Consider the following 72,089-nt stretch of genomic DNA (forward strand, 5'->3'; position numbering starts at 1 on the left):
TTTCCATGAAGAAGTTTACTTAATAGATGTTAATTTCAAACCATTACATTTTTCGCATCTGCCTACTTGAAGCAATCTGAACTCTCCAAGCAGACTCTAGATTCTACATTCCAATTGCAACCCAGTCATTTGTATAACACTTTTATTCGGCTTTAGGGAAAAGTAGAAAACACTACAAAGGAATATAATAATTATGTTTTAATGAATTTTTTTTTTTTTGCTCGTCGAAATTGTTCTATCGCAAAGAGACATTTTTTTCTTTCATAAGAGGAATTAATTTAAAAGTGATAATGTTGTGTAACAGTCCTAAGTGTGTCTTCAGCCTGACACAAATACAATTTAAACCCGACGTAAGTCGACATTATTATGAGAGGAAAAAACCTTAAAATTGCAGCTGAACATTAACTCTCCAGGAATGTGCTACGTGAAGACATTGCGTAATAGCGAACGGCCGCTTAGCGGAATGTGTTTTAAATAATGTTTCAAATTAACTTGCAAACATAACTTCTTACAACGTTGTCACCGGAGTGCTACATTCTGAAAATCTCAATAAAGAAGAATGCTAATTGAATTATCCACACCGAAGGGAACAGACAAATCTATCGGCCGCTTATTGCGAAAAAGAAAAAAAAAACTGCAAGGACGTAGCTTTGGAATTTCGCAAGTGAAGTGGGGGGAAAAAAAGAAAGATGAAGGGAGTTGGGTAACTTTTTATAATAGTATTTGACAGAACTGATGGCACAATTTCAGCTTTAAGATGAGGGATAATACTTTCTAGGGAAATACACTGAGACTGTAACAGAAGAATCATTTTTCAGAGTAAGTAGCACTAAATATGCTTCTTGGCAGGAAAGGATGTTTAGGATTTTAAAGGGTACAGTAAACCAATTTTATTTCCATTATTTAATTTCGGTGTTGGATCCAGAGGGCATGACAGGAATGCGGAAATGGAAAAACAAAAAGTGTTAAAGTTTTCTTGTTTGGGGGGATTTGATTCAGGTGTGATAAGTTACGCTTGTCCCTTGGAGTTGTAACCAGGTCCCTGTGAAGCTGTGTACACACGGCTGCGATAGGGGCTATAATCGCTGGGAATATGGTCGCAGGCGACCATATTGCCAGTGATGGAAGTGTGCCCCGGCGATAAATCGTCGGGTGCGCGCTCCCGTTTTCAGCCCCATTGTAATCGCTGGTCGCAGGAGCTTGCTCCTGCGACCAGCTAATTACCTCTGTGGCTCCCCCAGCAGAGGTTCCTTTTCATCATCGACCATCTCTGGTCACTGATGAAAAGGAGACACTGAGCAATATATTGCTCAGCAATATATTGCAAGCAATATATTGCTAGCAATATATCTCCCCCCGTGTGTACGCACCTTAAGGGTGGATAATAATCACAGTGTACAGAGAGGAAACAGCGCCATGGGTCATTACCTAACTTCAAGATTTGCGGACACCCTTCACATTTTTCTTCCAGCAGCAGGAAACCGCGCTTATGCTGACAAATTGCTACCTGGCCTGTTATTACGGGATGTGGTGGCTAGTGTCTACCTTCTGACCCTGCAACCTAATGTAGGGTACACACCACAACAATTTGGCCTCAAAACACCTCATTTCGATACAGTCTCAACTGATTGTATGGAAATTGGGCATGTTTTGGGCCATTTCTGATCCGATTCCGATGTGCGTCCCCGCTGATCGTTTGGTCGTTTTTCAGATCCTACCTGCAGCAGGTAGGATTTGAAAAAGACCCCTTCAACTGGGTACGGATTGGATCGGTTTTGGATCATATGCAGATGGTGCTTTAACAGATCATGAGACGATCGTACGATCGTCTTACGGTCTGCTCATCGTTCTGGTGTGTACCCTACATTAGTCATGTCTACTGTTTCATGTGTTGACCTAACCCTGTAACCCTGAGTGGTCGAGCTAATGTATGTCAACCTTTATAGTGTCGACCCTATTACCCATTAGGAGGGGCCCCACATCTAGACTGCACAGGGCCCTCTCCTCTCTTAATCTGCCCCGGAATAAATCGAAACATTTGAATATCGCTTCCTCATTCATCGGGGGTCGGCCATAACTCTTAGTAGTTCCGCTCATTGGGACTGGCCTTCCCGTCATGTATTTGTAACTCATCAGTTTGTATTATTTTTATGCTTTATTTTAAAGCGACATTATATATTATGAGGTGCCGTACCTTGGCGAGATCATCATAGAAATATATCAAATACACGGACAGGAGACAGAAGGTAAAGATGGGACTAGATGCAGACATTCAGGATGAACCGGACATTGTAGAAATGTGAAGGCAGTTACGGTAGCTCCCGGCAGCCATCAATGTCTGTCACCATTTATCTTCTGTCACCCTCCGGATCTGGAGAAGGCATTTATCTTTTGATTGCCTGGGTTCTTCTGTGGTTATTCGCCAGCTCGGAGCAGCTGCATGCCCGCCGTAGCGATTGCTGCTGGTGCTACCATTAACGAGGCCTTGGAGATCACCAAATAAGTACCAGCCATGGCAGGGCCGTCTTAACATTGGAACATTATCGTGCCCCCCCCCACAACACACATATCTATGTGCAGTGGTGTCCAGGCAGCGCCGGCTGGGAGCTTTAAGCTTTTTTTTATTCCATAATTTGCTTTTTGTAATAAAAAAACTGTTTTAATTGGGCGGTACAGACGGTGTAATGGTTAGCATTACTGCCTCACAGCGCTGAGGTCATGGGTTCTATCCCCACCATGTGTTATATATACGGGGCAGTACGGACGGTGTAATGGTTATAGCATTACTGCCTCACAGCGCTGAGGTCATGGGTTCTATCCCCACCATGTGTTATATATACGGGGCAGTACGGATGATGTAATGGTTGGCATTACTGCCTCACAGCACTGAGGTCATGGGTTCTATCCCCACCATGTGTTATATATACGGGGCAGTACGGACGGTGTAATGGTTAGCATTACTGCCTCACAGCACTGAGGTCATGGGTTCTATCCCCACCATGTGTTATATATACGGGGCAGTACAGACGGTGTAATGGTTACATTACTGCCTCACAGCGCTGAGGTCATGGGCTCTATCCCCACCATGTGTTATATATACGGGGCAGTACGGATGGTGTAATGGTTACATTACTGCCTCACAGCGCTGAGGTTTTGGGTTCTATTCCCACCATGTGTTATATATACGGGGCAGTACGGATGGTGTAATGGTTACATTACTGCCTCACAGCGCTGAGGTCATGGGTTCTATTCCCACCATGGCCCTAACTGTGTGGAGTTTGTATATTATCCCCGTTCTTGCGTGGGTTTCCTTCGGGTACTCCGGTTTCCTCCCACAATCCAAAAATATACTGGTAGGTTAATTGGCTCCCAACAAATTAACCCTAGAATGTCTGTGTGTGCGTGTACATGTGATAGGGAATATAGATTGTAAGCTCCACTAGGGCAGGGACTGATGTGAATGTTCAACTATACTCTGTACAGCACTGCGGAATATGTGTGCGCTATATAAATAACTGGGCAGGTCAACCAGGAGCTGGCTCATTGTTGCAGATAGAGCAATAGTGTATGATGACACATGTAATGTTGTATACTGATGTATGGGCAAGTAGTACGGGCTAGGCAAAAGCAAGGTCAGGTATTTGTGGCAAACTCAGGTGGCAGTATAAGAGCTGGCACAAGAGAGTCAGAAGTCAGAGACAGCACACAGTACTGGAGCGTGGTGGGCGAAGTGAGACAAATGAACCCAGGCAATCATCTAGCAATGAATGCTAGGTCTGATCTTGCTTTGTAGTGCTAGAATGCAATGTCTAGGTCAATTCGTGCATGTGGGAGGGCTCTGAAATAAGTCGATACACAAGCAACAGGATGGCAAAAGACATGATCGATATGATTTTCATGTTTTTTTGGTGTCCATGTCGGCACCTGAACACATGGATCCCCAATTAGTGTACCAAGTCCCTTTGCATTGCTTGATAAGCTCGCCATGCTTCGGGGACACTTTACCATTCCCACTGTTGACAAAAGCAACGTTGACCTTTAAACAAGACCTTTAAAGTCAGATTGGAGTTACAAAGCTGCCATATTGGGCATCAATCTGTGGGCCTGATTCAGACCTGATCGCTGGGCTGCTAATTTTCCGAGCATGTATACGCCTCCATGCCATAGTGAACCGCCACTATCGAATGATTTCCTAGTGTGTGCAGTGTGTGCGTAGCCCAGGCCTTTACTCAGCGGCTGCAATAGAAACAGGCTGATTGGGGGTGGAGCTGATGTCACATGACTTCCCCTATAACACCTGGCCATGCCTTCAAATTACTTGACACTTCCAGATAACAGCCGCTCACCATGTAATGATTCCCCAGTGTGTGCAGTGTGTTCGTAGCCCAGGACTTACTCAGCGGCTGTGATAGAATCAGGCTGATCGGGGGTGGAGCTGATGTCACATGACTTCCCCTCACACACCTGGCCACGCCTGCATTATCCCTGATACTCCCAGATAACAGCCGCTCACCATGTAATGATTCCCCAGTGTGTGCATAGCCCAGGACTTACTCAGCGGCTGCGATAGAATCAGGCTGATCGGGGGCGGAGCTGATGTCACATGACTTCCCCTCACACATCTGGCCACACCTGCGTATTACCTGACACTCCCAAATAACAGCTGCTCACCATGTAATGATTACCCAGTGTGCGCAGTCTGTGCTTAGCCCAGGACTTACTCAGCGGCTGTGACAGAATCAGGCTGATCGGAGGCGGAGCTAATGTCACATGACTTCCTGTCACACACCTGCGGTTTCCCTGACACTCCCAGATAACAGCCACGCACCATGGAAAGATTCCCCAGTGTGTGCAGTGTGTTCGTAGCCCAGGACTTACTCAGCGGCTGTGATAGAATCAGGCTGATCGGGGGCGGAGCTGATGTCACATGACTTCCCCTCACACACCTGGCCACGCCTGCATTATCCCTGATACTCCCAGATAACAGCCGCTCACCATGTAATGATTCCCCAGTGTGTGCATAGCCCAGGACTTACTCAGCGGCTGCGATAGAATCAGGCTGATCGGGGGCGGAGCTGATGTCACATGACTTCCCCTCACACATCTGGCCACACCTGCGTATTACCTGACACTCCCAAATAACAGCCGCTCACCATGTAATGATTCCCCAGTAGTGTGCAGTGTGTGTGTAGCCCAGGACTTACTCAGCGGCTGTGATAGGATCAGGCTGATCGGGGGCGGAGCTGACGTCACATGACTTCCCCTCACACACCTGGCCACGCCTGCTTATTACCTGACACTCCCAGATAACAGCCGCTCACCATGTTATGATTCCCCAGTGTGTGTGTAGCCCAGGACTTACTCAGCGGCTGTGATAGGATCAGGCTGATCGGGGGCGGAGCTGACATCACATGACTTCCCCTCACACACCTGGCCACGCCCCTCACCATATAATGATTCCCCAGTGTGTGCAGTATGTGCGTAGCCCAGGACTTACTCAGCGGCTGCCATAGAATCAGGCTCATTACAGACGGAGCTCACATGACTTCCCCTCACACACCTGGGAGCTCCTGCATTTTCCCTGACACTCCCAGAAAACATCCGGTTACCACCCACAAACGCCGGCTTCCTGCCAATCACCTTGCGTATGGCCAGCGATAACAATAGTAGTAGGAGTTTATCACAGGATGGCCTTGCACGTACCAGCCGTACGCATGAACACTCCATCCATTATCGCCCCGGCCTGCGATTAGACCCAATATACAGTATGGTACGGTGCGCAGCGCTGTAGACACTAAGGGGTCGATTTATTATTCGTCGATCAGGGGAATATGCGCTATCCCCGTACGTTATGGCAGGAGATAGCGCTTCCCCATATCTATGCGGGACCCGTGGCAACGGGCATGTGTCACATCGGTGCAGGTATTATTTAAATAGTACCTCTACTGCATGAACCACCAATGTGCACGCCCGTATCGCCGTCGTCTTCGCCATCTTGATGTGGCGCTGCGGGTCTCCAGCCAACTAAAACTCGGTGGGGCTTGCTGGTCTTTGATGTCCTGAAGTTAAAACAGCGCATGCGCCGGGTATACAGCCTCGTCCATTTCCCAGCGTCCATGCAAATATTACCCGGCGCATGCGCAGTTTTAATTTGAAGATAATATCATCAATAATAACCTCAAATAAAATGCTAATTGCTCTTCTTGTTCCTGTCTGATTACACTTTGCAAATAAGTGTCGATGAAATAAAAAAGTTTAAAAAAATAAATAAATACCCGACGTCTGGACAGATTTTCCCCTTTTATAATCACAATGCATAATTAGTTTGTCAGTCATTAAATTGTCACTCAGTTGATAATTGTTTGTTAAGATAAGTGTTATTGACGTGTAAATTGTGAAGTCATACTGTCACATGTCATCAGAATCAAAAACCTACACGGGCACAATACAATTATACTCCAAAGATAGAATAAACTGCATTCATTGTGTTCTCGCATTGAAGAAAGGATTAACTCATTCTATGTAATTATCATGTATTGAAAATGTCAAGTTACTTCTCTTATGGGTAGTTTTAAAAGGACAGTTTTTCCCAAATTCATGAGAAAATAATAATATAATATCCCTGACAGTGACAGTGATTGTGTCCTGTTTAATGACCAGAATAGAATACAATCAGAGGGAACAGTGTGGTAGGCCAGTAGAGGGTGTGACTGGAGGAAAGGTGGACAATTCAGGGGTGTGATATCGTGGCTCTGCCCTAGGGATGCCAATCCCGGGATCGGCGGGATCCCGGAATTTAGGGCATATTTAGCCGGGATTTGAATCACGGGATTGGCCGCTCCAATCCCGGGATTACGGGATCCAAATGCGCATTTAATCCCCTTCTTATGTGTACCGCTGAGCAGGCCGGGGAGGAGGCGGTTAACTTGAACTTGACAGTTTTTCAATCCCGGGATTGGCCTCCCTACTCCGCCCTCACCATACAGTGCTGAAAAGGCAAGCACTGTATATAGGTGGATGGAGCTAGGATCGCATCCCAGTTGGACCGCCTATTTGTATTCCGCTTCCTACTTTACCAACCAATCAGTTTATTACTTTAATTTTACAGGATGTGTTAGAAAAATGACAGCTGCCTTGTTTGCATAGAACACAGGGGGTTATTCAGCATAGGTTGGTAAACAGCGAATGGTTAAACGCCGCCCGCTGGGCAAGCAAATGTCCACCGTCTTCGCTGAGCGAATGGCCGCATCTGCATGTGAATGGTTGTGTTCGCTGACGAAGTGCAAAGGCGATCATACAGCAGCCCCGGGGGGGGGGGGGGGGGGAGGATGTGTGTGTGCACTGATTCGGCCGATGTACAGGGGTGGTTGCCGGTAATTGCAGACCGCTGCGTCATTCCATGGGGGGGGGGGGGGGTGGTGTTGTGTGATGCGGCGAGTGTCGCTAAGTAACTCCAGGGGTAGGGAGGGGGATTGGGTGATGCCGCGGCAGCCGCCTAGTTACTCCGGAGGAGGGGGGGTTGTGGCGGCCGCTGGCGCCACTCACCTCCATCCGGGGGGGGGGGGACCTGCTGCAAACTGATGCCCTCCAGTGGCCGGTGCCCTAGGTAAATGCCTAGAGCTGCCTAGTGGTGGCGCCGGCCCTGGGCCCTGCTCATGGGTAATATTCGCCTAGAAGCATGCGCTGAGGACCAATAAATGCTGAATAAGGCCCACAACTTCCACACAAACTAAAACAACACATAAACAATTTTAATATGTGGGAAATAACTTGAGTTCCAGTCATGTTAGAGCGAAGAGAAAGGCCGCATTCCTGGCATAATACAGAATGACATATGAACTTATTATTTTATCCAACACTGTAATAGTAAATAGATTTCCGCCCTGTCGCAGGAACAGGCATTATGGCCGCTAAACCCATTCATTCAATAAACAAAGGGAAGGGAAAAAAAACATCTCCGCTGTTGCCTTAAAATCAAATGGAAATAAGATGAAGGGAAAAAACTCTCTTGGTTGCAATCAAACATCCATTTGAGCAGCTGGAGCGTGTTATTCCGGATTTCAATTGATTCATTGTATCCAAAGAGATTTTCTAATCATCTCTGGTATTAGAAGGAGGGGAACACAGGCGTATTTCAATAATAATGATTGTTGTTTGGAGAAAGCCAATCATAACCGGCGCTGTTATTTGCATCTGATGAAATGTAGATATTTTGTGTCATGGTGTTTTCCTACAGACTGTGAACAAGTGCGCTATAAAAAGTGTGTACAGGAGTAACAAATGTCGCACCGTAATAACGTCGGAGGTTCTAGTGTTGGACAATTCAAAGGGGTGAAGCAGGGGGTGCAGCTGCTATGGGGCCCAGAGCTGAGAGGGACCACCTTCCCTGTCACAGTTACATGTGTTATATACAGGGGTATAGCTACCATAGGTGCAGGGAGTGCAGCTGCTATGGGGCCCAGAGCTGAGAGGGGCCACCTTCCCTGTCACAGTCACATGTGTTATATACAGGGGTGTAGCTACCATAGGTGCAGGGAGTGCAGCTGCTATGGGGCCCAGAGCTGAGAGGGGCCACCTTCCCTGTCACAGTTACATGTGTTATACACAGGGTGTAGCTACCATAGGTGCAGGGAGTGCAGCTGCTATGGGCCCAGAGCTGAGAGGGGCCACCTTCCCTGTCACAGTTACATGTGTTATATACAGGGGTGTAGCTACCATAGGTGCAGGGAGTGCAGCTGCTATGGGCCCAGAGCTGAGAGGGGCCACCTTCCCTGTCACAGTTACATGTGTTATATACAGGGGTGTAACTACCATAGGTGCAGGGAGTGCAGCTGCTATGGGGCCCAGAGCTGGGAGGGGCCACCTTCCCTGTCACAGTTACATGTGTTATATACAGGGGTGTAGCTACCATAGGTGCAGGGAGTGCAGCTGCTATGGGGCCCAGAGCTGAGAGGGGCCACCTTCCCTGTCACAGATACATGTGTTATATACAGGGTGTAGCTACCATAGGTGCAGGGAGTGCAGCTGCTATGGGGCCCAGAGCTGAGAGGGGCCACCTTCCCTGTCACAGTTACATGTGTATATACAGGGGTGTAACTACCATAGGTGCAGGGAGTGCAGCTGCTATGGGGCCCAGAGCTGAGAGGGGCCACCTTCCCTGTCACAGTTACATGTGTTATATACAGGGGTGTAGCTACCATAGGTGCAGGGGGTGCAGCTGCTATGGGGCCCAGAGCTGAGAGGAGCCGCCTTCCCTGTCACAGTTATATGTGTTATATACAGGTGTACAGCTAGCATAGGTGCAGGGGGTGCAGCTGCTATGGGGCCCAGAGCTGAGAGGGGCCACCTTCCCTGTCACAGTTACATGTGTTATATACAGGGTGTAGCTACCATAGGTGCAGGGGGTACAGCTGCTATGGGGCCCAGAGCTGAGAGGGGCGACCTTCCCTGTCACAGTTACATGTGTTACATACAGGGGTGTAGCTACCATAGGTGCAGGGGGTGCAGCTGCTATGGGGCCCAGAGCTGAGAGGGGCCACCTTCCCTGTCACAGTTACATGTGTTATATACAGGGGTGTAGCTACCATAAGTGCAGGGAGTGCAGCTGCTATGGGGCCCAGAGCTGAGAGGGGCCACCTTCCCTGTCACAGTTACATGGGTTATATACAGGGTGTAGCTACCATAGGTGCAGGGAGTACAGCTGCTATGGGCCCAGAGCTGAGAGGGGCGACCTTCCCTGTCACAGTTACATGTGTTATATACAGGGGTGTAGCTATCATAGGTGCAGGGGGTGCAGCTGCTATGGGGCCCAGAGCTGAGAGGGGCCACCTTCCCTGTCACAGTTACATGTGTTATATACAGGGTGTAACTACCATAGGTGCAGGGAGTGCAGCTGCTATGGGGCCCAGAGCTGAGAGGGGCCACCTTCCCTGTCACAGTTACATGTGTTATATACAGGGGTGTATCTACCATAGGTGCGGGGGTGCAGCTGCTATGGGGCCCAGAGCTGAGAGGGGCCACCTTCCCTGTCACAGCTACATGTGTTATATACAGGGTGTAGCTACCATAGGTGCAGGGGGTACAGCTGCTATGGGGCCCAGAGCTGAGAGGGGCGACCTTCCCTGTCACAGTTACATGTGTTACATACAGGGGTGTAGCTACCATAGGTGCAGGGGGTGCAGCTGCTATGGGGCCCAGAGCTGAGAGGGGCCACCTTCCCTGTCACAGTTACATGTGTTATATACAGGGGTGTAGCTACCATAAGTGCAGGGAGTGCAGCTGCTATGGGGCCCAGAGCTGAGAGGGGCCACCTTCCCTGTCACAGTTACATGTGTTATATACAGGGGTGTAGCTATCATAGGTGCAGGGGGTGCAGCTGCTATGGGGCCCAGAGCTGAGAGGGGCCACCTTCCCTGTCACAGTTACATGTGTTATATACAGGGTGCAACTACCATAGGTGCAGGGAGTGCAGCTGCTATGGGGCCCAGAGCTGAGAGGGGCCACCTTCCCTGTCACAGTTACATGTGTTATATACAGGGGTGTATCTACCATAGGTGCGGGGGTGCAGCTGCTATGGGGCCCAGAGCTGAGAGGGGCCACCTTCCCTGTCACAGTTACATGTGTTATGTGTCTATCTATCTATCTCAGGTATACTCTGATGTTATATTTGCGTTGTTTGTCTTTTTAACGTTTATCGTGCAATTAATAAAGATCTGTCAGCTCCTAACTCGCAGGCAGCTGTAGAAGAAGCTTTTCTATGGAATATCAATTATTTTCTGCCGACTGAGTCTCAGAGTCACCGAAATGAAATCTACTAATTTGCGGTCTCACTTTGGAGTCTAACAGATCGATATGACGGAGGCTGGGAGATTTGCTAGGACACATCGGGCTGTTATTTTGTGTCTCTTCACTTGTTATATATATATTTTTTTGCTGCAGTCACAAATCCGAAAATGCTATTACAGCATTACCAGATGGTTCCCAAGCATTCATACTTGATAGATCCTCCTGGGTGATCAACCACTCAAAAATCAATATATTTTCCAACTTTCAATGGCCAGCGATTCAGTTTCATTACAGCAAACTATTCCGCCATGCCTTGCTTGATAGGGACACTGGCATCGTATTAAGCGCTAATCTCCCAAGTCGTTGATACAGACAGTTAATGAAGAGGTAGACTGGGTCCGTCTACGTTCTCCTCTGTCCCTCTGATCTCACCAGGATCGTATCTAATGCTCTCATTGTACGTTATTAACCCTCGGCGTATAAGCACCGCGGGAAGACCGCTCTGCGAACTGGCAATTTAGATTATTTTCTTCTTAAATGTAGTTAAATCTAACTCTATTGAGGAGGTTGTTAAAAAAAATAAAAAAATAAATAGAACACGCCAAACAAATAATTTACATGAAATAAAATCATAATATAAAGCAGATAACTATAAAAAAAAAATCTAAGGCTAGCAAAACACAACATTTTTCGACAGAACGATGCAATATTTCTGCAAGCTCACTGTCCCGATATCAGCGTTACGCAATAAGCAATTTTATAGAGAATCTGCATATGCCCGCCCACAAGGAGGATAAGGGAATCAGGATCAATCATTGGAAATATGGGCAGATTATTGGGAATGCCCTCAAACTGCACAACATCAGGACTTTTATGAATGATATGTTGGGTGAGATTTAATGAGGTCCGAAATTTTGACTTTGGCGATATTAACGCCAAAAACATCAGTTTTCACACTTTTTCCAAAAATCGCCCATCATTTTATAGGATGCGATTTGCGGGGGGAAAAATCGCACTTTTAGGCCACGACTTCGCATCTCATTAAATATGGGAATTCAGGCATAAAATTGTTTGAAAATTTGCAATATGGTGCGTTTTCGGAAAATGCATTAAATCGCCTCCTATTAAATGTCACCCATTCTGTCCGGGCCGATCGACTGGGTAACCAAAGCTGGTCGATCTGGATGGTTCATCAGTGTTTGCCCAAAACAGTCATACCCACACACTACATTAAACAATTGGCCGATCAGATTTTCCACAAGGCAACCAAGGTGCCCTATAAGGGCCCAAAGGGCCCCATAAAATGACTCAGGTCTTCCAAAACCTTCCCAGAGGAGGATTGTGCGACTTCCGCGCGACCCTTTGATGATCTTTGATAGGATAAAAATGTTTGGACACAGAAACCGGCTTCATCCACTATACAGTATGTGGGCAGTCAGGTTTCTTCCTAAACCCAAGAGTCTGATTCAGATCTGTACGCCATGCTGATGTTTACACAACTGGGCATTTATCGGTAGATTGTGCACGCAACAAGGTTATCTATCTATGCCGCCTGCAATCAGCAGCAATAATAAATTGCTATGGAGTGTTTGAGGGAGGAAGGCCCCAAACTGGTATCTTGCCTAGTGCTCTATGTGGTCTAAATCCACCTCTGAATCTGACCAATAATTGTATATTGAATGAATTTACAATGAGAAATAACAACAATACCCTTAACTTGGGTTAAGTACTCTGTGTTTGGAAGCAAATGGTGAATGATCATTTGCTCCCATACATTACCAGATTGTTGCTCCAACCAGAAAGATTTGATAGATAATACTATAATAGACGCACAAGATCTGCCATTGCTCGCTCCTATTCCCCGATTGCAGGACTTTCTTCGGGCTGCACCCGCTCTGTGGAATGCCCTCCCAAGCACAATAAGACTCTCCCCCAGTCTCCAAACCTATAAGCGATCCCTGAAAACTCATCTCTTCAGGCAGCTTTATCAAATTCCAGAACCAGCCACTTAACCTTCATATACCATTCCTATCTAATCACCAGTGGCGTAACAATAGCCCGCAGTAAAGTGTGGGTGCCGGGGGTCTGCGGGGCTATCGTTACGCTGTTGCCTGCCTTACCCCCCTTGCCGCCACCTTTGTAACCGGGACACGCAGATCTACTTCTCTGTGGTCCTGGCGCTCCTCCTCGCTCAGCTCCTGCTGCTATTATAAAAAATCTCCCACACAAAATGTCCACCCCCTTATAGCAGACAGTTTTTTGGGATGCTAGAAGAGGCGACGGCCTTGTCTAGCATCCCAAAAAATGGTCTGCTGTAAGGGGGTGGACATTTTGCGTGGGATATTTTTTATAACAGCAGCAGAAGAGGAGCGAGGAGGCATCGGCAAGCGGCAGGTGGGTAAGGCGGTATCCATGTTGACACAACATGTGCCGACAGGCGGTATTTCATGCCCTACCATCCACTAGGGCGTGGTGGGAGAATAAAATAGTGGGGACGTGGTGGTACGTTTTGGTGTTCATGTCGACACATGTGCCGACAGGCGTTATTTCTTGCCCTTCCATCCGCTAGGACATAAGGGTAAAAAAATTATTATAAAATAAAAAAGTTGACTTTTTCACTGTCGACCTAATGACCCTGTCGACCTTACCCCTGTCTACCTAATGGCCCTGTTGACCTTATGACCCTGTCGACCTAACCCATGTCGACCTAGACACATGTCGACCTAAATGCATGTCGACCTAATGGTGTCTAACAACTTGCTGACCAAATGATCCCCACCCCGAGAGGTGGGATTTCACACCCAGCCCTGGTCAAATTATTTTTCCCACCAGAGAAAGAGAATGTATCACCCTGGGACAAATGCTAATAAAGGACGAGTCTCCCTTATCCGTGCCTTCTAAAAAAACAAAATATTCAGAAAACCGTGTTTTTTCAGAATATTTGGGTTTTTTTTGTCCCCGCCTCTTCTTTTCATACTTACCTCATCCCCTGTTGTCCAAGGCGGCCTTCGGGGTCCTCTTCAGCGGCATCTCCTGTCCCAGGGGTGCATTGCGTGAGTGCACGGCCCCAATGCACCCCTGGGACCGGAGATGCCGCTGAAGAGGATCCTGAAGGCTGCCGTAGACACCGAGGGACACCATAGACATCGGGGGACAATCGGGGCACCACCAAGGGACCAGATAAGAATGAAAAAATATATATTCCAAAACCCGCAAAAATCCCTTATCCAAAATGCTCGTGTTCTCGAGCATTTCGGATAAGGAATACTCAACCTGTAAGATGTTTTCCTGACCACCTAAATAAAACAGGTAAAATAATCTTCTGCAAATCTGATATATTTTGTTGTAGTTGGTAAAGAAGCGAGAAGAGGAGACAAGTGCAGTTTGCAGATGAAAGTCCAGAGCCGGCATCCTGCTAGCACAGAGAGCCTGAAATACTCCACAAGCTATCAGGCCAAATCCACTGATTCCATAAAGTTATTTTATGTGCACCCAGGAGCCGCGGCATATAACAGCCGCGGGCCCCAGAACCCATTTCATTGATTAAGACATCTTCAGATCCAGGCCAGGCCGAAGTCCAGATGAAAACATCACAGCAGAAAGTGGAGACATAAATAGTCCAGGAAAAATGTTTCTGCCTCAAACCTCTCCGCTGTCAGAGGGGACAGCAACATATTGGAGAATAATGAATTTTTTGCCCCTTCAGACACCGCTCTATATATTGTGGCTTGATGGGTTCAGCCGTTAACCCGTCCGTTGCCGGAAGATGAATTCCCAGGTGGTGGCAGAGAATAGGAGACGGAGAGATAAATCCAGAAAAACGACAACACACATCATTTACGTCAGTTATATTATGGGACAACTACATGAGTTATTTGTTATTGACCATAAAAGAAATCATTATTTTTCAATACAGTTTCCACGTATGGAAACATTAAATGAAGTGAAAGCTGCACCCAACTCATGCACAGGTGTCCCCAACATGCTAGATGTAAGCTGTGACCTATGTCTCGGGCTTGATGGAACAGGAAGCGGTTAAGATGCCGGCAGTTAGAATACCGATGCTGGCCTCCCTACTCGGTGCCAGAAGACCGGTGCCAGAATCCCAACATGGATGGAGATGCTGACGATGGAATCCTGACTGATGGCATCCTGATCACAAGTACTGTATGCGTGGTGGATTAGCGTTATACTGGGCGCGGCAGGAGGGTTAGGTTTAGGCACTAGCGAGGGGTGTACCATTAGGCTGTGGTAGGAGGGTTAGGTTTCGGCACTTAGAAGGGGGTTAGTGTTAGGCTACAGGGTGGGAGGGTTTATGTACTAGCTGGGGACTTAGGGTTAGGCTGCTGGATGGGGGGAAGATAGTTAGGATAGGGCAATTAGAAGGGGGTTAGAGTTAGTCTGTAGGGTGTCAGGATTAGGTATAGGCAGCAGGTTAGGGTTAGGACACTACTGGGGAGGGTTAGGCCGCAGGCAGGAGTTTTAGGGTTAGGCTGCAGGTGGGGAAGTTTAGAGTTAGGCTGCAGGCAGGGAGGGTTATGCTGCAGGTGGGGAGGGTTATGCTGCAGGTGGGGAGGGTTGGGCTGCAGGTGGGGAGGGTTATGCTGCAGATTGGGAGGGTTGGGCTGCAGGTGGGGAGGGTTATGCTGCAGATGGGGAGGGTTGGGCTGCAGGTGGGAAGGGTTAGGCTGCAGGGAGGGAGAGTTAGGCTGCAGGCAGGGAGGGTTATGCTGCAGATGGCGAGGGTTGGGCTGCAGGTGGGGAGGGTTAGAGTTAGGCTGCATGAAGGGGAGGGTTAGAGTTAGGCTGCAGGTGGGGAGGGTTAGAGTTAGGCTGCAGGTGGGGAGGGTTAGAGTTAGGCTGCAGGTGGGGAGGGTTAGAGTTAGGCTGCAGGTGGGGAGGGTTAGAGTTAGGCTGCAGGGAGGGGAGGGTTAGAGTTAGGCTGCAGGTGGGGAGGGTTAGAGTTAGGCTGCAGGGAGGGGAGGGTTAGAGTTAGGCTGCAGGGAGGGGAGGGTTAGAGTTAGGCTGCAGGGAGGGGAGGGTTAGAGTTAGGCTGCAGGTGGGAAGGGTTAGGCTGCAGGGAGGGAGAGTTAGGCTGCAGGCAGGGAGGGTTATGCTGCAGATGGCGAGGGTTGGGCTGCAGGTGGGGAGGGTTAGAGTTAGGCTGCATGAAGGGGAGGGTTAGAGTTAGGCTGCAGGTGGGGAGGGTTAGAGTTAGGCTGCAGGTGGGGAGGGTTAGAGTTAGGCTGCAGGTGGGGAGGGTTAGAGTTAGGCTGCAGGTGGGGAGGGTTAGAGTTAGGCTGCAGGGAGGGGAGGGTTAGAGTTAGGCTGCAGGTGGGGAGGGTTAGAGTTAGGCTGCAGGGAGGGGAGGGTTAGAGTTAGGCTGCAGGGAGGGGAGGGTTAGAGTTAGGCTGCAGGGAGGGGAGGGTTAGAGTTAGGCTGCAGGTGGGGAGGGTTAGAGTTAGGCTGCAGGGAGGGGAGGGTTAGAGTTAGGCTGCAGGTGGGGAGGGTTAGAGTTAGGCTGCAGGTGGGGAGGGTTAGAGTTAGGCTGCAGGGTGGGGAGGGTTAGAGTTAGGCTGCAGGTGGGGAGGGTTAGAGTTAGGCTGCAGGGAGGGGAGGGTTAGAGTTAGGCTGCAGGGAGGGGAGGGTTAGAGTTAGGCTGCAGGGAGGGGAGGGTTAGAGTTAGGCTGCAGGTGGGAAGGGTTAGAGTTAGGCTGCAGGTGGGGAGGGTTAGAGTTAGGCTGCAGGGAGGGAGAGTTAGGCTGCAGGGAGGGGAGGGTTAGAGTTAGGCTGCAGGGAGGGGAGGGTTAGAGTTAGGCTGCAGGTGGGGAGGGTTAGAGTTAGGCTGCAGGGAGGGAGAGTTAGGCTGCAGGGAGGGGAGGGTTAGAGTTAGGCTGCAGGGAGGGGAGGGTTAGAGTTAGGCTGCAGGGAGGGGAGGGTTAGAGTTAGGCTGCAGGTGGGGAGGGTTAAAGTTAGGCTGCAGGTGGGGAGGGTTAGAGTTAGGCTGCAGGTGGGGAGGGTTAGAGTTAGGCTGCAGGTGGGGAGGGAGAGTTAGGCTGCAGGGAGGGGAGGGTTAGAGTTAGGCTGCAGGGAGGGGAGGGTTAGAGTTAGGCTGCAGGGAGGGGAGGGTTAGAGTTAGGCTGCAGGGAGGGGAGGGTTAGAGTTAGGCTGCAGGTGGGGAGGGTTAAAGTTAGGCTGCAGGGAGGGGAGGGTTAGAGTTAGGCTGCAGGTGGGGAGGGTTAGAGTTAGGCTGCAGGGAGGGGAGGGTTAGAGTTAGGCTGCAGGGAGGGGAGGGTTAGAGTTAGGCTGCAGGGAGGGGAGGGTTAGAGTTAGGCTGCAGGTGGGGAGGGTTAGAGTTAGGCTGCAGGTGGGGAGGGTTAGAGTTAGGCTGCAGGGAGGGAGAGTTAGGCTGCAGGGAGGGGAGGGTTAGAGTTAGGCTGCAGGGAGGGGAGGGTTAGAGTTAGGCTGCAGGGAGGGGAGGGTTAGAGTTAGGCTGCAGGTGGGGAGGGTTAAAGTTAGGCTGCAGGTGGGGAGGGTTAGAGTTAGGCTGCAGGTGGGGAGGGTTAGAGTTAGGCTGCAGGTGGGGAGGGAGAGTTAGGCTGCAGGTGGGAGGTTAGGCTGTAGGAAGGGTTGGGGAGGCATGGGGTATGGTAAGTATACTTACTGTACCCCTGTCAGGATTCCCTCCTTCAAGATGCCTGCTTCGGTATTCTGACTGTCGGCATCCCCGAGGCTAGTCCTCCGAATGTATTCCGATGGAACAGAGCAATGCTGTGCAGATCTATACAGAGAGGTCAGTATATCAGTATGTATGTATCTGTCAGGGGGTAGATCATACTTACCTGCTCTAATGGTTGTGGAGCCATCCCCTGGACCCCCAAAAGAGTCGGTGTATGTCACCGGGACTCAGAGGCAGAACTCTGGGAGACAATGGAGTCATCTGCCCCCTGGAAGTTTAAATCAATTATTTAAAAGCCAACGATATTGCTTCTGTGGCTGAGTTCTGAAATATATGTGTTATCTATCTCTCTCTCTATCTATCTATCTATCTATCTATCTATCTATCTATCTATCTATCTATCTATCTATCTGTCTATCTCTCTCTATTTATCTACCTATCTATCTATCTATCTATATATCTGTCTATCTATCTATCTATCTATCTATCTATCTATCTATCTATCTATCTATCTATCTATCTATCTATCTATCTATCTATCTCTCTCATATCTATCTATCTATCTATCTCATATCTATCTATCTATCTCATATCTATCTATCTATCTTTCTGAACAGAAATATTTTATATAAGGTTATATAGGGTTATGTGTTTGTGTGTTGGGGGGGACCAATATATATCTTGCCTCGGGCAACTGGAGCGAACTTACACCACTGCCGGGACTGTCTGTGTTCCACGTGTGCTGCTGAGGCCCTGTCTATAATGTAAGAATTGCAGTGTACACAGCTGCGTACTACCCTGCTATAGGCCCTGCTGTTCCCATGATGAGAGAGAGAGGGGGAAACGAGTGTGTGAAGATTAATTGGCCCTAACCGGTGTAAGAAGGCTTATTTGCAGAGCCGGCGCTGCGCACTGAAATATGTCACAAATAAGAGGTGCTTTCATTACAGACGTAATAGAAGCAGGTTATATATTCTTAAAAGTTCATTGCTGGGAATATAGAAGGCTCAGAAGCTAAACAAATCCAGGCAATAATGGAAATGTAGCATGAAATTACTTCTGTAAACAAGAAACATTCATTATCTGAACATTTTTCATAAAGGCCTCTGCAGACGAGTGGGGGGGGGGGGGGGGGGGTGGTGGTAGGGGTGGACGCTGGTTTAATCGTACTGTGCTGCTAAAGTCAGTCATACATCTATTTGGGGGGGGTTGGAGTGTAAGAACTGTGATTGATACTCCGAATATTAACAATCAATGACATTTTGTTCATTACATCTCCCGAGCAAGCGGTGAAAAAAAAAAAAGAAAAAAAGAATAATTTGATGGGAAGAGAGGGGACGACTATTTAATGTTGATTTGGCGAGTGAATACCCCCAAAGAGAAATGCAAATAGTGTTCTTCAATAACATGACAGACCACTAATCATATTTACCAAGTATATTAAATCTGTCCGTTGTTCCTGCGTGGACTCCGATTGGCTGTTGGGTAATTGTCAATATAACCAGTCATGGCTTATGGGAGAATTTAGCTGCAGTGATATAAGGTGACTGCAAGGCTTATTATTACTATATTATTACCCGGTTTATGTTTATTAAAACAATTTGTCATGCAGAGCAGGAATGGGGGAATAGGAACATTAAATTGCTCTGTATTCAACCTGGAGAAATGAGTTACAATAAAATTAATGGCAAGCAGGACGAGTCTGACACTTGTAACAGTGTGGCGCTACACGACGCGGCGTTTCATTCGCTGATCGCTCCGTGGAAGGGTCACGCCATTAAACTTACATATTGGAAATGAATAAGAATTCAAAGCTATGAAAGGAAAACTTTATGAAGCAAACGTAGGGATTTTTTTTCCCTCTCTCTCTCTTTCCCCTCGCCGGCCGCTAATACATTTCTTTCAATTATTAAAAAAAGGAATGCAGATTGAACGCTTAAATCATGCAGAGTTATTAAAAAATGTGTGAGAGAATGTCCTTCAATTTTCCAGGGAGTTGTAGCTTGCAAGAGAGCGGAGTTTAGGATGAAGTAAAAGCAATCATTAAAAGCTCCCAGCAAAGGATCGCACGTAAGACCTTGTAACAGGTTTATTGAAATCGGCTTCATTTTCTATTTTTCCCCTCGCAAGAAAGTCCTCATTGAATACATTATACCACAGTGTCGTCTTAATAATGACGTTCGTTGCAGGATAGAAACATCAGGCGAGGAGAATCTACGGCCTTCGGATCTTCGGGTCATGGGGGCTCGTCGGAGAACGTCTACGTGTAATGGAAAGTTTTGTAAGTGATGAGATACTTTATTGGGGGGAATTGGTTCCGATAATTACAATTTCCTCAAGAAGCAATGAGACATAAAGGGGCCTATTTAGTAAGCCTTGGTCAGTGATAAAGTACCAGCCAATCAGCTCCCATCTGCCATTTTAAACAATGCCTGTAATGTGACAGTTAGGAGGTGATTGGCAGGGACTTATATCTGTTTACTTTATCTCCTTCCAAGGCTTAGTAAATAGACCATAAGGTTTGCAAGGACTTAACAAAAATTTTTGCAGGGACACGGACTACAACAGAAGCAAATTGTTGCAATGTTTTATAATGCGTTCGCTTTATTTCCGGATACTATGGGCCCCGGGCTTGACCATTACTGGTTATCGGAGCATACGTGAGTTAGCGGACTGTACCGTTGACAGATCTTCAGTTTCCTCGTGGAAACTTTTGCAGAATGCGAACCATAGATGGCTATAGGGAATGCTATCTGAAGATGATGTTAGCTACTGGGGCTAAGCAGTCAGAAATGTTAGATCGTGGTTTCCAACCTCGGTCCTCAAGTACTCAAGTACCCGGTACTCTCTACTTCCCATTCCTGATGCTCTCCACTACCTCTGATAACTGGAGAACCCTTTCCTCCTTCTGATCTTCCACACCTTCCACAGCCCTCTCCAGATTGTTCTTCTACATCAGTGGTTCCCAACCTCGGGCCTCCAGTTGTCAGAAGTAGAGGAGAGCATCAGGAATGGGAAGTAGAGTCTCCTTTCACTCAGCAAGTTAGTGACTTCGATGAGGACAACATCTGTGGATAAAAGCCAGAGGAGAGAACACAACCTATTTTGGGGGGGTTGGGAGATTCCCATGATTCTTTTAGTCATTTGGAAGGAATTTTTGGGTGACTCCAGTAACTTATCTATGTAGTAAGGTCCAATTCAGTACTGTCCATAGCATCAGTTTTCAGAGTGAAACATCAGAAACAAGGTCACAATCAAAGGGAGAGATGTGTCAAAGCTTGCAGAGAGATAAAGTGGAGAGAGATACCAACCAATAGGTAAATATTGATGTAATGGTTAGCATTACTATCTCACAGCACCGAGGTCATGGGTTCGATTCCCACCATGGCCCTAACTGTGCAGAGTTTGTATATTCTCCCCGTGCTTGTGTGGGTTTCCTCCGGGTACTCCGGTTTCCTCCCACAATCCAAAATATATACTGTAGGTTAATTGGTGCCCCACAAAATAAACCCTAGTGTGTGCGTGTATATGGGCAGAATAGATGGGTATCAAGATGGCTGACAGATAGTGTCTGGGTCAACAGTCAAAGGGTCAACAGCATATGTTCAACATAGTCAACACAAGCAAGAGGTCAACACATGAACAGGTGACATGAGTTTTTCATGATATTTTTTATTTTTTGGAGTGTTTCATACTTTACCATTCATGTAATTGGGAAAGGTAGTGTTACATGAAATGTGGCAAGTGAAGCCAGCCATGTAAAAGGATGTGGTGCACCATTTGGGGATCCTCGTTCTCCGGTGTCAACATTGACACATTTTATTTTTATACACTCATGTCGATATTTTCACATGTCAACCTTTTCCGTGTCTGTCTTTTCCTTGTGTCAACCTTTTTTGAGTGTCAAATTTGTGCTAGTTGACCTCTAGGGGTCATCCTTTTACACCACACCCAATGGGCCAAGTGATTCTTATCTGCTGTCAAATTCTATGTTTCTTTGTTACCGTTCTTTCTCTCGCCAGGGTTTTGGACATCTCCCCCAATTTATGGAACTCGTTCCTCTTGCGTTTAAATTCAACTCTTCATTTTGAATGTAAAGAGTTAGACATTTCTTTAGGGTCAATTCAAAGACCATTTCGAAACAATTTAAGGGTCTCTAACTGCAAGAAACCACCGGACAGACGATGGTTGGGGAATTGCGTATGGATCTGTGAGTGGATTGCGGTTAGCTTTACATTTGAAATTCATTGGCAAACTTTCACCGTCTGTCTTCACTTTCTGTCTGGGGGGGGCAGCTATCTACTCGCAACTTCTCAGATCAATGATTCCATGCTGATTTAGACCCACCGTTCATATCGATCCAATTACAAAAGCCAAAATTGCAATAATTTTTTTTTAAAAAGGATATTTTGGACCACTAGGTGAATCGTCACGTAGCTTGGCAATAACTGTATTTGATTCCACTGTTTCGTCTTGTATCATTGAGCGCTGCAGCTTGATACCTACAGTAATCCGCGGCCTAATTTAAGACAAATAAAAAGTTATCACCTAATAAAAAAATTCATTAATCTCGCTCTAATGCAAATGGACTTTCACAGCTCTTTAAATTCAATATTAGGATTTTCCGCTGTGACATTATAAAGTATTCCTACAGTCTGCACTGGAAAACATTAGTAGAGGACAAAATGTGATCTACGCGTTGTTCCGTGTACCTTCCATAGAACGTACATAAATAAAAGAATTAACATCTTTAACGGTGACGCATCACAAAAAGTTGTTAGTATGGCAATGAACGACTTGAAGCCAGCTTCCAGGACCCAGCAAATGTACCATCCCAGAGAGGTCCCTACGGCAAGCCGGACTGCTGTTCCGCTTATTGAAAATCTGTGTAGCTCATTTTTTCTCCTCTTGTACTTAGGAACGGAAAAATCCATAAAGATCGTCGGAGTGAAAATAAGCGTCTTTTATTTGTAACAAGCCATCATACACAAATAATCTCCAGGGACCGTCGAAAAAAGCTTTTTTATATTGAACGCCATCCTCCAAAGTTTCGAAACCCCCCCTCTCCGGTCTCCCGGACGCGTTTTGGGATCTGTAAATACAAGCCAGTAATCAATATAATACAGACTATGGCTTAATACCTTAAAACATACTGACAGGGTTTAACAATATGGTTTGGAATGAGAGGACAAAGGGCACGTATGAGAAACTAAAAATAGAATGCAGAATTGCAATCAGTTTTATTCAGCATAAGACGGAGCATTTCCACTTATAATTTCTAAAGGCCTATAGGGTATCTCTACTAATTACTTGCACTCCTGCTGATTAGCATTGAGCTGGGTGCTGACTTCCTAAATTACGCAGCGGTGCTTAAAAAAATACACACAATAAACGCAACAATACTCTAAAGAAAATAATATGCAATTTGCAGATTTCTAGCTTTTGTCAGAACAAAAAAAAAATATATTTTAAATTATGTGCCAGTTGACCCGTCTCCTCCCTCCGTAACACACGACAAAGGGGGAAGGAGAAAAACTTGGCACCAATTCCCTAAAATACTTTAAAGATTTTTTTTAGCTCCTAAAGTTAAGAATGGATTTGCTTAAAACCTTCGCTGCCAGATCCGGCGCTCCCTTGCTGCGTTATTATGGAACGTATTGTAACCAAGGGCTCTTGGCCATTCCTAAGGGAGGGGAGGGGGATTATCTCTGATTTAAACAATTAGACAACTCTTAAGATGGATGTAGGGAAGAGGTTCCCCAATTATGTCCCGGACTCTACAAGAACCAAGTGTTTCTCTTATCCAACGATGGTCCCCCCCAACATTTTTTAATTCCAACACACTTTAAGAAACATTTTCACTGCCAACAAAGTCGACAATTATTTATTTTTCCTTCATTACTTTTTTTGGAATGGACTTTTATGCTGTGAGAGTTGTTACCCTCAATTGTATGTTTTGGATCCAGATGATGCTCTAATTCTCAGTTTCTTTGTCCAAGCCCATTTTAGATGGCTGAAGAAATATTCGTTGGAAAGCAGCAGTTAAAGTCCAAAAAAATATAGCTATATGGTTCTTATATTTATTTAATTCTGGTATAGACAGAGCCAGCCCTAACCAATATGGTACCCTAGGCAACAAAATGGGCTGTGTTTGTGTCATCAGCGCCCTGAACATGTGACATCCTTAAAATAATAGGTAAAAAGAATAAAACATATATAAAACAAAAAGAAATACACTTGTAGCTTCTTGTTTTTTAAGATAATTTTTCCTTTTATTTTCAAGATCTGTGATCAGTACCCGTACCCGACGCATTTCGTCTCGGTTAGAGACTTCATCAGGGGTTTTATTTGATCTTAATGGTACTGCATATATGTATGTATATACCCAATGCTTTGCAAAGGGTTGCATTGATAAACATTTATAGGTATTGAAACAAGAAACACTCACCAGGACCAGAGAGTTTTCAAAGGGTCAAGTTTATTACATCACCATTGTCATGACATCAGCGTTTCGGTCACCAAAGGCAGCCTTTATCAGGACATCACCCAACCGCTGAAGAGACAGGAGCATGCTGTATATCACTATATATATATATATAACCTAGAATGTTTGTTAGAGAACAAGGCAGTGAAGGAGTGACATGGGTGACTAGGATCAGTAATGATATTATTCGGTTTTACAAAGGTCAGCCTAGAAAAATGTCTGAATAGAGAGTCCACAGGATAACAACAGATGGTTGTCAGTCAATAGGTGGACATGTATATGGTAATTACAGATAAGTTTTACAGGGTTTTTGTATTATTTGAAGTCTAACCCTAAACCTATCCCTCCCCCTAGTTCCCAACCCTGTCCCCTTCTGTAGCCCAACCCTAACTGTCCCTTCCTGTAGTCTTACCCTAACTGTCCCCTTCTGTAGCCTTACCCTAAAGCTATCCCCCCATAGTTCCTTACCCTAACCGACCCCTTCTGTAGCCTAACCCTAACCGTCCCCTTCTGTAGCCTTACCCTAAACCTGCCCCCCCCCTAGTGCCTAACCCTAACGACTCCTTCTGTAGCCTAACCCTAATCCTAGGCAGCTGCGCAGCTGGTACACCCCGGTAACAGTGGACAGGTTCCCTGATGTGTTTCGTACTGAACTGGACCTTTATAAGGCGATCTCCCTGCTATACCCTTAGGAGTAAATTTACTAAGATGGGAGTTCTATTGAAGACAGGATGTTGCCCATAGCAACCAATAATATTATATCTATTATCTTCAAGATAAATAAATAAGAGGTAGAATCTAATTGGTTACTCCCCCGTCTTTAATGGAACTCCCATCTTAGTCATTTTACCCCTACTGTCACCACCAGCACAGCATGCTATCCCAACCCCACCCCAATAGCTGCCCCATCCTGCTCATTCCACACATAGGGATCTGTGCTGCACCATTGCCCTGCTCCCATACCGGAAGTGAATTTAAGAACACTATGTCCAGGGGCACCTTGTGCATTATGATTCCTTTATTTATAGGTCCACTGTATATAATGCCCCCAGTTTCCCTATAGAATGCCACATTCCTGTCCTGGCTGCGCTCCCGTCTCTTCTCCTCTCTGACGTGACTATTTCATGTGTAATTATCCCCTTCTCTCCCTGAGCCGGGAGTATAATATGTCAGGCGTGCTCACATATTGTACAACGCTGAGATGCCTGATGTCTCTGGAATTACGTATAAATCTCTATAAGGTGGCGCGATACAATTAGAAGTGAATTTGTCTCAGCCGTCATTTTCATACCGAACGAGTCTCACTCTCGTTTACCTCTGATGTGTCACTGAGTGTATCAGGCGGAGGAATAAAACTGACAAATGCTTTATACCCCCAGAAGTAGCGACAGAGAGAAGATTGGGAGAATGACACTTACTGTATATCAATGACCTGCAATGCTCACATCCTATGGTTCTAGGTCGACATGGGGCAATAAAATAGTGTGCGAGCGATGCAAGGGGATTTGGTGCAAATCAATCTGTGTCCATGTCGACTGTGTCAACATTCGGGTAAAAAAAAACAGTGAAAACCCTTTTGACTGTCGACCTAGACCATGTCGTCCTAATGCTTGTGTCGACCTAAAGTCATGTCAACCTAGAACCAACTTGACCTAGAACCATGTTGACCTATTGGTGTCGACCTAATGCTTGTCAACCATAATGCCGTAGACCAAATGATCCCATTCCGCGTCGCTATTGCTGGGAGATCTATAACCAGCCTGCTGGATGAATCTAGTCAGATCGCTTAGCAAGAGACATCTCCCATTAACTTGCCTAACTTGAAGTCTCCCACGCTCAATCGCTGGCACTTTCTGAGTGATCTAGATTTACAGGGAATCCACCAATCAGAGCCCTCACAGCTATTTACTGCCTGACTGCAGCCTGGGCTGGGAGACAGCACATTCCAATAATAACCCAAATACTCGGAGGCCTCTAGAATTGCTAGGCCCTGGGCAACTGCCCGGTGTGCCTATACATTAAGCTGGCCTGCCTACCTCTCAGACAGAACCCATAGTGTCACAGTGGGAATCACATTATGGGCCAGATGTATCAGTGATAAAATGGAGAGTGATAAACAACCAGCCAATCAGCTCCTACCTTTCATGTTACAGGCTGGCTTTGAAAAACGACAGGTAGGAGCTGATTGGCTGGTTGTTTATCACTCTCCACCTTATCACTTTTTGAAGCTTGATACATCTGGCCTATATATTTGAGCTAAATAACATATTATATGCAAGTAGTTATATGACTGCTGGGTATGAATATAGGATGAAGAGTGACAACAAATGGAATGTATCAACTTTTCTGCTGTTTGTAACATATCTACTTGTGAACTGGATATTTCCACCTGGTGTATATCAATGTACTTTCATTGGCAGCTCCAGATGTGGTGGACAGTGCAGTCCAATTAGGGTGGCCAATCCTGGGATCAATGGGATCCTGGGATTTGGCCCCTAAAATGCCAGGATTTCAATCCTTGGATTGGAGTTTCCAATCCTGGGATTTCGGGGTCAGCGCCGTAGCTAGGGCGGAGCACAAGCTCCGGGTGCCAAAATATCCCAGGGCGCCGGAGCCATGCACTCTGCCGCCGGCTCCCCCGCCCTGCTCCCCCAGCAAGCCCGCTCCCCAGTGGCATAACTCAGGTAGTAGTGGTCTCGGTGCCGCAGTCCCTGGACAGTGGACGTGGTCTCCTCCCCTCCTGCATTCAGGGCCGGCAACAGAAATCTTGGGGCCCGGTACACTGATATCTCTGGGGCCCCCCTATTCACGCCCCCTTGAGCAGAAAATTTTTAGTACACTGCATATTGAATGTGTTTTTTATTATTACAAAAGACACAAATACAATTAATAATCACAATAAACACAATAAATAATCACTTATACTGGAGGGGTGTCTGGGTAAGTACCCTTACAGGAATCCAGGTGGGTCCCTTTATAAACCATTTCTAGCCACTGCACTGCCGCAGCTATGCTTACAGCCATCAGAACTTAGGGGCCCCTCACAAGCTTGGGGCCCGGTACAGGTGTCACCTGCCCTGCCTGCATTTTAGCGGGAGAGCAGTAAAATTTTAGCTTCTGGCCCTTGCTCCGCGCACTGTGGCACCTAGCTACACCACTGTTCGGGATTAGACTGCACATGTGCATTCTAATGCCGGCCAGCCGCTCAGATGCTGCCCAGCTTCTCCTGTCCCCGGCAATGTGGCTCTGCGCAGCATGACGACATCAGAGGTCATGCTGCGCAGGCCACACCGCTGCCTCGTCCTGGGCGTGCTGGCCTTCCGCCTCCAAGAGCCTGCCCACCGACTCTGGCTGCATTCAACCGCCCGCCCACGCGCTCCATCGCCCAGCACATGTAAGTAAATACGCGGGGTAGCTGGGGCAGGTTTTTGTATTAGGGAAGTCAATCACGGCATTTTTCAATGCCCCCGGGGAGCTGAAGAATAGGGGTTACGGTTAGTCATAGCTACCGCCGGATCTGCCTGAAGTCATCCAGATGTCACCGCTGGACCCAAAAGACAACCATGACTAACTACATCCCATCAGGACTGTTCTTTGTAATCTGGTGGGACCGCTATGCTGTTATTGGTGCCTAGCCTTCATACAGTATTTCCCTACAGATTGTAAGCTTACGAGCAGGGCCTTCCTACCTCTATATCAGTCTGTTACTACCCCGTTTGCATTATCACTGTAGATTCCAATTGTAAAGCAAAACGGAATATGCTGCGCTATATAAGAACCTGTAAATAATAATAATACATAATACAACCATGTCCACAAGATAAACAACTGCAGCAATTTAATAACTAGTTTACCAAATGTTGATGGGGACACCTCTGAAACGTAACATTAATACCAACATGGAAATGTAATGGGCCAGATGTATCAAGCTTAAAAAAAGTGATAAAATGGAGAGTGATAAACAGCCAATCAGCTCCTAACTGCCATGTTACAGGCTGTCTTTGAATATATATATCCCTTTTATTAATATATATTAAAACTGACCACAATAATACAGCAAATATATACAGTCTCCCTGGCTGTAATGGAACACAAGCAGAGAACAATGATAATAGCATTCAATTGCTGACACGAGTATAATGGCTTAACCGTGATAACGTCTTTTATACCAGGAAACCATGATGTTTGAGAATGTGGGATTTGTGCAGTACAAATACGTTGGTCAATTTCTCATTAATAAGCTCCGTGTTTATTGTATTGGATTACTGAATTAATGAACATCTGATCTATACGGCCCAAACGTACAAAACATATCCGGCTGAAGAGGGAAGAAATCAATTTGTTCGCACAGTTTAGCGTTGTTGGGTGTCAGCCGCCGTCTCCGGTAATATTCCACTTACCAGATTCTGGGTGACTTTAAATAGGATGCAAAATAAAAATTTTGATGATATTTTCGCAAAAAAAGTTAATTTTTAGCACTGTAGCCAAGTTATTGTGATGCGAAATGCGTAAAAAAGCATGCATTTTGCCGTGATTTCGCACATTCCGATGTGGCAATGTTTAGTAACGCCAGAACTCGGATACAGACGTTTTCCCATTATAAAGTATACAAATCGCATTTTTAATGGGATGCGAAATCGGGAAAAAAGTAAAAAAAAAAAAAATCGCCACACAAACAGACCAGGTCGTGATGGGCGAACTTGACAGAACCATGCACAGAGCAGTGTGATCTGTGCATGGTTCTGTCCCAAAAAAGAGAAAAATGATTAAAAACAGGAATAAAAATGGCGTGGGCTCCCTACCGGTCCTGGTTTCATAAAATCACAGGGCAAAAAATATAGGGGTGCCCTGGATTTGATAAAACCAGCACCAGGCTCAAGAGACGGAACTGGTTCCCAAAATACGAGGGACAAAATGAGTAGGGACCAGTGTTCCCTCTAATACCCCTTTCACACCAGAAATGCAGAGACAAACCCGGGAATTAAATTCCAGGGACAAGCAGGGACATTCCCGGGTTGGGACCCATTCACACATGCTTTTGAAGCAGGGACAACCCGGGTCGGCACCTCTCACACTGAACCCGGGATGACCCTGCATTTCTATGAGAATAGCATTGAAAATGACCTTTTTTAGGCTCACATTAGATTATTGATTATTAATAATTAAATCACAAAACATTTGTAGTGTTTCAGCCTTTGTTTACTTGTATAAAACAAATTAAAAGGCATATGAAAGCATCTTCCCCTCTAATGATTAATAGATCTCTCACCTCCTCATTTGTCCAAGACATGGCACACATTGCAGGCTTTCAGGGGTTAAAATGAACTTCTGGGGTCTGTGGTGCCACAGAACATGCTCAGTGTCTCCCTGCACGCTGTATGCTGTCTCTGGGCGTGTCTGTGTGCGTCCACCACAACAGGAAGTGCCCTGCTAGCAAATCAGCACTAGCAGAGGCAACACGGGAAGCAGGGACATGTCCCTGCCCCTTTCACACCAGCCAGTAACCCTGGAAGGACCCAGGAGCAACCCTGCTACCTAGCAGGGTTGAATTGCTGGCAAATTAACCCGGGAATTTGTCCCTGGAACCTTTCACACCAGAGCTAGTCCAGGGTTGTTCCCGGACCCAACCCGGGAATTTAGGCTGGTGTGAAAGGGGTATAAGCTGTGCGCACGTGCACGCGCACACAACTCGACGAGCGTGCGCACAGAGATTACAACTGAGCGCACAAAGCAGCAGTGGTCCCTTTTTGCAGTTGTGGACTCAATTAATGTGTGTTTCACCCATTAACTACATTGTGTGCTGTGTTTTGAATGTTTAAACGTTTAATATCATTTTGAAGTAAAGTTAACACAAATGCTGAACGTCATTTTCCAGTTATATAGAAGTGACGCACAAAAATTTAAATTTCCTTCCAAAGTTGCACAGCCAAAATCTTTTGCCGCACACAGCCTTCGTAAAATTAGAGGGAACATTGATAGGGACCCCCTGTATTTCAAGAACCAGCACCGGGCCCAAACATCCAGGACTTAAGCCCACCCACCAGCCAATCATGGTCCGGCATCGTGATTTCCCAGACCATGATTACTTGCTGTACGGACCTAAGTCCCGCTCAGGGGCGGAGCCGCAGAAGTAAACAGAACACCGGAGCATGGCTACAGCGGTGCAGGGGTCCTGGAGAAGCACCGAAGATGTCCAGTGAGTATGTTTTCTATCTACAGGTACCCAGGGGCGTAACTAAGTTTTTAGCGCCCCCCCGCCGGATGGTTTTTCGGCGCCCCCCTCCCCCCTCGAACACCCCCGCCGCCGCCCGCCCGCCACCCCCCCACCTAACCTGACCCCCCCTTCTTACACTTACCTGTCCCCGCAGTCTGCATCTCGCCCGGCTCTCTGCCGGGACCTGCCTGACGTCACGGTCCCGGCCGGCTCCTGCTGCTGCAATGAAAACTGACTCTTAGAAAATGGCTGCCCCCATACTGCAGACAGAAAACTGTCTGCAGTATGGGGGCAGCCATTTTATAATAGTCAGTTTTCATTGCAGCAGGAGCAGGCCGGGACCGTGACGTCAGGCAGGTCCCGGCAGAGAGCCGGGCGAGACGAAGACCACAGGTAACTATACCTCCGCAGCCCCCCCGGCGGCGCCCCCAATTTCTCTGCGCCCCCCCGCCACCGCGGGGGCTGCGGAGGTATAGTTACGCCACTGCAGGTACCCCAAATGGATTCTACTGGAGAAGGGGACCAATGTTTCATGGCAACATAGGTAAGTATTGAATTAATGGGCTCCGTGTGTAATAAAGTTGTACTGTAATTGTGTGTGTGTGTTTTTTTTAATCTATTTTTAGTACTGTGGGACTACAAGTCCCAGCGGGCCCTTTATTGCCCTGAATGCTGGAACTTGTTGTTATCCAAGTCCCTGCATGCAGTGCAGGCTTTCTGGGACTCATAGTTCCACAGCAATAAACAATAGCTTTTTTAATTTTACGCAATTTATAAGACTGATTGCCCAGTGGCATCGGGGACAGCCCCGGGCTTCAGCATGGGCAGGTAAGTTCTGGAGTGGAGACACCACTTCTTTGGGGGGATCCCAACTTCCCTAGGATCCCTGCCCATGCTGACCAGTCAGGGGGTGAATGCTTTGGCTGGGGGGGGACTTGTATAAAAAGTCTCCCCTGGCTGTGGCATTACCCTGCTGGCTGGTTGGGCCTGGTGCTTGTTCTTGAAATACGGGGGGCCCCTACTCATTTTGGGAACCAGTACCGGCCCTTGAGCCTGGTGTTGGTTTTATAAAATCAAGGGAACCCTTTTCATTTTGGTCCATGATTTTATGAAACCAGGACCGGTTCTTTGAGTCCGGGGATGATTATGCTCAGGAAAGGGGACCCCACCTGCGCTCCGGCTTTTGTATGCCGGAGCTTCCCTGCCACCGCTGCCCCAGCCGCCAGTCACAGTCAGCAGTAACGTAGTCAGAAGGCTCCGGGAGGCTCGGGAGGACTCGGGCGCCTGAACTCCAGAGTGCTCCTGAGTACACCTGAGCCGCCCCAATCATCCCCAAGCCTGCCGCCTACGTCACTGTTGTAAATGGCGAATGGCACCTAGCAGCAGGGGAGCTCGCCGGAGTGGAGGTGATGGGGGAATGGGGGGGGGGGGCCGACAGGAGGGGGTTGTGAGGTGGGGGGGGGGGGGGTGTCCCTAGAGGCGGTGTGCCAGTGGTGCTCCACTGGAGGCATCACTGGCACGCACCTACTGCATAGTGGTATGCCTGGAAATTTTCTGGGACAGCCCACTGCAGCAGTGCAGCTTAGCCGGGAAAATGTCCAGGCACACCACTGCCCGGTTAAATAATCGTATTCTGGCAAAAAACGCGATTTTCAAAAGTGTGATAAGGTGCGATTTCGGAAAGTGACGAAAATTTGCATCCTATGAAATGTCACCCTCTGTCTCTGGTGCGATGATTGGGTACTCACAACCACATACACACACAGCAGACTAGGGCTTGGTTCAGAGTTGATTGCTGATCAGCGTGCATTGGATATTATGTTGGATTGGGCAGAATCTCTATCCATGTACCCTGGCCATCTTGGGCTTGTCAATATGTCCTCCTTCCCTCCCTGGCCTGACCAAGGTTTGCGTTTGCTGCTGGACACAGAACTAGGGAAATGGTTCTCCATGTTTGCAAATAATGAGATGCTGTATCGATGTGTTGGGGATGGACCATTGGAAAACCCCTAAATCGTTCTCTGCCGGGGGAGGGGGGGGGGGCTGAGAACCCCACATTCATTGTAGATATGACAAACCTGGTTCTAGAGGATAGGAAGTAGAGAGATGATGTGCCGAATATGGAACAGACAGCCACATATTAATAAATATCAGCGAGTAGCAGAAAATGAAGTTCTACATTAATACATAATTCAGCGACTGACGGTATTGATTCCAAACAACTAAGAGAAAATGGAAAATAATCATTTAGTGCCGTGTAATAAATGTAGTTATTAAAATCAATTAGATTTCTTCAGTGCACTCTGTGATTTGTTATGCTCACCATCTTTCATTATACAGATATTATAGGAGGCCATCAGTGTACAGCATACTTGCCTACTTTTGAAAACTAGTTGCAGGGAGATTATAGTTGGTAGGGGAAATTGGCTCTAAATTGCACACCCTCAGTAATGAAAGGTGCCATCTGCTGAGAATAAATGGGTAACACAGAGAGAGAGGGTGCAAATGCACTATGCTATCATTACATTATAATATAATATAATATATAATAAGAGGTTGTTGGTATATCATTGGCCAGTGATATTGGCCTGCCCACCAATCGTCCAGGTCACCTCTTGTCGAGCAGGTCCCTAACACTCTGGGGTCACCACCTGGGACGCAGGGAACCCCGAAACACGATCCAGCTAAGGACCCCCCCAGGGCATCACAATAAAGAATAGGGGTAGTAAAGTGGTGAAATTATAAGTATGGAGGTCCCTACTATATGTTTGAAGGTAGAGAGTATGTGAAATAAAAAGTGCATACATAAATAATAGACATACAGGATATACAAAGTGACTGTGTATTTAAGTTGTGATGCCCTGAGACAGTCCAGCCAGAGCAGCCTGGGGCCCCCACGCCCAGATGCCAACCCCAAATTTTCTGACACTATGCACAAATAAATAGGACTTACTTGGTATTATGCCTCTGTCTCAGTGCAGTCCATGCTGGTTCCCTGCTTAAAAACATAGAGGGTGGTGGGGGAGGGGTGCATTCTGCGGGAGACTCCCTGACATAGCAGCAATCTCCCTCTATCCCTCATTAGTCTAGCAATCTCCCTCATGTCACCTAGCCCACATTACACTGTTACATCATAGTTACCTCCCATCCTGCATTCTGCAGGAGACTCCCTGGCATAGCAGCAATCTCCCTCTCTCCCTCATTAGTCTAGCAATCTCCCTCAGGTCAACTAGCCCACATTACACTGTTACATCATAGTTACCTCCCCTCCTGTATTCTGCAGGAGACTCCCTGACATAGCAGCAATCTCCCTCTCTCCCTCATTAGTCTAGCAATCTCCCTCATGTCACCTAGCCCACATTACACTGTTACATCATAGTTACCTCCCCTCCTGCATTCTGGAGGAGACTCCCTGAAATAAAAGCAATCTCCCTCTCTCCTTCATTAGTTCAGCAATCTCCCTCATGTCACCTAGCCCACATTACACTGTTACATCATAGTTACCTCCCCTCCTGCATCCTGTAGGAGACTCCCTGACATAGCAGCAATCTCCCTCTCTCCCTAATTAGTCTAGCAATCTCCCTCATGTCACCTAGCCCACATTACACTGTTACATCATAGTTACCTCCCCTCCTGCATTCTGTAGGAGACTCCCTGACATAGCAGCAATCTCCCTCTCTCCCTCATTAGTCTAGCAATCTCCCTCATGTCCCCTAGCCCACATTACACTGTTACATCATAGCTACCTCCCCTCCTGCATTCTGCAGGAGACTCCCTGATATAGCAGCAATCTCCCTCTCTCCCTTATTAGTCTAGCAATCTCCCTCATGTCCCCTAGCCCACATTACACTGTTACATCATAGTTACCTCCCCTCCTGCATTTTGCAGGAGACTCCCTGACATAGCAGCAATCTCCCTCTCTCCCGCATTAGTCTACCACTCTCCCTCATGTCACCGAGACCACATTACACTGTTACATCATAGTTACCTCCCCTCCTACATTCTGCAGGAGACTCCCTGAGATAGCAGCAATCTCCCTCTCTCCCGCATTAGTCTACCACTCTCCCTCATGTCACCGAGCCCACATTACACTGTTACATCAAAGTTACCTCCCCTCCTACATTCTGCAGGAGACTCCCTGAGATAGCAGCAATCTCCCTCTCTCCATCATTAGTCTAGCAATCTCCCTCATGTCACCTAGCCCACATTAAACTGTTACATCATAGTTACCTCCCCTCCTGTATTCTGCAGGAGACTTCCTGATATAGCAGCAATCTCCCTCTCTCCCTCATTAGTCTAGCAATCTCCCTCATGTCACCGAGCCCACATTACACAGTTACATCATAGTTACCTCCCCTCCTACATTCTGCAGGAGACTCCCTGACATACCAGCAATCTCCCTCTCTCCCTCATTAGTCTAGCAATCTCCCTCATGTCACCTAGCCCACATTACACGGTTACATTTTGGGGGAAGAGCAATGAGAGATAGATAGTTACATTAAATCATCAGCACCATTTCCCGGCACATTACCAAGTATAGTAGCCCTTACTTACTGCTTTGGGGCTCATCTACATTTGGATATAAGTCATTTTAAAAGATTCCTCTCAGATGTAGCAGTACACACCCACACTTCTAGGTGCAACGCTCACATTCTCTTTTCACAACCTCTCTATGGGCCAGATTCTCTAAGCTTCAAAAGTGAGAAAATGGAGAGTGATAAGCAGCCAGCCAATCAGCTCCTACCTATCATGTTACAGGCTGGGTTTGAAAAATGTCAGACAGAAGCTGATTGGCTGGCTGTTTATCACTCTCCATTTTATCACTTTTGAAGCTTAGAGAATATGGCCCTCTATATGGAACTAGACACACCCTTTGGGTGGAGCATGAAACGCCCCCTCAATAGGGGGTGCTTTGCACAATTCTGTTACCAACTATAATCTCCCTGAAACTCGTTTTCCAAAGTAGGCAAGTATGATTATATGTAAGTCTATATACAGAGGCTGCTGCATCTCAGAAGGAAATATAACTAGGGGTGGCTCCAGAGGGGGTAGGGCCACCAACTGCCATTCCAAACTGACTCACCGACAGTGGGCGTGGCTTACCTATTTGCATTTTGTACTTTGCTGCAGCTCCATCCCTGAAACTGCCACTGACATTGATATATATAACCCAGTCCAGCACTATTATACATTCAGTAACCAGCCAGACCCAAGACCCCTGAATCTAAAATTAATATCTGAGGTTTTATCACAGAGAGAGAGAGCGCAGGCCGCGTCCAGCGGACGCCACTTATCTGCCATTAAACGCTGCGTTCCCCTCTCAGGCGTGTGGATAATCTGTGATCTAATCTCTGGACCTCTGCGACGGTCTCATTGCAGCCAGTTATAAATTCATTACAGGAATTGCTGGTTCTCCGTTGTCAGTCTCAGGCCCCCCGCTGAGCGCCGCTGCCGCGAAACAAAACCGTTTACACTATTTTCTACTCCAACAATTTTGATTAAAATTAGCAATTCTGATTAGGTTTGTGTTCATTTACAAAGAATATGGTTATCCCTAATATCCAGGGCAAATGCACAGACACCCCCCATCAATTTGTAAGGAAGAACAAAACTCATACACTCCAAAATGGTACAGAAATGACAGGATCGGGTGCATATAATGACGTTATTATCTTGGGAATATGGTACTTTACATCTCCATCACTCCTCGATCGTGTAAACAATATCAGATAGAAACAGCTGAAACAATGTATATCTAAAGTTTCATTAAGATTAAGTGAGGGCTGCATAGGCAGGAGTGCATTTAAGAGCCTGTGAATTTTGTGATTGGTTAATAAAGGTTTGTTGCTAGGTAGATTACCCATGAGTATTAGGTATTTGTTGTTTGGTAGATTAGCCAATTAGGTAGTTAAGGGGCGGTAGTTTTGTCAGGGGTATATAAGTAGGGAAGCCAATCCCGGGGCATTTTTTTAATCCCGGGATTCGGGATTGAAAAATGCTCAATCCCGGGATTCCCGGGATTGGCATTCCTAATAAAAAAACGCCCTGGCCGCCCCGCATTTACTTACATTTGCAGGGGCGGTCGGCGGCCGGGTTGATGGGTGGGAGCCGGGATGGCAGCTTCCTACTTCGGGAGCCGGGTTGCTGGGTCGGCTGGCTGGCTGGCTAGGTGGGCGGGCGACTTCATAATGCGGAGTTGCTTGCTTGCTGGGTGGGCTGGCTAGGTGGACGGGCGGCTTCATCTCTGCCTGCGCAGCGTGACCTCTCGTCACGCTGAGAGGTCACGCTGCGCAGGGTTGCTCTGCCGGGTATGGGAGTATCCGGGCAGCGGCTGAGCGAGTGCTCAGACGCTGCCCGGCATTAGACTGCGCAGTCTAATCCCAAAAATCCCGGGATTGGAAACTCCAATCCCGGGATTGAAATCCCGGCGTTTTGGGGGCCAAATCCCGGGATCCCGCCGATCCCGGGATTGGCCACCCTATATATAAGGGGAGTCAAATGATGTTACTTCAGGGTTGCCTACCCTCCCGGAATGGCCGGGAGGGTCCCAGAAATCTTGTCCCCCTCCGGCCCCCGGAAAGAGGGGCAACCCTCCCAGAAAGCCGCCCGGCTCCCGCACCATGGGGTCAAATTACAAAAATCACACCATTTTAGTCCCACCCACCACAGTGCATTTTAGCCCCACCCACCATAATCAGGGGCATGGCTAAAATGACGCAATCGATCTCCGCCCCTATCCCACCCCTTTTCACTCCTGGCGAATAATATAATTCAGTAGGCGCCTTATAATAAATAAATTGTTTCAACCGGGCAAAGGTTTGCTGGGAGGAACATTTTACCCAGTGGTGGAACTTGGGAGTGGTGGGCCCAGGTGCAAAAGTATAATTTGGGCCCACACCAGTGGGTGATATGAGTACAAGCTGCTGTTCTGGGCCGCAGTGGGCCCTTAGTCCCCAGGAGCCCTTATGGAATGCACCAATGGTAGTTCCACCTCTGATTCTACCCTTTTTCTCCCCTTTAGGCTGGGGTCACACATAATATTTTAGCGGGTCCCGTTGAGCGGGACTCACTTGACCGGAAGGAGACTATACACAGTCTCCTATAAGGCGGCCCACACATATGCAACCATTGGGTCCTACTACAGCATTCTGCGGTTTGACAGGATGGCGGGACACATTTCAAGTGAACACATAAATTTCAATGTACGGCTGTCCCGCACTGTGTTCTACTTGAAATCCAGTTAGCGGTGCGGAAAAGGGTGGAACTTACGGTGGTGGTCTGGGTCCCCCAGCGGCAGCAGCAGCAGTCACGGCCCCCCTTCATATGTGGCGGTGGTCCAGGTTCCCCATCATTATGGGCGACGATGATCCGGGTCCCCTTGCGGTGTAATGAGTAGCATTTTTTTTTTTACATTTCAAAATGGCTGTGGCCAGCCAATCGTGGTTCGCCGTGACATTGCCCCGCCCCCTTGAGCTGGCTATATTAGCCCGTCTGAGACAGGGGGAAGGCAGCCTGACAGCGGAGGAGGAGTTGAGAAGAGCTCCTGTCCCTGCAGGACATGCCGCCAATGGGGTTCCATATTAGCCAGTAAGATCCTGCCAAGATCGCATAGAATATGTGATTGGTGATAAATGGGCCTCTTTGTGCCTGACCCTCCCGAAAAAAGATCAGCGTGAGTTTTTTACGATTTATTAAATCTTCTGGGCCTAGTCCAACCGATGCAAGCCATGCCAGACAACGTGGTACACTAATTGGGGGTCCATGTTCTCACCTGTCGACTATGACATAAAAAACATGTGTCGACTTTTTCATGTGTCAACCTTTTTCCATGTTGACATTTGTTTGTGTCAACCTTTGGTCAATGTTGACCATGTGCACGTCAATCTCACCCATCCTATCCCTTCCCACAGCCTAGTGCTCTCTCTAGCACCTAAACCAGGCATGTCCAAACTGTGGCCCTCCAGCTGTTGAGAAACTACACATCCCAGCATGCCACAGTTTTAGCTAGGCTAGGGATGTGTAAAAAGCTGGCAAGGCATAATGGGACTTGTAGTTTCACAACAGCTGGAGGGCCATCGTTTTGACATGCCTGGCCTAAACCTTAGCTGGGGCGGGTTACATGACCTCAGCGCCCGCCCCATTTTCGGCGATCTGTGGCAAGGATAAAAGTCAGTTTACCCTTACCGAAGGGAAGTGAAATCATTTGATGGTTTTCGACCATCGGACGATTTCTCTCCCGTTTGGCCGCATGCGCTACCGAGGGGATTCTCGTGTCGCGCTCAGGGGGGTTTTGGCCGCACGGCGTTCACCTGTTCGACAGGCTGCAAACATACGTAGACCCATTGTTTGCAGCGAGGCTCTCTACCCTCTCGGTCGGGCAACACGAATGATCAGATTCAAGACAGCACTTATAAATGTTGGGTAGTTTATAAATCAACAGGACAACGGTCGAGAAAATTGAACTCGATTCATTGTTATATACATAGAAAATGTGTTTCTGGTTACTGCTAATCTAGATGTTAGAGGCCTCCCGACGTAACATTGCATTTCTCTGTTGTTGGCGATAACGCTTTATCAGCCTCTAGGACCGCACGCAGCTTCTCCAACCAGAATGGCAGAACTGTATAAATATGTATATGATTATGTGCTGCATGCTGGTACATGGGTGCGCTCCAGCTAATGAGTTCCTCCGTAAGCCCAGACTAATGCATTAATGGTGAATGGAAGCACAGCAAGTTTCCGGCAAGCCGCTGATGAGTACGCCGAGCGCCGCTGAGTATCTGATCTGTTTTGGGATATTGACTGAAGATTGTTTTGTCCATGAACACAGTTCACCTTTTACCAGCAAACGACCTTTCTCGCCGGCAGCGGTTACCCGTCACCCGTCCCTAACAAATTGCGAGATGGTTCCTGAAAACTTCCAGACCTGAATTAAACCCAGTATAAAAAAAAAAATTGAAAAAAAATAAATAAAGGTGGAAAACCTGCAATGTTCTTTGAGTTACAACAAGCTAACAAACCGCTGTGCTTGATATATGGAGAGCGCAATAAATTTCAAGGCATGAGGCTCTATTTTCTCTAAAGTAAATAAATTCACTCGGTGCCGGGGCTGTGCGGGGAAGGAAATAAGTCGGAGGCGCTGCGTCCGCGGAGAGGAAATGGCAGCAGAAATGTAGGATACGGATCAGGATTAAAGGGGAGGTAGCAAAGCTTGGAGAGAGAGAGATAAAGTGGATGGAGAAAAAGTACCAGCCAATCAGCCCCCAATGGTCATTTTAAAAACACAGCATATATGATGGCAGTTAGGAGCTGATTGGCTGGTACTGTATCGCTCTCCTTCTATAAGAATGATCACTGCATCTAGCTATCTTGTCCTCTTGGGTTTTTTTTTTATTATTATTTCTTCAACCGCTGGAATGCCGACATGGGGCCTGATACTGGTTCACTCACAAAAGCCAATTCTCTCTCTAATGGACAAAACTATGCTGCACTGCAGGTGGGGCAGATGTAACATGTGCAGAGAGTTGGATTTTGTTTCTGTGCAGGGTAAATTTGGCCCAAGAACCTTTCACACCAGCGCTAGTCGTGGGTTGTTCCGGGACCCAACCCAGGAATTTAGGCTGGTGTGAAAGGGGTATAAGTTTACTTCATTCAGTAAGTACTGGAAAAAACTCTATCACTTCTATGCCCTGCATATGGGCGGCTACAGATCCTATCCTTGGAGGTCTCTCTCTCTTATCATTTACTGCTCTAAAGAAAAAACTCTTACCAGAGGCCATGAGACTATTAAGAAGGTATTTCAGCTATTATTTGGTCTGCATAGATTTTAAGGACCTTATTCAGGTCCATTCTGAAGTCCATATGCGTTCGCACGGGGCGATGATTAGCGTCTGCGCATGGGCAGATGCTAAACATTACCGGTGAGCATCGTTTTGTTCATCGGTGTTCCCACGAAAAAGCTGGGCGTTCCTATGGTAATTGCCTGGTGAAGTGGGCGCCGGGGGCGGGCCACTGACATCACTGGGGGAGAGAGCACCCACAGGAAAAAAATTAAATTAGCGCCCCTGATGGTCATTATCAGATAGGCAGCTGGCCAGGCTATGGGCACAATTTGGAGATGACAGGTTGCACATGAGCTGCGTGATAGGAGGGAGCAGGGAAGCAGGGTGGGCAGAATATAGTTATAGCTGCATAGTGTGTTCCTATGATAAACCATCCTAAGGTGGGGGTGTGGAGGTGGTGAGTTAGGGGAGGGCAGGTGCCCTCCCGTGGCCCTGCACAGTTATGAGGCCACGTACCTGGCAGAGCCGTCTCCTTGGCATGGGAAGCCTACGTCACTGGTCTTGCCGCTCCGGACGCTCCCCTCCACATTCCCGGCCTCTTGAGGTGTGGGGTGGAGGCAGCGGGTCGGGGGGGGCGTCCAGCTGCCGTCACCCGGCCCTGCACAGCTATGAGGCCGCTGACCTGGCGGAGCTGTGTCCCCCCAACAGGCACCCTGGGTCTCCGGGACTGGCCGCTCCGCTCCTCCCCCCTCCTCATACCCAGCGTCCCGTGCGCTCCCTCCCTCAGCCGCTGTGGGTGAGATGCATGCGGTGTCCCATGTGCTGTGAGGGGGCGAGACGTTCAGTGTTTGCGGGACCGGCCTGGGGACAGTAGCACAGAGCTGCTGTATTGTGTGTGTGTGTGTAGATCTGTGTGTGTGTATATAACGCTGGGCGGGGGCGGAGTAACTCCGCCCAGCGTTATACACACACGATAGACAGAAGTAGCTAAATATATAAGAGATGTGCGCACCACATCTTTCGATGGTCGGCGACCATCAAATGATGTGCGAGGTTCCCACTGGCATGCGAATGTACGCATTGTGCGAATGGCGGCCGGCGTGACACCATCCACAGGGCGGGTTGTGGTTGACTTGCAAGGATATGAATTTGCATCTGAGCCAATCAACCAGAATAACACTGGGCATCCCCATGCAAACACAGGCACCGGAGGCTGCTGGGGGTGGGCGGCGACATTGTATGACGTCAGTGCCCGTTCTGTTCCCGGAGGCTGCCATATATATATATATATATATATATATATATATATATATATATATATATATATATATATAGGTCTGAGGTCAGTGAAGACTGTCTCATATTTGCAAACAGGGAAAAATAATTTGATGTTCGGCTTTCATGCAAATGATGGATGTTATCAATGCGGGGGGGGGGGGGGGGGGAGTTTTAGATGGCTCGAATTTCTGCTGCTTACTGAGCCATCTGAATCAGACCCTAAATTCGATGTTCTGTATATTGCACCGTCACCCTTTTATTTTGTGAACATGGCACCAAGATCTATGTACTGTATATATTTTTTAAATCTTCTCAATATGCCTGCTAACTCTCTTTAATGAGTCCCCCCCCCCCCCCCGTCCCCTTGATACAATGTTTCTTATCAGCATTAAGCGCTGAATGATACAAAGAATTATAATTGATTGAAGTATTGTCTCCATATATTATAATACACTGCTCGCCCCCATCTGGAATCCGAATGAAACTTTTAATGTCCTGCAATAAATTATATTTGCAGGAAAAGTACGGTCTTAATAGGAACTGCTATTTTTGGATACCTACTATGTTTTCCACACTTTTATAAACGCAATGTCTTTCATGCGCCATTAGCCACTTCTGAAGGAGAAAATCTGAAATGCAGTTATTTTAGAAACCCATATGTTTCAATGTTTGGGAGTCGTGTTAATTCCCCAGAGGAGACAATTGCAGTGCTAGCTCCGCGCAATTTCCCAAAAACATAAATATGCATTATGCTCAAAACACGTATTTAAAAGCACATTAAGCACTTCTAAAGTTTGCTTTATAAGGGCCAGCTCAGCATGGCCATTAACCCATAGCTCGGTGCCATTGCTCAGAGGGGGAGGTTTCCCGTCAGCTCTGTCTTGTATGTATTTACGTTGGCACCGTTGCTTCGAATTTGGCCCTTAGAACTCAAAATACGCCTCATTAAAGCTTCGGAAAAGGACAACAGGACCGTGGTCTACCGCGGAAAGGTGACTTGCCCAAATCAGTTGTTTGTTTAGGCAAATATTAAAAGTTTTATTTTAAAAGAAAAAAACTATTTAATGTTTCTGTGTATGTCTTTGTCGACAATTGGTAGAGTTGTCAGCCCCTCCCCTTCTCTTACTGATTTAAGTCTTACAGACCTACGGAGAGTCTGTTTCTCCTCGGGATACGGTCATTGGCTTGACAATATTTAAGTGGACATGGATTGGGTCCACCACCGAAGTTCAACAGGGCTTAGATCGAAACATTAAATAAGTCGACAATGGGACGGACGACAGTGAAAAGGTTGTTGTGAGTTGTTCACTTCTTTTTTTGGTACTTGTGTAGTTTCACGGCGCCACCGCGCGCACAGTCTGTAACAGAAACTTGGCAGCCTGCCAGAGGCTCGCGTGCCGCTCTAGCTATAATGTAACGTGATGTAACGTAGCGCTGCGTGTGCCACGCTAGCTGAAATGTAATGTAATGTACCGTGTAAAAAGGAGACAAACAGGGCTTCTAAATCGCACACCCCGGCACACCGCTACCACAGGGGGTGTCCCCAATGAAGACGCTAACATTTTAGGTGCTTTGAGACGCATCTAGCGTCTAAATTCCAGTCTGCTGCTTAGCCCCACACGGACAGCGTAATGTAGTCAGTCAGAGCGCTACGCAGGTAGCGTAGTCAGTCAGTAGTAGCCCTGTGTGAGAGACTGAGGTGCATAATGGCAGTGGCGAACTTGACCATGGCGATGGAGCGTCTGACGCTGTTTAATCTGCCGCAGACGGAGGAGGAGGCGGTGGCTTTCTTGCAGGCCCGCCAGTTCCTGCCGCAGACCATGACCTGCCCCAATGGCCACCCCATGAGGCTCAGTGTGAAGGAGCGCATGTGGCGCTGCCACATTCGCAGCTGCCGCAAGAAGGTGAGCGTCAGGTCTGCTCAATGGTTTCGGGGGTCTCACCTCAGCTTTGTGATCCTCATCCGCTTCCTGTATTGCTGGGCAGAAGAGCTGACCAGCATTAAATTCTGCTACAGACAACTGAATATCTCGCAGAAAACTGCCGTGCAGTATAATAATCTGATGAGGGAGGCCTGCACGGTGGACCTGCTGGCACAGCCTCAGCGGCGAATCGGAGGCCCGGGTCATGTCCTCGAGGTCGACGAGAGCCTCTATGTAAAGAGGAAAAGTAATGTCGGACGGCTCCTGCCCCAGCAGTAGGTATTCGGGGGCATATCCAGGGAGACCAGGCAGTGCTTCGTCACTGCGGTGGAGCGGCGGGATGCGGCCACCCTGATGGCTGCCATCGAGGCCCATGTTGAGCCCGGCACCAGCATCTACATGGATTGTTGGAGGGCCTACAACACCCAACAGCTCCAGCAGGCCGGTTACGTCCATGGGAAGGTGAATCATAAGTTCAACTTCGTTGACCCGGACACTGGGGTGCACACCCAGAATATGGAACGCCTCTGGGGCAGCTGCAAGTGGCGTAATAAGCACCAAAGGGGTACCGCGCGCCATCACCTGGACTCCTACCTCCAGGAGTTTATGTGGAGGCAGAGTTTAGGCGCCCAGAACCCCTTCCTACGCATCCTACATGCTCTGACCCTGCTCCCCCTGGTCGAGAAAGAGGATGAGAGCGCCGAGCCGGCCGACTCCTCTGAAAGTGCTGGCGGTGACGTCGACGCAGCAGATCCTTCCTGTGCAAGTGCTGGCGGTGATGTCGACGTAGAAGCTCCTTCCTGTTCTACCGATTAATCATGACTTTTTAATTAATGTTGGACTTGTTCTTACGCTGATTACTTACATGTTATTCGAATCATTTATATTCTCCAGTTATCTTCCAGTTAAATTTCAAAAAAAAAAACAGTTGCCAAAAATGTCTCAGGTGTGTGAGTGTGCAGGTGTGAATGTGTTCCTGAATCAGCACCACTATCCACGCCAACCCGAAGCGGGGCGGCGGTACGCGTCCTACGACCTTTTCATACCCCCACTATCCACGTCGGCGTGGAGTTGAGCCTGAAGCGTGGCGAGCGGACGCGTATATCTTCACAGCTATCCGCGTCCCCTTGCGGGCTTCACAGGTGTCAGCGTCCCCTCGCGGGGCTCGCTGCGCTCGCCACGCTTCGAGCTCGGTGGCTCGCTGCGCTCGCCACACTTTCTATTCTCAACTCCATGCCGACGTGAATAGTGGGGGTATGAAAAGGTCGTAGGACGCGTACCGCCGCCGCTCGCCACGCTTCGGGTGGGCGTGGATAGTGGGATTTACAAGGTCGACAGCTGTGGGGTCGACTAGTGGCACTGTGGGCGGGTTTTGATAGTGTACCCCTAGACCCAGCTAAATTTAGATGCTTTTGCGTCTAAATTTAGATGTACCCCTACACCCAACTAAATCCAGATGCTTTAGCGTCTGGATTTAGATGCCCCAACACCTTAGCGGTTTGCAGGGAGCCTAGATTCAGACGCTTAAGCGTCTAAATCCAGACTCCCCGGCTTCTTAGCGGCCAGCAGGGGGCCGCCTGGATTTAGACGCTTTTGCGTCAGAATCCAGGCGTCCCCCCTCCTTCTTAGCGGCTTGCAGGGAGCCTAGATTCAGACGCTTAAGCGTCTAAATCCAGACTCCCCGGCTTCTTAGCGGCCAGCAGGGGGCCGCCTGGATTTAGACGCTTTTGCGTCAGAATCCAGGCGTCCCCCCTCCTTCTTAGCTGCTTGTAGGGAGCCTAGATTCAGACAGTTTTGCGCCCCCCTCCTTCTTACAGGCTTGCAGGGAGTGTGAATCCAGGCGCCGTGGCGTCTCCACTTGCCCCCGTTGTCAGCGGTGCCCAGGCTCTGCCTGTTTCACTGTGGAACTACAAGTACCACAGTGACCTGTCAGCGCCTGGGCAGCGCGCTGCTGCACAAGCTCAGTGAGACAGCGCTAGAGCGGCACGCGCACACTTAAACAGAGCCTCTGGCAGGCTGCAAAGTTCAGTCACAAAGCGCTATGGCACACGCACAGTTAAACAGAGCCTTTGGCAGGCTGCCAAGTTTCTGTTACAGACTGTGCGCGCGGTGGCGCCGTGAAACTACACAAGTACCCTTTTTTTTTGCGGACATGTGCCAACATATAGCATAGTGGGAGAATAAAATAGTGCTGAGCGCAGCGAGCCATGTGAGGGAAGATGATACACTTTGACAGTGACCATGTCAACTATGTCGACATTCGGAACAAAAAACTTGAAAACCGCATGTCGACCTTTTGACCGTCGACGTTCCCATGGGAACGTCGACCTAATGATTGTGTAAACTTTCCGGCCCTGTCGACCTATTTCACATGTCGACCTAAGCCTATCGACCTTCAGCGGTCGACCCAGTGCACGGCGAGTGCAGCGAAGATGCGTTACACTTAGACGGTGTCCATGTCGACATTCGGGACAGAATAAAAGCGAAACTCATGTCAATCTAATGTTTGTGTCGACCGTCCGACCCTGTCATCTTATTTCAGGTGTCGTAATAAGGCCTGTCGACCTTCAGTGGTCGACACAATGCATGCCGACCATAATAGGGTCTACCTTATGACCAGGGGCGAATTTAGGGGTCAGGCCGTCCCTAGGCACAACATTTTTGCCCCCCCCCCCCCCCCCCTATTTTAATATAATCATTATTAAGGTATAAGTCTATCTATCAGTCTGGACTGCTAACTGTATGGAGGACCCGGACGGAGGGAGGGTGAATTAATTTAATGTGCAGTCTCAGTCAGTCTCTCTCACACTGACTGACTGCAGGGAGGTTCGCGCTGCTCAGCCTAGCTGCTTTCCCCGCCTGCGGCAGTGAGCCAGAGCAATTCAGCTCAGCTCACCTAGCGGCGGAGCCGGACACGCAGGGGGACCGTCGGAGATAGCCGGTGATGTACTCTGCATGACAGAGCGGGTGGGCATCGGTCGGTGACGAGCAGGGGGACCGTCGGAGATAGCCGGTGATGTACTCTGCATGGCAGAGCGGGTGGGCAGCGGTGGGTGACGAGCGGCACTGCCGCTGACATATGATGAATCATGTCGGTGCCGGCGCCGCTTGTCACTTGCCGCTGCCCACCCGCTCTGCCATGCTGCTATTTAAAAGAACGTCAGCCTGCTGTGCCGCCCTTGATTGGTGCCGCCCTGAGGCCGGTGCCTCACGGGCCTAGGCACAAATCCGGCCCTGCTTATGACCATATATCCTATCCCCATCACCTTTGGCAGCCCTGTACCCCTCAAGCATTTTTCCCTATCGTCCCCTTAGACTTCATCATTGATTTTCAACTCAGACTTCAGGACCACAAACAGTTCATGTTTTCCGGATCTCCTCAGGTGACGTGGGTGACGGTTTGGGGTCCTGAGGATGGAGTTTGAGAACAACAAGACTATATATTATGGATTTATCTTAGTTTTCTACATACCAGATAATAAAAATGTGGTACTGGTTTCCTAGCACGGCGCCCGTCGGGTCCCATCGCATACCATTAGTTAAGGTATGCGATGGGACCCAATATAAGGGTTTTCTGAGGTTCCTGTACAATTTTAAGATCGCGTCACATCGCATGCCATTACAATGGCATGAGATGCAATGCGACGCGATTTCACATTGTACAGCCACCCTGATGGCTGATTACTATGATTAATGCACCCCCAGAGCTGATTTTTAATTGTACACCCACCCCGGCGTTACGCGTCCTCCGACCTTTTCATACCCCCACTATCCACGTCGGCGTGGAGTTGATTTTATATAGTGTGGCGAGCGCAGCGAGCCACCGAGCCCGACGCGTGGCGAGGGGACGCGGAATACATGTGAAGTAATCTGCGTCCCCTGGCGGGGCTCGCTGCGCTCACCACACTTAGGGATCGGTGGCTCGCTGCGCTCGCCACGCTTCGGGTTGATGTTGATAGTGGGGTGCTGTTAACAAGGGGAGGGGGGGCATTTGACATACTAATTACCCATCAGGGTGGGTGTACAATTAAAAATCGGGTCTGGGGGTGGATTTACATAGGAATCAGCCATCAGGGTGGCTGTACAATTAAAAATCGGGTCATATCGCATCGCATGCAATCGGGTCGCATGCGATGCGACCCGATCTGATAGACCCGATGACATAAGATTAACATCGGTGGCACTGTGCTAGGAAACAAGTACCAACAGTTCTTCCGGGACGCCCTCACATAAATATATAATTCTGCAACATTTTAATTAGGAATTTGCCGACATTGTTCGGTGCTTTTCTTGCAAAATAATCAACAACACAAACGCCGACCTAGATGTTATTACCAGGTCAATTGTTCACATTTTTCTATGTTGGTTTAATTACTTTTTATGCCTCTTAATTGTTGCCCAGCTGAACAAGACGCTGAATCTGCGAACGGTTCTCTCATTAGGTCAGGTGTTGGCCGATAGATGGGAGAACCGCCTCTACATATGTTATTATAATAATCACCTTACTCGCTTATTGCCGTTTCATCAGCTGGAAATGACTCTCGGCGGCAATAAATAGAAATAGGAATTAACTCCTTCAGCCCTGCGCCTGTTTTCCCACCAGTCCTTTACCCCACCGGGGGGGCTAAACAGACTCACTTTAGAACCCACCAAAACCCAGGAACATATGGCCGCTATACATTGTGTGCAGAAAATGAATACTGATTAATTGCGCAGAAATAAACCCAGTTTGCGGCCGGAGGGGAGTTCAAAGCAAACAAAACGTTCATTCTTTAAATGGGGAAAATAATGGAAATTTTCCTGCGGTGGAAATGTAGAATCCGGAGGTGAATATTCTCATTTGTCAGGATGAACGGTTCTTATGTATTATCTGGGCTCCCATGTTAAATGCACCCCATGTTTTCATACCCCTACTATCCAACTACGCATGGAGTTGATTTTATATAGTGTGGCGAGCGCAGCGAGCCCCGCGAGGGGACGCGGTCTCATAAGAGAAACGGGAGCCCAGATATTACATAAGTACCGGATGAACTTGTTCTAAGGACCTTATTCTGGTTCTTTTCGCAGCAGGGCTGCGTTCGCACGATGTTGTCTTAATCTACATGCTCATATCTGCGCATGTGCATTAGCAGGGTGCATGCGCGCACCCAGGACAGCAGGTGGGGGGGCGGAGAGGGGCGTGGGGTGGTGGGCGGCCCATTAACATATGTGAACGCCCATGGGTGTCTCCATGAGAACATTGGGCGTTCTCATGTTAATGAGTCCATGAAGAGCGCGCGGAGGGGGCAGGCAGATGACATCACCAGATGCCCGCCCATTTCCTTCCCAGCCAGTGGTGTAACAATAGCCCTGCAGACCACGCGGTGGCTCGGAGGCGCTGAGAAAGTGTGGGCGCCGGGGGTCTGCGGGGCTATTGTTACGCCACTGCCGCCTGCCGGTACCTGGCGCATCTGTGGCTGCGCTCCTAGCGCTCCTCCTGGCTCCAACTTGCTGCTAATGAAAACAGACACTTACAAAATGGCTGCCCCCATACAGCAGACAGTTTTTGAGGATGCTAGAGGAGGCTGGGAAACCGGGCCATTTCCCGGTGGGCCGGCCCAAAACTCCTTAGAAACGGGCCAGCCGCACTCCCCCCTGGGCTGGCTGGGCCGCGGCACTTTGCCCACGTAACAAAGTGGCCGTGGAAGGGCTGCTGCGCATGCGCGATAGCGCACAGCACCTCCCATCAGGAGCCGGCAGAAAGCAGCAGGTGAGCCCCCCCTCCCCCGGCATTAACACACCGCCGCTGCTATTTGCTTGGCGGTTGAATATCAATACACTGCGCATGTGTACAGTTCACAGTACATATGGGTGAGGCCATCCTGTGATGTGATCCCGTTCGCAAGAGATGGACAGGAAGTCGGCATCTGCGGGTGGAATCCGGACGTTTAGTGGAAGTGTTAAGAAAACTCAGGCGCGCCTAGGGAACCGCTGGGAGCTTCCAGAAAAACCAGTCACGCCTGAGCATTTTCGGGAAGGGGGGTTTCACGCCAGTTCCAGGCTGGATATATCTTTTTCCATCGCACCGCCGAGTAAGTCCAGGGCTACGCGACGCCTGTGATGACTGGTGCCCAGTGTAAAATCAGATGGTGAGCCCGTTACAACGGGAATTGGACATATGCGCATGTTGGCGAATGAACGTGTAGCATTAGACATCTATTCCCACAGAGAGCACATTAATCCGCAAAGGCGGGATTCACTGTAGCAGGGCGCCATCTTAACGCTGGCCTTGCGCATTTGCAGCCGTGTGATCATGTCGGGAGCTGTCAGTCAAGCGAAAATAAAACTTACGCCCCTCACTCCTGTAGCCACTAATTATGGTCAGCGCTGATTCCCCAAATATTTATCTATGCTGTCTGTGGAACTACATGGTCCAGCATACACCTAAAGCCATTGATTGGAAGGGCATTATAGCTTATTTGCCTTCTTGTAAATGATTGCCTCCAGGAGGTAGAGGATGGAATTTCAGGGGGTGGAGGTGATGCTGAGAACTGCGCCACTGAAGCCCCTGGGCAGCGTAGCCATCACCCCGTGCCCACGGACGTCTCACTTCTAGGATCTAGGAGGCAATCCTACTCTCACAGGAACGCAGGAAAGTATTGTTCATATGACACCAGCATGCCTTTACAATCAATAACCAGTACGGCAACTGAAGATCCAGGGGGGCGTGGCCTGGTGTAGTGGGTGGGGAGGAGTGTGATGCAAGGTAGCAGGCTGCGGGTGAGGGCGTGGCTTAACAATGTCAGCATTGTACAGCGGAGGGACGTGGCAACAAGAATCTGATTCTGCGCAAATTATTTCATCAGCCACCTGGTCCGCCCACTTTATCTGCTAAGTGGGCGACTGGGTGGGGGGAGAGGGGCCGAGTCCAGTGAATTGCCGCTTTCCTATGGGGCCTAGGCAACCAGCTGTTGTGAAACTACTCATCCCAGCATGCCCTGCATCAGTGTTAGTATTCCTGAATAGCAAACCTGTGTCAGTACATTCTGGGAATTGTAGTTTCTCCCCAGGTGGAGAGCAGCAGGTTGGCTAAGGCTTTGCATGTCCAGAAACTGAGCTGACACCCCTATTTTCTGTAATGTTGCATATCGCCACCCCTCAAATGGCTGCGGCCTTTCAATCAGGCTGTGACGTCCAGCGCCCGCTGCGTACACACCTACCCTCGCGGAATGGACGGGAGGGTCCCGAAAATCGGGTTCTTCTCCCAGCCCATTGGAAGGGTGGGAAAGCCTCCTGCATTTAGCGGGGCCCCTGCATACCCCTCCCTCTGCTTTTCAAATACAGGCATTTGGGGAGGGGGCAGGGCTAGAATGATGCTCACATCATTTTGTACCACCCCCTCCTCGAAGAGCCACCATGCTGGCAAGCCCTGCCCACACCCCCAGAAAAGCTCCAAAGAGTCTCCCTTCTGGGCTTCTACTGGAGACAAGAACCTTAAGGTAGTAGCGGGCTGAATTCGGCTGCTTCCCCAATGTTTGGAGTTCGCTCATATGCAAACCCCGGGAGCGAACGGCTTCGGCAAGTTTCACACCCGCCAGGCCGTTCGCTCCAAATGGGGCAGGCGGGGGCTGACAGGGGGTGGGAGCAGAGGAACGCCCGGCGTTTTATGAGCAGGCGGGTCAATGCCTACTCAGGGTCGGCCGGCTGACATCACATCACAATGCCAGTGCCCGCCCACTTTTCGGCCATCTCCAACAAATTTCTTTTCCCTTAGGCCGTATGGGCGGGATGTATCAACATACATCGCCGCCCTTCGCACGGCAGCCGCCGCGATGCTACCGCATATGTACTTACATATGCGGCCAGCATTGGGCTGCGGTAACGGAGACCCCCGCGATACCTGTGATGTGGGCTGCGGGGGTCTCCGTCACCTACCGGCGGCTGCCAGCGTCCCCCTGCGTCTCCTCCTCCCCCTGAAGCCGGATGTCCTCCCGGCTGTGACACCAGGGGGAGGAGGAGGTTAAAGGAGGACGGAAGGGGGGGGGGGCGGCGCGCGGACGGCGAAAGAAGCCCATAGGCTTCTATAGGGTATCGCCACCCTCTGGGTGGCAATACCCTGGCCAGCGAAATCGGGGCGAACCGGTGATGATACATAGGAAAATGCGGTAAAACGGGGGTTTTACCGCATTTTCCCTTTAGTACATCCTGCCCTATGTGAGAGGATGTGTTCTCGCATGCTAGCGAGGGGATGCGGGTGTCGCAGGCGGCGCTCGGGGGGGGGGGGAGGTGCTCGGAGGGGCGGCGCTGACCTGTTCTCTAGGCTGCGAGTATACATAGACTAGCGAGCAGGACTGAATTGGGCCCTATATTGGGTAATCACTTTCCTTTTATAAACCTACATCCATGTTTGTGTTCTACCTACGCCTGTATAAGCCCCATGTTTGTGTATTTGCCCTTTCGCGCCGTGTAAATGTCAGTACGCATAAACACGCCAGTCACCGACACTACAAACATGTCTATTGAAATCCAAGCCGCCATATGACAGGTAGATGAATTATCTTCCAGAGGACACCTCACGCTAATTGAAAGGTCGTTTAGCTTCTCATTGTCTTGTAAGTAAAATTAATGGAATTTCTGATCTCATTTTCATTTTGATTTGTTTACAAACTAATAATTTTTTTTTTTTTTTTTAAGCACGCAGGGCTTGCGGTTCGGTAATTAGTGCACATATGGCGCGATCAGTTTATGAGGCGCGCCTCTGCATTTTATTACGCTATGAGTCTTTTCATCAGGGCTAATTTGCCTGATTAGCTATTACATTGCGTGGCCACTAAACCTGCAACGTGGCCTTTAAACAAGAAAAAAAAATACCGCCACCGCTAGTAACGTGAGAAACCTATTTGCAAACGAATTTGAAAACTGTTAAGTGTTATAGCAGGAAATTATACAAACAAGGCTTCAATTCAACAACTTCCACAAATCTAATTAAACACAGCTCTTTAGCAGGAATGATTATTGTAGATAATCTTTTCAATGCATACATAATTTTGCCTTTGACTAAAATGTTCAATTGTGGGTAAGAATTGTGCGGCTGGTGGGGACTCGTGCGTCCTCTGGGGAGATGACGGGGGATTATGCGCTGTGTGACGAGGGTCCACAATGCATGTTTACCTCAGGTCGCTCAATTCTGTCTCCGTGAATGTTTGCCGAACACGACGGGAAAGGGAAACGGCACATTTTATTGCGTTGACAGGAATATTATAATAAAAAATAAAAAAAATAATATAAACATGGAGTATTATGCCATGAGAGCCCAGTCATTTGATTGGGCACATTCTCATGACTGCTGGTTGCACACACAAAATGGCTGCCATGTCTGCACCTGGGGAATGACACTGCTTCCTGGAGACCGGATAAGCTGCATTTTCATGATTCACCAGTCTTTAAGCTGGCTGCCCCGCTGTGTGAAGCAAGTAGCTTCATGTAAATCCAAAATCAGAGCCCTCTACAGTCATGAATTTTGGGACGCAAGTTTGACGTGTTTAGTATATGATTGCAGATGCAATATATGTGGGTAGGTACAGTAAATGCTATTGCAGAGGCATATACCCACATGGTCTAACATCGTTAAAAGACGACGCATCTTGTGCAACCATCTGGACCGGGCATTTGTCACAGCTTGGCATTAGGAGTTTGCCTTGTGATCAACACTTTTCATGTACCCTTCGCCTCTTCGGTGGGTGAAATAATCGTTCCATCCCAGCATTATGAATGTGTATGGACCAAAGGGGTGTGGCCAGTGGTGCAAGTAGAAATTTTTAATTAGTGTGCCATGTCATGAGGAGGCGCGGTCATATGAAACTAGGAGAGTGGCTACATGACAATAGGGGCATGGCCACATTATGCCACATACTGTAATGAACCTTATACATTATGGCCCTCATTCTGGTTGACTCGCAGCTTACTGAGTCCAAGAGGCCCCGCCATCATGAAGACACATCTCTCGCATGTTTCTGCTGCAGGGGAAATGATTCCATTGTCGTTGCCCATCCCATTATTTCTCCTGCCTCCGCAAATAAAGAGGAGACTGACTTATACTGTATTTGCGGATAGCGGGACAAAGACTGGGCGGGCGGCTGACATAATGTGATGGCACACCTGGTCCTGCCCGCAATCCCATGGGAACACTCAGTATTTTTATGGGAACGCCCATGAAATGCTGGGTGTTCCCATGGGCGACACCCGGGCCTGCTGTCCCACGTCCGGCCCCGTCCATACGAACAGTCCAGCAACATTGCATATTGCTGCGGACATTCTCAGTCGGGGTTTACGCAAACCCCGACCATCGGGGCAGGAGACGAATTTGGTTCATTACAAATGATCGTAATTGGCCTCTATGTCACACATCATAATGCTCATTACAATACACACCGTTATGCCCATTACACATTATACCGCACACTGTATCGCCCTTTACACATTATGCCACATGCCGTCATGCTTATTACATATTATACCACACACTGTAATGCCAATTACATATTATGCCACACCGTAATGCTTATTTATATTATACTACACACCACAATGCCCATTACATATTATACCATACACCGTAATGCCCATTACATATTATACCACACACCATAAGTATACTTACCCTCCACTTGCAGCCTGCCCTAACTCGCCCTGTACCTACCCCTTTACGGCATTGGCATCCTGATCCATTTGAAGTTCCGGCACCGGTGTTTAGGCTACAGTCAGGATGCCGGCGTCAGTATAGTGAATGCCGGCATTCATACTGCATGCTAATTGGGTGGCGGTGTTGGTATTTGTGACCCGTCTCGTTTCTGGCTGTCGCAGTGAAGTAACTGACAGTCGGCAGATAGAAGAGAGTGGCAGAACTTCAGGCCACTTTCCGTGGTACACTTGACTTCTGTATTTTAACAATGTGTATATTAATATTCATGTCATATCAGACATGTCCTGATTCAGATCGCTCGGCCTTGAGTCACTCGCCTGCGTCTTTATGAAATCTCCAGAATTTGTGTTTGTACTTTTCACGCTGGACATAAATACTTGCAATGTATGATAATTACGCCTCCTGCGCTCGCCGTAGCTGCACTGGCTCCAGACTAATTAGGTTTACAGGAAATATTGGATTAACTTTGCCAAACACATCTTAATTAATGCATTTATCTAGGACTCTTCCTCAGCATATTCTTATTTTTCTAAACTGTTTATATATATATATATCACCACTATCATTAAATTAAATCACGTTCCTTTCTTGCCTCGGAGAGTCGTACCCCGTTCCCATAATCCGAATTTACTCTTTTTTTCTCCTAGTTAGAAACTTTCATCCCCCGGAGAAAGCTGTGAAAATACTAAATATACTTTGTAGATCGCACTTTGGGCCTTATTTTGGTTCATTCTTTCTGAGAAAATCCTTCTTAGATGGACAAAACCATGTGCACTGCAGGGGGGGCAGATGTAACATGTGCAGAGAGAATTAGATTTGGGTGAGTAATTTTGTTTCTGTGCAGGGAAAATACTGACTGCTTTATTTTTACACTGCAATATAGATCTCACTTTGAAGTAAAACCCCACCCAAATCTAATTCTCTCTGCACATGTTACATCTGCCCCACCTGCAGTGCACATGGTTTTGCCCATCTAAGAAGGATTTTGTCAGAAAGAATGAACCAAAATAAGGCCCTTTATGTTGGAGATTCTTCTCCTTTGATGTTTGAAGTATTTTTTTGTTAAAGTCATTATTTAGCATAATGCTAATTATGCATAAACATTAATGTATAATGTTGTTCTAATTAAGTAGTTTAATATATTTGTATTGTTTTAAACTAATGCTTATAATAAAACTGTACGGGTTGTGGCCGCGCTGCCAGATCACAGTCGGCGTGTCTCTGGCGGTCCAGAGAGTTGTGGCAGATTCTATGTGGTCTGTCTGTTTGCAAGGAATCTGCTAAAATGGCCCAGCAAAAATGGCCGCCGCTTTGTTGGAGAAAGAGGCTTAAGGTGCTACTGGACCTCTAGCAAATGTCAGGGAAGTGCAACACATACAGAGCTGCCCAGAAATGCCAGATTCTGGGAGTGCTGGCCTGCAACCCCTGGCAACAGGCATGTAACCTCTGGGCAACGAGCATAGAAACCTCTGGCAATGAGCATAGAAACCCCTGGCAACGAGCATAGAACCCCCTTGCAACAAGCATGTAACCTCCTGACAATGACCTTGTAACCCCCTGGCAATGACCATGTAACCTTCTGGCAATGAGCATGTAACCCCCTGGCAATGACCATGTAACTTCCTGGCAATGATCATGTAATCCCCTGGCAACGAGTATATAACCCCTGGCAATGTGCAAAAACCTCTTTCAAGGAGTATATAACTCCTGGCAATGAGCAATAAACCCCTGGCAATGAGCTTGTAACCCTGTGGCAATGAGCATGTAACCCATGGCAAAAAGCATATCACCCCTGGCAATGAGCATGAAACCCCTGGCAATGAGCATGTACTGTAGGTAAAAATATATAATTATGTATGAGATGAATCTTTTTAATGCAGGGGGGCTCGGAATTCCTAGTTCCGCCACTGTCCATCAGGTGGGTAACATACCCTGGCTTGCTGTCGTTCCATCTCTGTGTCACTAGGCCAGAAGCCCTCCTGAGCATAACGTCTCTGTCCTTTGCAGCGTCTTACTGTCCCATCTCGCCACGTGTCTTCCAAACAGCAGAGGTGTCGTTACAATGACCGATTCCAAGTCCAAGGAATCTGGCGGTGTGATCATACCCTCGTCATCTACACACAGAGAAATCTGGATTATTGGGTGTGACATATTATCCACAATTATTATTCCTGAGCGGAAGCCAAACCTCTCTTTTAAGTAGTTTCTGGATCCTATTCGGACACTTATTTCCCGTAACTGCCTGTTGCAGAGAATGACTGTAGATTAAAATATATTTTCCTTCCAATTAAGTTCAGCCTAATGGACGGCAGCAAGGCCAGGGGGGCAGAGCCCAGGATAACAGCTGAATGCGCTCATTGAATGCTGGTCACGGTACGTCTGTGCCATACACGCGGAATCTGGAGTCAGTGCTTAGAAATCTAAGTGTTCTTTAGGAAAATAAATCATTTAAGGGAGAGATGCAGCATGGCTCTATTCCTGGTACTGTAATGGTGGAGGTGGAGTAGTTATAGTGCACAGTACAACTTCTGAAGTCAGTTCTCAGTACCTGTAATTATCTTCAGAGTGCACTGTGGGGGCACAAGTTTCAGACCTGCTGTGTGATCAGAGGGACTATTACTGTGTTTGTTCGTGTCTAGATCCACTTCAGTTCTTTGACCAGGATGTGACATTAGGTGAGGGCGGAAGTTGTTAGATGCCCTCACAGCATGTTTTTTATTTTATCTATAATTTACCTACGTGTAAGTTATTTTATTGCAGGTGGATTGTAGCATTACGGGCTCATTTCACTTGCCACGCTTGGGACACTTTTATATTCCCCCCTCCAGGTATACATGGACCCAGTGCATGATGGGAAATGTCAAAAGACAGAAGTGGTTCTAGCCACAACTGTTTGTGCGGACCTGTCGAGTATTTATCTACTTCTGTAGAACCCTCCTGAAGGTAAGGCTGAGTAGGGGATGCAGGTGTGTTCGCAGGGGAGAGCGGCATCAGGGGAATGCAGGTGTGACGTTGCCTGTGGGGGGCTGGTGACTGACCCAATTTACTTAATATATAAGGATATAATATGTTTTTATAGTGGTCTAATGTTTTTTTTTGGTACTTTCCTAGCACGGTGCCCATCGCATCGTATACCATAAGCCATACAAAGCCATACAATGCGATGCGATTTTAAAATTGTATAAGCACCCTAATGGGTGCTTACAATGTTAAATGCACCCCCACGCCAACCCCACTATCAACGCCAACCCGAAGCGCGGCGAGCGCAGCGAGCCTGCGAGGGGCGGCGGTATGCGTCCTCCGACCTTTTCATACCCCCACTATCCACGTCGGCGTGGAGTTGATTTTATATAGTGTGGCGAGCGTAGTGAGGCGAGCACAGCGATTCCCGCGAGGGGACTCGTATTACTTTACATTTATTCCGCGTCCCCTCACGGGGCTCGCTGTGCTTCATGCTCGGTGCACACTACATACAATCAACTCACGCCGACGTGGATAGTGGGGGTAAGAAAAGGTCGGAGGATGCGTACCGCCGCCACTTGCAGACTCGCTGTGCTCGCCACGCTTCGGGTTGGCGTTAATAGTGGGGGTGGCGTGGGGGTGCATTTAACATTGTAAGCACCCATTAGGGTGCTTATACAATTCAAAATCGTATAGGGGGACCATTTAACATTGGAAATACAATTTTAAAACCATCGCATGCGGGCATATGGCATGCGATGTTATACAATGTATACAATGCCATACGACTGAATATCGTAGGCGCCGTGCTAGGAAACAAGTACCTTTTTTTATTTATCAATGAGACATACCGAAGATTCAAGAAAGTTTGGGAACCACTGGTGTAAGACATCCTCTTCCTGTTTGCTTTAACCATCCCGAGACGGCGCCGAATTTGCACCTACATATCTTTCCATTAATTTTTTTTAAAAACAACCATATGAACATTTTTTCGAGGCTCCTGAACCAGTTTGTTTCTCCCCCATTCCCTCAGCAAACAACGAAACGCAGTTGCGAGCGGATCTCATTCTCCTAGCCTCGTCCCGACTGCAAAACCTCTGTTTAATTTTGTCGGCGGATCGGAAAAAGTTAATTTCAAGCCTTGTTTCTTTAGCTAGCAGCAAGCAACCTGCGCAGATGGAGTATTACTAGCCAAGCATTCAGCGCTGGTTAAAAAAAAAAATGCTTTGCGGGAGTAGCAGGCGGCTGCTGGACGACAATTATGTCAGCTGAAGTTTAATCATAGCATTTGATAGCTCATTTTCTCAATGTCAACATGAGGCAATATGGGGAAAAAAAATGAATTCTTTCATTTGATAAGCCGGCTACAGAGGACTGGGCTCATTCAATAGGAAAGCTCGCACGCGGCTGCTGTCCGCCTGGTTTTTTTTTCTCCCGCCTGCTCCGAGAGAGCCACCCAAGAAGAGATTAATCACAAGGGGGAGAGTCGGCTTCACCCTCTCCCTGCAGGTCACAATTTTTATTTTTATGGAATTGGCTTTCGGAAAGCTGGAGGGCAGGGTCCTGATATGAGGAGAATCTCTGTATGAAGCAGTAGGGATTGATTAGCGTACTTCATATCGTACACTCCATAAGCACACTCCAACTGCAATCTAACACACCGCTGAGCTGAATAGACAAGAGAAATTGCTTTCCTTCCTAATATTTAACCTTCTAGTCAGCTCTAACAGTTGTTGATGTGTTGTTCTGCTTGCAAGTTACAGATTGGCTTTTTCCATTTTACAAAAGGCCGTACATGAAAACAGCACACGATGGATACCGCTTTCCGCATCTGTGCCCGTATACGTGCCGAGGTGTACATACGGTATATGTCCGTACTGAGCGCGGTACCACTGGACACTGGACAGCAAGTGGTACAGTACATCCGCAGAGGGTACGTACTCTGCAGCCTGAGATTTGTGGCTTCATTTTACAGTTTTGGAGGAAACAATATGGAGCATAGTTACATAACCTTGGATAGAGAAGATGTGGAGAGAGAGATAAAGTACCAACCAATCCGTGCCTAGCTGTGATTTTTGGGCTGATAACAGGACAGTTAGGAGCTTTATCACTCTAGAAGACTTAGTACATAGACCAGAATACATAAGGATGACAAGAGGTTAGAATACGCTGGCATCTCGATGCAGGGAATGCTGTCAGTATACCTACCTTCCCCCTGCCCTCCCCTAACCAATTCCCCCCCTTACCCCAGCCACAGCCAGACCGTACCCGTCCCCTCTAGTGACTAAACATAATCTTCTTACCCCTTACCTAAACTCCTTCCGCCCCGCAGCCTAACCCTAACCCCCCTAGTGCCTAAACCAAACCCTCCCTGAAATAATCCTAACCCACCCACATATTTACAATCCGAATTCCAATGCCAGTCTTGTGTCTGCTAGTCAGGATTCCTGCACCGGTCTTCTGTCCGCTAGTCGGGATTTCTGCGCCGGTCTTGTGTCCGCTAGTCAGGATTCCTGCGCCGGTCTTGTGTCCGCTAGTCGGGATTCCTGCACCGGTCTTGAGTCTGCTAGTCAGGATTCCTGCACCCGTCTTGTGTACCCTAGTCAGGATTCCTGCACCGGTCTGTGTCTGCTAGTCAGGATTCCTGCACCGGTCTTGTGTCCGCTAGTCAGGATTCCTGCGCCGGTCTTGTGTCCGCTAGTCGGGATTCCTGCACCGGTCTTGTGTCTGCTAGTCAGGATTCCTGTGCCGGTCTTGTGTCTGATAGTCAGGATTCCTGCACCGGTCTTGTGTCTGCTAGTCAGGATTCCCGTGCCGGTCTTGTGTCTGCTAGTCGGGATTCCTGCGCCGGTCTTGTGTCCGCTAGTCAGGAATCCTGCTCCGGTCTTGTGTCCCCTAGTCAGGATTCCTGCGCCGGTCTTGTGTCTGATAGTCAGGATTCCTGCACCGGTCTTGTGTCTGCTAGTCAGGATTCCCGTGCCGGTCTTGTGTCCGCTAGTCAGGATTCCTGCGCCGGTCTTGTGTCCGCTAGTCAGGATTCCTGCGCCGGTCTTGTGTCCGCTAGTCAGGATTCCTGCGCCGGTCTTGTGTCCGCTAGTCAGGATTCCTGCGCCGGTCTTGTGTCCACTAGTCAGGATTCCTAAACCGGTCTTTTGTCCTCTAGTCAGGATTCCTGCACCGGTCTTGTGTCCGCTAGTCAGGGTTATGCTGTGGTAGGAGGGGTCAGGGTTAGGCTGTGGTGGGAGGGGTCAGGGCTAGGCTGTGGTAGGAGGGGTCAGGGCTAGGCTGTGGTGGGAGGGGTCAGGGCTAGGCTGTGGTGGGAGGGGTCAGGGCTAGGCTGTGGTAGGAGGGGTCAGGGTTAAGCTGTGGTAGGAGGGGTCAGGGTTAGGCTGTGGTAGGAGCGCTCAGGGTTAGGCTGTGGTAGGAGGGGTCAGACTGTGGTGGGAGGCGTCAGGGTTATGCTGTGGTAGGAGATGTCAGGGTTAGGCTGTGGTAGGAGCGGTCAGGGTTAGGCTGTGGTGGGAGGGGTCAGGGTTAGGCTGTGGTAGGAGCGGTCAGGATTAGGCTGTGGTGGGAGGGGTCAGGCTGTGGTGGGAGGCGTCAGGGTTATGCTGTGGTAGGAGATGTCAGGGTTATTCATCCAAAATGAGATGTAACCTTTAAGTTACGTGTTGGACCTGAGCCCATTACAATGATCATATTTACTAAACATTCTTCCAGCGGCCCATTATTATAGAGGCATTGTGACTATATATTCAATTTCCTAATGTTTATTTCTATAATCAGGTTTGTGTGTGATTTTGTTAATTATAATCTGTTATTTTGGCTATAATGGTTTGACCAGTAACACAAATGGGCTGAACATAGTTTATGGGATTCTGTGCAGCTATAAAGTCTGTTGGAAGAAGCAGACAGACCTGGCAAATAATTATCAATTATGGATGATATTAGCAACGAGGCAGCAGCCAACATTTCCCATTGACTTACAGTAATGCAGTATTATATAGCACTCACAGTGTTACCAGAATTGTATAAACAATTTAGTAACAAATTAATTAGGAAGGTAACTGACCTGGAGCCAAATGCAGCCGAGGACCGACATGAAATTTTATTTCATGAAGTTCACATGGTATACTTGGTTCTCAATACATTGGGGAAGAAGAGGTCCTCCGCAGGAGACAGGCACAATGTTAGGAACAGGGAGATCTCGCCTACCCTAACTCCGTTGTCACCCCTTGGAATTGGCGGATGCGTGCTAAGCTAACCTTCACCAATAATAGCCGCGTTCGTGGGAGCCCGTTAGTCAGGCTCCCACCCCGATGCCACCTGGTCTTACTAGTGACAACGCAGCCGCCAAGGCCGGAGGTAAACAAGGGGAAATCTACCTAAGAAACCAAGGAGGCGAGAACCACCCTGCCCCACAGAGGGGGGTGTCAGTGGATAGCGGACTGGGCTGGGACCCGCGGTGCTAATGCTGTGGGCAGCAGGCCAGACAAAGTACCGTGGCCAAACTGACTGGTATCACAATACACAAGGTGTACCCAGATGCAGAGTAAATACACGGTATGCTGACACAATCCAAGATGTTGACGGGTGTAACAATACACAATATGCTGACACAATAAGAACTGCTGACGGGTGTAACAATACACAATATGTTGACACAATAAGAACTGCTGACGGGTGTAACAATACACAATATGCTGACACAATAAGAACTGCTGACGGGTGTAACAATACACAATAAGCTGACACAATAAGAACTGCTGACGGGTGTAACAATACACAATAAGCTGACACAATATAAATGACAATAAGGGAGGCAAGGAGTGGGAGTCTCCCAACTTATCTGAACACCAAGATATCAGCAGGCAGATGCAAGCAAGGTTTCTGGAGGCAGCCAGGAACAGGGACTGGAAACCAGGAACCACGGGTGAGCAGGAGCCTGGAACCGGAAACACTCAGGACGCCAAGTCAGGAGCTATAGCCGGCGTCTGAGTGTCCCAGTGTCCAAGTTTAAATAGCGCGCCAAGCGCTACCCTGACGCTGCGTGCGGCGTCATGCACACCCCTTCCTCCCTGCGGCCGCCAGGCGTCCTCCGTCGCCTTGGCAACCGCTGCGGCAGGGGAGGAAGGGGTTGTACGCCGGCAGCCTGACTGTCTGCCGGAAGCTCCCGGCTGATGACGCGACGGCGTCGCGGTAACCCGGCAACCGCCGGAAGAACAGAGGAGACTGCCGGGCGAGCGGAGGCGCTGCCCGTGCAGCTCCTAACAGTACCCCCCCCTTGAGGAGGGGTCACCGAACCCTTACAACCAGGTTTGAATGGGAAGGTCTTAAAGAACTCTGCTTTGAGCCTGGGCGCATGTAACAATCGCTCAGGCACCCAAGACCTCTCCTCTTCTCCGAACCCCTTCCAATGGACCAAAAATTTCAGTTGACCCCGAACAACCTTGGAATCCAATATCTGTTCTACTATGAATTCTTTGTGCCCTTGAATGAGGACTGGTTCGCGGTTGGAAGCAGGCCCTGATTGGGAAGCCATCGAGGCTGGTTTAAGAAGAGAGCAATGAAAGACATTATTGATCCGCAGTGCTCTGGGGAGCTGCAACCTAAATGCCACCGGATTGACTTGAGCAGTGATCAAAAATGGACCGATGAACCTGGGCCCTAATTTGGGACATCTCTGGCGAAGCTTAATGTGGCGAGTAGACAACCACACCTTCTGCCCCACTTGGAAAAAACATGGTCTCCTATGTTTGTCAAAAAATTTTTTTGAACGTGCTGAAGATTGCCTCAGAGCCAAATGAACCTTTTGCCACGACTTCCTAAGGAAGGACACTGTGGAGAAGGGCGGCCGAGAGGAATCCCTCGGAACAAGGAAGGAGTTGCACTTGGGATGGAACCCGAAATTACACAAAAAAGGCGAGCTCTTGGAGGCCGCATGATACGAGTTGTTATAAGCAAATTCTGCTAAAGGTACCAGTTCGGCCCAATTGCTCTGACATTTGGAGACGAAGCAGCGTAAATATTGCTCCAATGCTTGATTGACCCTTTCGGTCTGCCCGTTGGACTGTGGGTGATGCCCGGAGGAAAGACTGACCTGTATTCCTAAACCGGAACAAAAACTTCTCCAGAACCTGGCCACAAACTGAGATCCCCTGTCAGAAACAATATCCAAGGGAAGGCCATGGAGTCTGAAAATATGCGAGATAAAGAGTTGTGCCAACTCTTTAGCAGTGGGAAGTTTACGCAAGGGAATAAAATGTGCCATCTTGCTAAAGCGGTCGACCGTGACCCAAATGGTGGTAAAACGAGAAGAAGAAGGAAGGTCGACAATGAAGTCCATAGAAATATGGGACCATGGCCTTTCGGGAATGAACAATGGCAGAAGAGTACCCACTGGTGATGACCTGGGAGATTTATGTCGAGCACATACCGGACAAGAAGAGATAAACAGAGCAACATCCTGTTTTATGGTGGGCCACCAAACCGCCCTAGACAAGTGCTCAAGGGTCTTGGTAACGCCAGGGTGTCCAGTGACCCTACTGGAATGAAAATCTTTGAGGACCAAATTTCTGAGGTGTTTGGGAATAAACAGTCTATTATGTGGAGTCCCCTGAGGAGCAGAAGGCTGAGAAGCCAGGACACGGGAGGCCAAGTCCTGAGTCAGACCCGCAAAAATGACAGAAGACGGGACAATGGGTGTATCTTTGAGTCCAGTGCTCTGACAAGTCTGGAAACTGCGAGATAAAGCATCAGCTTTGACATTTTTGGGGCCGGGTCTGAACGTAATGATGAATTGAAACCTGGTAAAGAACAACGCCCACCGGGCTTGTCGTGGGTTTAATCGTTTAGCAGACTCGATGTAGGCTAGGTTTTTATGGTCGGTAATCACAGTGATGATGTGTTTGGCCCCTTCTAACCAATGACGCCACTCCTCAAAGGCCCACTTAATGGCCAACAATTCACGATTCCCGACATCATAGTTCGTTTCAGCTGAGGAGAACTTACGGGAGAAGAAGGCGCAAGGATGAATCTTCTGATCACGAATGTCCTTCTGAGAAAGGACAGCTCCAGCCCCTACATCCGAGGCGTCAACCTCCACAATAAAAGGAATTCTGGGATCAGGGTGATGTAAGACAGGAGCTGAGCAGAAGGCCTTCTTTAACTGATGAAAGGACTCAACGGCCTGTGGGGACCAAATTTCAGGATTGGCTCCCTTGCGAGTAAGTTCCACAATGGGGGCAACAATGTCAGAAAAGGACCGGATGAATCTCCGATAATAATTGGAGAATCCTAAGAATCTTTGGATGGCCTTGAGATTGTTAGGAAGAGCCCAGGACATGATGGCTTGAACCTTGCTGGGGTCCATGGAAAAACCCTTAGGAGAGATGACATAACCCAGAAAAGAGACTTGAGCAATTTCGAATTCACACTTTTCGAGTTTGGCATATAATTGATTTTCACGCAACTTCTGAAGGATCAGGCGGACGTGTTGCCGATGTTCAGAAAGTGACTTGGAAAAAATCAAAATGTCGTCTAAATAAACCACAGCAAATACTCCCAGGAACGGCCGGAGTACTTCATTGATGAAATCCTGAAAAACTGCAGGAGCGTTGGCCAAGCCGAACGGCATCACAAGATATTCGTAGTGACCTGAATGTGTGTTAAAGGCTGTTTTCCACTCATCTCCCTTTCTAATCCTGATGAGGTTATATGCTCCTCTAAGATCAATCTTGGAAAACACCACCGCTTCCAGGATTTGATCAAACAAAACAGAGATGAGTGGTAACGGATAGGAATTTTTTACAGTAATTTTGTTCAAGGCCCTATAGTCTATGCAGGGACGCAAAGATCCATCTTTCTTTTCAACAAAAAAAAAACCCTGCACCTACAGGAGATTTAGAAGGACGGATGAATCCCTTTTCGAGACTCTCTTTTATGTATGAATCCATGGCCTGGGATTCAGGTTCTGAGAGGGCATATAGACGTCCCTTGGGCAATCTGGCATTGGGAACTAAGTCTATAGTACAATCAAAGGGACGGTGAGGGGGCAACGAATCAGCTTCCTTCTTGGAAAACACATCGGTAAAGTCTCTGTAGGGTATGGGTAAAGAAGAAAAAACGGGAAGGACAAGACGAAGAGGAAGAGAGAGACAGTGATCAGAACAGGAAGAGCCCCAACGTATAATTTCTCCTGTGGTCCAGTCGATACTGGGATTGTGCTTCCTAAGCCATGGTAACCCCAGGACGAGTGGCGTGAGCGGACAGTGAAACAACAAAAAAGAAATCTCTTCTGAATGAAGAGCCCCACCGAAAGCTGGAGAGAAGGGGTGCACGCGGTAACACTGCCGTTGGCAAATGGCTGACCATCCAGGCCACAAACCGACAACGAATTGACCAGGGAAATGGGTTTGAGCCCCAATGAACAAACCAACCCCCTGTCAATAAAATTGCCGGCTGCACCGCAATCAACAAAGGCAGTGGTAGCGACAGTGCAGTTATTATAAGTGACAGAAACCTGAATAATGATCGAGTCTAGGGGAGAAAAACAAGATAGGCCCAAGTGAGTTTCCCCAAACCCACCTAGGCCCTGTCTTTTCCCGCCTTCAACGGACAGACCACTGCACGGTGACCCTGACCACCACAATACAGACAGAGACCCTTCAGCCTCCTACGATTCTTTTCTGCGGCAGATAAACGTGTAGCCCCAATTTGCATGGGTTCGTCAGAGACAACCTCCGAGGTCTCCCCCAGTGATGTGGAGGGATATACCCCGGAAACCCTCTCCCTCTGGCGTTCCCGGAACCTCCGATCTACCTTTATGGCTAACTCCATCATTTCATCCAGGGAGGTCGGAGTAGGGTAGTGAACCAATGCATCTTTTAACGTCTCAGATAACCCAATGCGAAATTGGCTACGGAGTGCTGGGTCATTCCAACCAGAGTCAATGGCCCACCTCCTGAATTGGGTACAATAAGCCTCTGCGTTACTCTGACCCTGCCGTAGTGCCCTCAGGTTGGCTTCGGCTGAGGCAGCACGGTCTGGGTCGTCGTAAAGCAACCCCATGGCAGAAAAAAAAGCATTCACAGAGGTAAGGGCCTCGGACCCTGCGGGAAGGCCAAACGCCCAGGTCTGGGGGTCTCCTTGTAGCAGGGAGATGACCATTCCCACACGCTGGGATTCCACGCCGGAGGAGGCCGGGCGGAGTTTGAAATAAAGTTTACACGACTCTCTAAAGTTAAAAAACTGGGAACGTTCCCCGGAAAACCGGTCCGGGAGACTCAACTTGGGTTCGGGGTTTCTAGATGAGGATAAGACCCCTTGTACCCGTTCCTCTTGTGAGTTTACCCGGAGGGTCAATTTCTGAAGCTCTTGAGTAAGAGTATGCATCTGCCCCGCCAGAGCGTGATTAGCAGCCTGCTGGGCCGGATCCATAATGGCTGACTGGAAGTTTGGGTGAAGTACGGGCCGGCTATAATGTTAGGAACAGGGAGATCTCGCCTACCCTAACTCCGTTGTCACCCCTTGGAATTGGCGGATGCGTGCTAAGCTAACCTTCACCAATAATAGCCGCGTTCGTGGGAGCCCGTTAGTCAGGCTCCCACCCCGATGCCACCTGGTCTTACTAGTGACAACGCAGCCGCCAAGGCCGGAGGTAAACAAGGGGAAATCTACCTAAGAAACCAAGGAGGCGAGAACCACCCTGCCCCACAGAGGGGGGTGTCAGTGGATAGCGGACTGGGCTGGGACCCGCGGTGCTAATGCTGTGGGCAGCAGGCCAGACAAAGTACCATGGCCAAACTGACTGGTATCACAATACACAAGGTGTACCCAGATGCAGAGTAAATACACGGTATGCTGACACAATCCAAGATGTTGACGGGTGTAACAATACACAATATGCTGACACAATAAGAACTGCTGACGGGTGTAACAATACACAATATGTTGACACAATAAGAACTGCTGACGGGTGTAACAATACACAATATGCTGACACAATAAGAACTGCTGACGGGTGTAACAATACACAATAAGCTGACACAATAAGAACTGCTGACGGGTGTAACAATACACAATAAGCTGACACAATATAAATGACAATAAGGGAGGCAAGGAGTGGGAGTCTCCCAACTTATCTGAACACCAAGATATCAGCAGGCAGATGCAAGCAAGGTTTCTGGAGGCAGCCAGGAACAGGGACTGGAAACCAGGAACCACGGGTGAGCAGGAGCCTGGAACCGGAAACACTCAGGACGCCAAGTCAGGAGCTATAGCCGGCGTCTGAGTGTCCCAGTGTCCAAGTTTAAATAGCGCGCCAAGCGCTACCCTGACGCTGCGTGCGGCGTCATGCACACCCCTTCCTCCCTGCGGCCGCCAGGCGTCCTCCGTCGCCTTGGCAACCGCTGCGGCAGGGGAGGAAGGGGTTGTACGCCGGCAGCCTGACTGTCTGCCGGAAGCTCCCGGCTGATGACGCGACGGCGTCGCGGTAACCCGGCAACCGCCGGAAGAACAGAGGAGACTGCCGGCCGAGCGGAGGCGCTGCCCGTGCAGCTCCTAACACACACAGAACTCTTTACAGTGGGTGTACTGGCTCCTCCCCTCTACTTCCTGCTCCACATCTTCAGGTAAGGAAAAACTGTGCCTGAGGAGAATGAAGGTATGTGAGGTAAGGATATAAGTATATGTGAGTGCGGTGAGATTCATACCAGCACACCCTTAAACATATATGACTGGTAAATAAAACAGTTAACTTGTAGAACACTACACGCAAATATCACCTAAGTGACAACCTAGGCAATAAGCCAAAATACGTCGCACCTTGAAGTGACAACCAGATGCAGTAGAACTCGCACAGAGGCCCAGTATACCATATGAACTTCGTGAAAAGGATTTACCGGTAGGTATTAAAATCCTACTGTACTATCACTATCATTCATATGGTATACTGGGTTCTCAATACATTGGGGATGTCCCAAAGCTGGCCAGGGTGTCAAATTTGTAAAACTTTACAATAGTGTGTAGAACCGACCAAGTAGCAGCTCTGCATAGTTGCAGAGCCGACACACCCCGAGCAGCCAGGGTGCGCCCACCGCTCTCGTGGAATGAGCCTTCAAAGAGGTGGAACCGGTAAGTCAGCTGCTCCATAAGTCTGACGAATAGTAGCACAAATCCAACGTGCAATTGATTGTTTTGAGGCCGGCAAACCCTTTTTCTGGGCATCTTAAAGCACAAAAAGACCATCAGTCTTGCGTAGCCTGGCCATTCTACCCACATAGGCCTTAAGCGCTCGAACCACATCCAGGGATTCCAGAATCCCAGAGTGACCCACACTAGATGGAACCACAATAGCCTGGTTCAGATGAAAAGCCGAAACAACCTTCGGCAAGAACTGCTGACTCTGCCGACTTGCATAGTCACCGGCCGGTTCACACGGAAAAGTGCGGGCCGGGGGCCGTGGCGTTCACATGGGTGTCACCCATGGGAACGCCCAGCATTTCATGGGCATCCCTGTGAAAACGCTGGGTGTTCCCATGGGTATGTGGGCGGGAGGAGGTGTGCAGGGGGCAGGTGGCTGACGTCACATGACATCAGCTGTCCGCCCTGTCTACGGCGGAATGCCCGCACATATAAGTCAGTCTCCACTGACTTATATTTGCCTGGCCTGAAGAAATCATTTGAAAGTCAGCGATCATCGAATGATTTCTATGCCAGCGGGACTTGTGAGAGGATACATTTGCAGGAGAGGGGGGCGGCTATTTGGCAGGGTGGTGGGGAGTGCCCTCTGCAGCTTACCAATTCAACCAGAATGAGGGCAATTGTACAGAAAAGCAGCTTATCTTCACTGAATGTAAAAACAGAAGCCAGGGACTGCGACCCCAGCCCAGGAGCCATCGACTGCGACCTCAGACCAGGAGCCATTGACTGTGACCTCAGACCAGGAGCCAGCGACTGTGACCCCAGCCCAGGAGCCAGCGACTGCGACCCCAGCCCAGGAGCCAGCGACTGCGACCCCAGCCCAGGAGCCAGCGACTGCGACCCCAACCCAGGAGCCAGTGACTGTGACCCCAGCCCAGGAGCCAGCGACTGCGACCCCAGCCCAGGAGCCAGCGACTGCGACCCCAGCCCAGGAGCCAGCGACTGCGACCCCAGCCCAGGAGCCAGCGACTGCGACCCCAGCCCAGGAGCCAGCGACTGCGACCTCAGCCCAGGAGCCAGCAACTGTGACCCCAGCCCAGGAGCCAGCGACTGTGACCCCAGCCCAGGAGCCAGCGACTGTGACCTCAGACCAGGAGCCATTGACTGCGACCTCAGACCAGGAGCCAACGACTGCGACCTCAACCCAGGAGCCAGCGACTGTGACCCCAGCCCAGGAGCCAGCGACTGTGACCCCAGCCCAGGAGCCAGCGACTGCGACCTCAGACCAGGAACCATTGACTGCGACCTCAGACCAGGAGCAAACGACTGCAACCTCAGACCAGGAACCAGTGACTGTGACCTCAACCCAGGAGCCATCGACTGCGATCTCAGACCAGGAGCCAGAGACTGCAACCCCAGCCCAGGATCCTGTGAGTGCGACCACAGCCCAGGACCCCGCGACTGCAACCTCAGCCCATGAGCCCGTGATTGCAAACCCAGCCGAGCCAGCTACTGCGACCTCAGCCCAGGAGCCAGCACCTGCGACCTCAGCCCAGGAACCAGCGCCTGCGACCTCAGCCCAGTAGCCAGCGACTGCGACCCCAGCCCAGGAGCCAGCGACTGCAACCCCAGCCCAGGAGCCAGGGACTGCGAACTCAGCCCAGGAGCCAGTGACTGCGACCCCAGCCCAGGAGCCAACAGCTGCAACCCCAGCCCAGGAGCCAGCGACTGCGACCTCAGCCCAGGAGCCAGCGACTATGACCCCAGCCCATGAGCCAGCGACTGAGACCTCAGCCCAGGAGCCAGCGACTATGACCCCAGCCCATGAGCCAGCGACTGCGACCTCAGCTTAGGAGCCAGCGACTGCGATCTCAGCCCGGGAACCCGCAACTGCGACCTCAGCGCAGGAGGCAGCGACTGGTGTCCATGATGAGGCAGTGTGTAGTGAGGAACAAATAGAAGACCATGGACTGAAACAGAAAGGAACCAAAGCCGAGCACAATCAAAGTCCTGGAAACTTTCAGTCTACTAAATAATTGAAATATGAACAATCCTTAAACTTCAACATTTTTTTTTTTTTTACTCCAAGATGATTAAGTCTGAAGATAGAAGTAATATCTTGGCAAATGTCACAGGGAGGTTCATCAGCCACAATCATCCCTTTCATCTGGAACACAGGGGAGATATTAGACACACATTTGTGCACTTAAGTATTGTAGTTAAAGTGTTTTGAGTGCAGCAGCCCAGTCAGCCGGTATCTAGTTATTAGTTAATGACAGGGAGTCAGTCTACGGCTCGAGACGGCATTCGTTTTATATTGATACGACGTCTGACTTCATTCTCCTATAGAACAGTGGGAGATGATACAATTCCGACGCCAATGTATCCTTTATGGATGTTTGGTAATATTGGTAATGGGCTATTCGGGAGGCCGAGGAACACTAACGCAGTGTCCATGTCAAACATAAAAAAACCTAAAAAAAACACATGTTGACCTTTTTCATTTCGACCTTTTGACCCGGTCGACCCGATGCATATCGAACATTTTCATATGTTGACCTTCTGCCGTTCGACCAATAGCGGTCGACCTATTGACTGTCGACCTAGACATTGATTACGTAATGATCGACACCCGAGTAGCTCACAGCTTCATTATACATTTCATCAGCTCAGCGGTGTATCTATAATACTTACCCTCTGGAAACCCGCATGGCGGCCATTTTTCTGGAGTCTGAGCACGTCCATGTGACGTTATCCACCTGCCCCGAGCAGGATGGGGAACGTCTGCATTCCATGGGGACTGTTTTAACCCCGGAATGCCTTCTCCCCCCCGGCTGCCAATCAATGTACAGTCTCCCACCATCAGAGGCGTGGCCGAATTCAGACCTGAACGAACCGATCTGAATCGGCCCCTAAATTCATTCATAATCGTTCTGGTCTATCATTAAACCTAGAAAGTCATTGGTAATGGCAGCCTGGCTCCCCCTATGATGCTCCACCTGGTAATGTGTGGTCCCCACTGAGAATTAATATCACTAACACTGGTAGAAACTCATCTAGCAATGATGAGGGAAATGAGTCACATGACTTCCATGAATCAATCTCATTGGTGGCTGCCTCCACAAACAATCACCAGACCCTTTCTCTGTTACCAGTAGCAATAGGATATGGCGCCAACTGGTTCCGGTTGATAGATCTACAGTGTCTAGATCAGGCATGTCCAAACTGTGGTCCTCCAGCTCCAGCTGTTGTCAAACGACACATCCCAGCATGCCTTGCCATAGTTTTAGCATTCCCTATTAGCAAAACTGTGGCAAGGCATGATGGGACTTGTAGTGTCATAACAGTCAATAGATCTACCCCAAAATGTCGACATGCACTAGGTCTACAGGGTCAAAAGGTTGGCAGAAAAAGGTTGAAATAGGTTGACTGGGTGAAAATGTCAACATACGATATTGTTCAGTCATGTCACCCGGGCCCCCACTTAAACGTGCACTTAAGATACATAGGGCCAGATTCTCTAAGCTTCAAAAGTGATAAAATGGAGAGTGATAAACAGCCAGCCAATCAGCTCCTGTCTGACATTTTTCAAACACAGCCTGTGACATGGCAGGTAGGAGCTGATTGGCTGGTTATCACTCTCCATTTTATCACTTTTGAAGCTTAGAGAATCTGGCCCATAATCAGTACAAGACTGTGGTGGATGCCGACGCACGACTTGCAAATTAATTAGCGTGGAAACATCTGCTGTACAAGAGGTGTACTAATGTCCACCACTGGGGGCAGTATACTACTAATGTCCACCACTGGGGGCAGTATACTACTAATGTCCACCACTGGGGGCAGTATACTACTAATGTCCACCACTGGGGGCAGTATACTACTAATGTCCACCACTGGGGGCAGTATACTACTAATGTCCACCACTGGGGGCAGTATACTACTAATGTCCACCACTGGGGGCAGTATACTACTATTTTACACTCACTGGGGGATATTTACTAAGATTTGAGTCCTATTTCTCATGGAATGTTGCTATGGGCAACCAATCAGATATCTGTTATCTTCTAGAAGGTACTTAATAAATAGGAAGTAGATTCTGATTGGTTGCCCATAGCAACATCTCATGTGAGATAGAAGTCCCATCTTAGTAAAGTTCCC

The 72,089-nt window shown here is 48.6% G+C and overlaps 1 long non-coding RNA gene across 2 annotated transcripts; it reads right to left on the reverse strand.

Annotated features, from left to right (window-relative positions):
- Positions 1-21,184: 21,184 nt before the first annotated feature.
- LOC146046381 (uncharacterized) lies at positions 21,185-56,475 on the reverse strand. Of its 2 annotated transcripts, none has more exons than XR_014465869.1 (4): positions 56,374-56,475; positions 55,757-55,939; positions 23,913-24,017; positions 21,185-22,556 (listed from the first exon to the last, which is right to left on the reverse strand). It is a non-coding gene; the product is annotated as an uncharacterized LOC146046381 (long non-coding RNA). The 2 variants fall into 2 exon arrangements; XR_014465868.1 differs by lacking the exon at positions 56,374-56,475 and adding an exon at positions 56,014-56,359.
- Positions 56,476-72,089: the final 15,614 nt, after the last annotated feature.

Source organism: Crinia signifera, chromosome 11, assembly GCF_055691185.1.
Source record: "Crinia signifera chromosome 11, ASM5569118v1, whole genome shotgun sequence".
Classification (NCBI taxonomy): domain Eukaryota; kingdom Metazoa; phylum Chordata; class Amphibia; order Anura; family Myobatrachidae; genus Crinia; species Crinia signifera.